Source organism: Camellia sinensis, chromosome 13 (assembly GCF_055761805.1).
Source record: "Camellia sinensis isolate YWXY chromosome 13, ASM5576180v1, whole genome shotgun sequence".
NCBI lineage: Eukaryota > Viridiplantae > Streptophyta > Magnoliopsida > Ericales > Theaceae > Camellia > Camellia sinensis.
In genome coordinates this window covers 108,970,135-109,042,223 of record NC_138973.1, presented here as the reverse complement: position 1 = coordinate 109,042,223, position 72,089 = coordinate 108,970,135, and the positions used below count along the sequence as shown (strand labels likewise).

The 72,089-nt window shown below is 35.3% G+C and overlaps 1 protein-coding gene across 3 annotated transcripts; it reads right to left on the bottom strand.

The window, feature by feature from the left end:
• Positions 1-12,554: 12,554 nt before the first annotated feature.
• LOC114291907 (coatomer subunit beta'-1) lies at positions 12,555-60,326 on the bottom strand. 3 transcript variants are annotated; one of them, XM_028235787.2, is made up of 26 exons: positions 60,159-60,326; positions 59,736-59,756; positions 59,571-59,632; positions 59,421-59,475; positions 46,269-46,305; positions 45,868-46,193; positions 45,628-45,759; positions 45,388-45,536; positions 43,946-44,014; positions 43,640-43,790; positions 43,478-43,543; positions 42,456-42,644; positions 40,657-40,797; positions 40,477-40,551; positions 40,158-40,334; positions 39,981-40,072; positions 39,778-39,894; positions 32,380-32,494; positions 32,167-32,238; positions 30,074-30,270; positions 29,904-29,997; positions 29,701-29,807; positions 18,019-18,151; positions 15,074-15,260; positions 14,145-14,215; positions 12,555-12,938 (listed from the first exon to the last, which is right to left on the bottom strand). In XM_028235787.2, exons 1-24 carry the CDS (start codon positions 60,159-60,161, stop codon positions 15,117-15,119), a joined length of 2,724 nt encoding a protein of 907 aa, XP_028091588.2. In that variant the 5' UTR covers positions 60,162-60,326; the 3' UTR covers positions 12,555-12,938; positions 14,145-14,215; positions 15,074-15,116. The 3 variants fall into 3 exon arrangements, with proteins under 3 accessions (XP_028091588.2, XP_028091589.2, XP_028091591.2); XM_028235788.2 differs by having other exon boundaries at positions 15,109-15,260; XM_028235790.2 differs by having other exon boundaries at positions 15,149-15,260.
• Positions 60,327-72,089: the final 11,763 nt, after the last annotated feature.

Below are 72,089 nucleotides of genomic sequence, written 5' to 3'. Positions count from 1 at the left end.
TTCAAATTCAAATTCAAATTCGTAATCTAAATATAATATTAATGAAATAAATTTGAACTTAAAAGAAAATTACTTTTGGTCATTTCTATAAGATTATTCTCAAAAAAAAAAAAAAAAAGTTTCTATTCATTAACAATGACTATGCTAAAATTTAATCAGGAACATAATTTTTTTAAATAATATATAAATTGAAAATGAATAGTGTATAAATCATAAAATGTAATATAAATACAAGTGTACATAAAATTAATATAAAATAATGTGATAAGTTTAAATTTTATTAAAACAAAAAAATATCAATGTAGCTTATATTTTAAAATGTCATTGCCGCATTATTTGTTATCAAAAAATTTGAATTAATATTTTTCATTAATATCATTTTTCTTCGAAAAGTTAGTTTATTTTTATTTATTTATTTATTGTACAAAATGATATGATATAATATAAACCTTTATTTCTATGAAGATAATTTTTATTTACAAAAAATGATATTGTCATATTATTTTTATGTTATTTTTTGTATACATTTTTTGAAAGAACATATTTCTTCCATAATGGTTGTCCTTTTTAATTGTGAAATAATTGTATAGAATCATCATTTCATCAGAATGCTTATTATCACATCTGATTTACTTAAAAATTGATAAATAAATAAAATACATTATAGATAGAATTATCATTCATTATTATAAGAAAATGGTTCAGTCCTTATCATTCACTATTATAAAAAAAATGGTCATTCCATAGAAAAACTAAAGAATGACCACTTTATCTCACTTTCGTTCTAATGAATTAAACATTTCTTAAGATTATTCTCCTACAATATTCAATGGAATAAAATATTAAATATATAATATGATTGTGGATAGTATTATAGGAAATTAATTATAATAAATGACATAAAGAATTTGATAAAAATAGTGAACATTATGTTATTATGTTTGATTAGATCATCTCAGATGGTCTACCAAATTCTTGGGGTAAAATTAGTTTTAGATATACCTTCATAAAAAAAGAAAAAAAAAAACCTCATCAATGGTGTGAAATATCTGACCAAACTATAAATCTTGTGCCAACAGATTTGACTTCGCCAAATGTATAAAAAAAATAAAAAGTAAAATTTTTGAGAAATTTTTTAAAAAATTCGTTAAATGCAAAAAATATAAAAATTTAATACATTTTCTTATTTTTATATTTTACCTTTTAATTCAATTATTTTTGTATCCATACAAAATTTGTATTAAATTTGGTCATTTATCCTTATTAAAAAAAATTCAACATAATCATGTCAAATTTATAAATTTATTATAATTTTTTCAACCATTTTTCCAAAAACACTCTTCAAAAAATTCTACTTTCTTATTTTTCATATTTTTTTTTTGTTTTTACTCAATTTTTAAAATATTTTAAGCAATTTTTTTACTTTTTAGACATACCTAACATAAATATACCTAAAAAATAAAAAAATTTGTGAAAAAAACCTTTTAAAAATTCACTAAATACCAAAAATATAAAAAAAATATAAGAATTCAGTATATTTTTTTGTATTTTTAGTATTTATTAATTTTTTAAAATATTTTTTCACAAATTTTTTATTTTTTAAATACATCTAAGTAAGGTGCATCTAAAAAAGTAAAAAAAATGTTTAATATTTTAAAAATATCCACTAAAAACAAAAAAAATAAAAACAAAAAAATTCAATTTTCAAAAAACTTAATCCAAAAAATTCAAACCAAACACATTAAATAGTTTTTTTTTGGTGAATAAAAAAAAAATTAATAGTTGTAAGTGTAATCTACCGTCATTTGTTTCATGAGAAAAGCAAGAGCATAGAGGTGAATAGCAATTGGAGAGCACAGTGATTTTTAATTTTGTGCGGACTAGATTTTCTTTGACCAAGTTGGAAATCGAAATTTAATAATTTGTTTTTGTTAATGTATGTTCTTAGAAATAAATATATTAAAAATATTTAAAAGATTGTGTACTTTTTATTTCTAGTTAAAGCACACGTGCAACATACATGGCTATTTTGGTTTATTCCATTTCTTCATCAATTGTAACAGGTAGTGTTGATGAATTTAAGCAAAATTTTGAAAAAAATTGAGATTAACTTGTGCGGGGTACTATTTGCATGTATATCATTTGAAAATAAAATTAAAGTTAAGCGAAGTAAAAAATATAAATGAAGGTGTGAATTAACTTATGTGCAGTTGTCTATAGTATAAGGTTGTGTGCCATAATCATTAAATCAACCAGTGAAATGTAAATGCAGATATTTTTTTTCTTTTCTTTTCTTTTCTTTTAAAAAAAAAAAACTAATTGATAAAAAAAAAATATAAAAGAAAACTGAAGAAGTTGTCAAAATTTAAAGCCGTTACACATAAAAATTTAGGAATTGAAAAAAATGTGACGAAATTCACACCAAATCAAGTTTTACTCTTTATATATAAAGTTTCACATTATGTGGGTCTCGCTTATTGTAAGACATCTTTATCTCATTTTGTATTTGGTACTTTGTGTATTTAGACTTATTATGACAATTCTATTTGTATCCAAAAAATCATTAAGCATGCCCAATTTTTCAATACATTTCCATTAAATTATTTAGAATTATAATTTACTCTCAATACACCCTATGCTTTTTCTCAAATTATCTTTTAATGTACATCTAAATCCCAAATTACACCACTTTGAAAAATCATTTCAAAAACCTTTAAATAGATTTCTCATTACAGTTATTCACTTGGGATTTATTGCTCTCTACCTGTTTTCTCTTTTTATTCCATGATTGACCTAAAGCTTTTTGTAGTGGTTGTTGTTTGTGTTGTTTGGAGCGAGGAAGAAGATGATAAACTAATTGAAACTTGAAAATGAAGATGAAAATAATTTAACATGAAGAATACATATAAGTGGTTTGGAGATACTATGAGAAAAAAAATAATATTTTATTTTAAGATTTAATATATATTGTCCTTATTAGTAAATTTATATTAGGGTATAATATGAATTAAAATTTTAAATTTTAATTGGGCATATTGAGTTATTATTTGAGATCAAATAGAATCCCTCAACTTATTGTTATAAAATAAGAAGAAATTGAAAACACTTCCTAAAGCAAATTCACAAGACTTTTGGAATCATGAACAAAATAATGCATACCGCTTGTTGAACAAAATTTATTTATTTTTGAATAAAAACTTTAAGATAGAGTTCTAACTTAATAGGAAATTTCACGAAACCTAATTTTTATAAAAAAAATTTATAACAATCTTAACCGAAAGAAAACAATCCAATTATAACTACCTTCAACACAAAATAAAATAAAAAAAATACGTTTCTGTCAGAGTTTCAAATGAACAAGAATTTCATGGTTTGACACAACTTCAATCTCTACAATGTGATAATGAATTGATGAAATTAAAGTGAAACACAATTCAATCAAATCGAGTTCTCATAAATTGAAATTGAAACTTAAATAAAGTTTAAGAGAAGTTAAAAGACACACCTAGAACTTTTATTTGTAAATGTCAATGTGTGATTGGGATTTGTTCTAATTCTATATAGAGAAAAGGCTAGTTACTATGAAAATTTGTCAAAAAAATTGCCGTGAATCAAGAAATATTGTTGACATTTAGGGGTTGTTTGGGGTGTTCTAAATAAGTGCACTTTTTATCTTTTTAAACTAAAAAATTGAGAAAAAAAATTATGAATGTTTGGGTTAACTTTTTTACTTTTTATGAAAAAATATGTATTAAAAAATTATATAAATTAGTGTGTAGGGAAAAATTAAGATTGAGATTTGTGCAGCTGTAATTTTTGACTTTTGGTGAATAATGAGACTTTTTAACTTTTTGAGTAACTTTTTGACTTTTAACTTGTTTTCAACTTGCCAAACTTGGCCTTAATTAGCGTTTTATAAGATATACATGTAGAATGAATCCAAAGTAAAAAAATTGCCAAGGATGAAGAAGTGTGGTTGAGATTCAATTGGTGTATGGTGAATCTACATGTAGAATAAATTTAAACTATTTTATGTAAAATTCTAAATACAATTCTGAGTATCTTTTTGATTTATATTAGTAGGTAAAAGTTTACAAGTAATAACTTTCAGATACCGTCAAATCATATCCTTCAATGACCCCGTTAGCACTCCTTTCTTTCCCATCGCTATTGTTATCAATACAATATAATAATATAGTATTATTTTTAATCTAAATACATTTAGAAACTAATTTATTTGTGTAATTATTTTTAATTTTTTAATGTTAAATATTATTATATTTTAAATACAAGAAAATATGAATAAAATATGAAAAATTAGTACATGTTCATATTTATTTGTATTTAGTAATTATTTCACAAATATTTTACTTTTTAATTCTATTTAGATTGGATATACATCTAAAAAGTATTATATATATAATATGAAGAAAATTTACTATCACTAATCATTAAGAATGAAAAAATATGAAATGAAAATTAATCAAAAATATGAAAAATCTAAAATTGAAAATAGTTTTCAAAAATTAAACCATAGAAAGTTGTTATTTATAATTTTGACAGCATACCTGGATTATTAATATACCATGCAAAATATACAATTCTAAAAATCTAAACAAAAAGAAAGTATATAAAAATAGCCTGCGAATTCTTGAGATGCAATACGAAACCGGATGCGTCTCTCTCTATGTAGATTCGAATAGATGTATACAAGTCTAAGATTTAACTCAAAATATTCACAGCATTTTTGTGTAGATTCGAACAAATTAATACAATTCTAAGATTCAATCCAAAATATTCACAGTGGTCTAATTCATGATGGAATATGGAAATAGAAGAAGAAATAAGAAAGATTTTATAGTTCTACCATCAATTCAAAAAATAGAGAGACAGGTTTGTTATATGACTTTTGGAAGGAGAGAAATAGAAAATTGATCATTTTTAATTGTTAAATAAATGTTAATGTTAAGAAAAAAAAAGAAAAGAAGACAGTTGGTTTATACATGACTCTTCATGACTTTTGTGCGTGATGCAGTGAATTTAAATGTAGATCGATCCTTGATTTTGTTAGTAATAATATCAATATCCCAAGTTTTGGTTTCACATGTAATGTGATGTGTTTGACTTGGTATAACTTGTCATTTTCACATGTAGATCCATCCTTGATGTGTTTAACTTGGTAATAATATCAATGCTACTATGTATTAGCCTATACAAAAATATATCTATATTATTTATTATAAAAAATCTATTACTGAATTGGTATAACTTGTCATTTTCTTTATTCAAAATATCCCCATATAAACTGCTAATCAGTTTGTTTTATGTAACTGTCTAAGTTAAATTTAGATCAAAATTTATAAATTTTTACAGTTTTCACATGACAATGGAAGCATTGTTGATATGCCATGATGAGGATTGTCACAGATTAATACGCTCCAACGGTCACAACTACTACTTCCACCACACACAGTAGTACAATTTTTGTCTTTTGAACAACACACACCTACACAATCACAAACACACAAAAAGTCTCTGAGGCCTTGAAATTTTGCAGGAGGGTGTTGCTTTGTGAGGGCTGAAATCCATGTGAATTGCAGAGAATTCCCCCAGAACAGAGTGTGGAGCCACTTTGTTGATTGCCTTTTTTTTGGTTAAAAGGTCATTGGTTAATAACATCAAAATATCATTTTGTCATTTTCATCTATGAATTTGGTTACATTGACCATTTCAATTATAAAAATTATACAAATATATATATATATATATATATTTTTAAGAGTGATTTAAATAAAGTGAAATTGATATATTTTTATAATTGATGGAAGAGAGGTGCCTGATGTACATCAGGGGTGCTGTGCGGCAAAACGGCACTGTTTGATTAGTTCTATATTTTTTTTTTCTTCTTTTTATTGTCTTTTGTTTTGTTTTTTTAATTATTTTTTTTTTTATTTGGGTGTTGGGTTTCTGGGTTTAAACAAAATAAAAAAACCCATGGTGGACTCCACAGACCTGAACAACGCTATCCAGTCCAAAGATTAAACTGGAAACAACCCACTGCCCAAAAAAAAAAAAAAAACTAGTCTCATCTGATTTTTTTTAAATGCCAAACATATTAGTCAATAAACACTCGTTAGGCCTCGTTTGGCAAGTGGCTAAATTAGTCAAAAAGTCAAAAAGTTACTATTTTAGTCAAAAAGCCAACAACTTATACAAAAAAGTCAAACATTCCATTTTTTATCTACTTTTTGCACATATTTTCATAAAAAATCAAAAAATTATCCCAAACATATTAATTTTTTTTATATTATATTTTAGCCAAAAAATTAAAAAGTTTCTAAAAAAATCTGTTCCCAAACAAGGCCTAAATCTCATAAATAAAAATATACCAATAAATATTTTCCTTTAAAGATTTGTATGGTTTTGTCTTTGTTTTGTTTCAAACCACGAAACTAGGCTGGTTAAAGAAACTTTACACACAAAAAAAAAAAAAAAAAAAAAAAAAAAAAAAATCAAAACTATGTTGTTTTGCCCGCACAGCACATCCTGCTGTGGCACAGCAGGTATCCCCTGTCCGGTATAATTAATCCAAAGTCATTTTAACACACTTTAATTGGTCATATTTATGTGGAAACAGCCACTTTTTCCACCCGCCATAGCTATATTTTTAATGATTCAATATTTTCCTTGCAATTTTACTACTTTTCTTTCTACCTTTTCTATATTGAATTTTAATGTCAACTTCACACTAAAGAAGTAATAATGCTATGTGAGAATATATAAATATGTAACCCCTAAATTTATTCTAGTTGTTGTGATAGAGACTACACCGATAATGAGATAGAATTTCACAATTGCTTTTTCAACGGTGTTTTTTTTTTTAGTAACAATTTTATCTAGTTACACTTGTTTTCGAATTACACCCATTTTTAGAATTCAAAATATTCATTTGATCTCCTACCACCATATCCATTTATATGTTCATCTCTAACATCCCAACTTCTCAATACACCTTATTCTTTTAAACCCAAACTCTATTCTCAATCACCATCATTGGCCGCCACTATAGTTACTTTTCAACTACATACCCGCAACCCTCACCCACCTCCACCTCCTTTTCCTCAGCCCTATCAACGATGAAAAAGAAAAGGAAAAATAAATAAATGTAGTAACAGGTAGGGGTGAAGGGACGATGGTGGCAGAGTAGGATGTAATGAGACTAGAGTAAAATAGGTGAAGTGTTGGGAGGTCGCAAGGTAAGGCGTGGAGGACCTAGGGATAAAGTTATAATAAAAAATTAACAGTACAAACAAATAAGGTAATATTTTTATTGTGTAAATAGATAAGTCCCTATTGTGTAAATCAACCTTAACCGACCGATTGAACCATCTCCGTGAAAATGTCACATAAATATAAGTCCCTATTTGTATGGCTGGAAAGTGGAAGGCCAAACCAAAGAACCTAGACTGGCCATGAGGGGACTTTAGCACCATACGGTGGACCCATTAGAGCCATAACAATGCACCTGTGAGCTGGCTCTGGCGTAGACCTTTTTTTTTTTATTTTTTATTTTTTTATTTTAGAAAGAACAAATTTTTGAGTACCAAATGATAATGAGATGACATAAACGCCAAGTGGGTCAAGGACCACCCTCCCATCCATATTGTGCTGCCCTCTCTAAAGGATAAGAATTGGGTTCCCTTAAAAAAAACAAAATGAAAAAGGTAAAGAAAAAAAGATAAAGATGCTTTCCTTCGTCGCGAGGAACCCTATAAACAATTTGATGATCATTTTTGCAATATCAAATTTATTTTTTTATTTTGTAAAATAAAATAGTATCAAAAGAGTTCTTTTGTTTGGTTTAGTTTCCATTTTTTTTTTTTTTTTTGACTTCTTAGCTTTGTTTAGTTGAATTTTCAAAAACTAATTTGGTGAAAAATAAAAAATAAAATACATCCATTTTTTTCATATGACTTTATCCTTTTTTTTTAGTGACAATAATTTTTAAAAGTTTTAAAATATCTTTTTTGGTATGGATACTCGGGCCATAAGTCCATTTCTGAATCTTTTGGGCCATTTGATCCAAATTCTATTCTCTTTGGGACAAGAGGACAAAATTTGTCCAAAAGAACAATTATTTGTTGAAATCAATCTCTATGTCTAATTGCTGAAATTAACAAATCTATCTATATGTTGAATATATGACACATATCACTCATTCAATAACATATTTGTTGAATATCACACATTTCTCTACCTCACATCACCACCTGCTATTGTCGGCCGTTGTCGCTACCGACTTTTCCGACATCAGCGACTTTTTCCGACGATCTTCCCAACGTATCCTTGTCACTAAGAAAGATTTTATTTTGAATCTAATGCCTTATATATACCCATATGGGATAGAATTTTCACCAGTTTTTCGTTTTGGTATTCAAAATTCTAAAAAAAATTCAGAAAATTTTTGGAAAGCTCAATTTAACAGAAGTATCTCTAATAGTTTATCAAATTTAGCAAAGTTGTACTGTATGCCAATTTGACCAACTTAGATAGAGTTTCGAAAAGAGGTAATCTAAAAAAAAAATTATTTTATTTATTTATTTTTACTTTTATTTGTATTGAGCAACTGCCAAAATTTAGGTGGCAAGTTACATCACAGGGCATGCTTTAACAAAGTTTGCGCGTATTGACATGGTTTTGTTTTTGTTTTTGGTCACAGCTTTCATGAAAATGGACAAGATATAGAGAGAGATACGTATTGTTTAGTGAAGAAAAACTATGGCACTTCAAGCCAATCCTTACGTCAAATACAATTTCCATGTTGGCTATTTACAAATAAAACCCCAAAAGATTATACTAATTGCAACAATCCTTTATACTATATAGTCTCCACCCAACTTTGCAGACCTATTTAGTGTGACTTTGATAAATTAAAATTTATAATATAAACAAAGAAACTAGAAGAATAATTTTCAATAATCAACTTTGTTTTTTTTTCCTTCTACTTATTTATATTTTTTTTTGTCTAGTAAGATGAGCAAAAGTCTATCAAATACTTTGGCGCAACTCTAAATTTTTTCAAAGAATCATAAATCCTAATAAACTAACGCCCTGAGGCTATATTTGAATTATAAATTTTAGTTTGGATTTGAAATAGAAAAGAAAAATGATGAATAAAATTTAATTATATTTTATTCACGTTTCACTCGTATTTTTTTTCTTTTTCCTCCCCAATTTTTTGTCTAAATTCATTATTCAAATACAACCAAAACTTGAACTTGAACTCATTAAAAATTTGGAAAGCTTGAGCTTGAATTTAAAAAAAAAAAAAAATAGGAGTGGTTTGGGATGTTCTAAATAAGTGTACTTTTTTGACTTTTTATAAAAAAATGTGTAGAAAAGTAAAAAAAGTAGATAGAAAAGTAGAGAGAATATATTAATAGATGTTGATTAATGTGACCTAAATAAATGTATATGTACAAAAAAAAAAGTATACTTTTTTAGTGAATGCCAGAAACTTACTTAGCGCATGGCGAGAAACAATAGAAGATTGTGTACAAAAATAAAAGAATATTCATATTATTAATAAAATACATCAACTAAACATCTAAATTTATACAAATACCAAATATAAATAGAGAAATAATGTAAATTAAAGAAAATAGACTTGATATATTATTAAAAATAAATAGTAATTTATATATTCTTGTATTCAAGCTCGATCACTAAACATGCCTAACAATTTAACGCGAACTTATTCATTGAACAAATGAATCGAACTAAAATAAGGTATAAACAAGTTAAACTCGAACTCTTTATGAATAGGTTAGTTTTTTTGCAACTCTACAAATGGGCAAAACAAACAAAATGTCAATCAAAATAAAATCAAAATTTATGGCTATAAACAACCTCAAATCCATTCTCAAAAACTTAAATGGAATACCCGTGTAGACAGAGAATTTATATTCATCGTCCACTACAATTTGTAAACTTGCCAACCACAACACATGAAGAAGTACTAATCAAAATTCAGGTGACAATTTTTGACCCCAGCTAATAAGATTTTTTGTTCCAATGTTTGCTTTGTATTTGTCGTGTGGCAAAGGGTCTATAAGCGATTACATGCCCAACCTTGAACAAGTCCAAACCAGTTACAATCTCAAGATGGGCTTGTTTACCCTCATCACATGCTAGTACGGTTACATTGAACTTTTTTTTTTTTTTTTTTAGAACATGTGGTTACATTGAACTGAAAGGCAACCAACCCTCTTAATATATATATATATATATATATAAAATAAAATAAAATAAAAAAACCTAAACTTTGAAAGGAAAATTATTTACAATTTATATATATTAAATAATATAACGGCTACATTTTGGCGTGCGAGCCGCGATGATGAGCTTTTTATTTTAAAATAAAAAGGCCACAAAAGACTAATTCATTTCATATGGATTTTTTTATTATTATAAAGAATTCATTTTTTTTTGGTATAATATTATACAAATAAAAATTTTATACAAAATGATCAGCTTATGTCATCTAATCATTTCAAGGAAAAACACCCAAACTAAAGTCTACAAATAGAGTATCGTTTTAGGCATAGAATTAGGAGTGAGCAAGTGAACTAAAAAACTCACAATCTGAATTGACTTAGTCTAATATGATAGGTTTGGTTTGATTTTTCTAATCTGCGATTCTGAATTGGTTTGAAAAATTAACAATACATTGTTTACGGATCGGTTCCGGATTATGATACACGGTTCCCGATTGGATCGGATCTGGACCGTTTACTATCCCACCCTACTATCATGCAATATACCCTGCTGCATATAATCCCAACCGTTTGTAGATCTCTCATTATATATTTATAATTATATATATTTGTAGATGATGTGAGAACAGTAATATAAAGTGGTGATGTCCTTCCGTTTTCTAGATTTATAGTGACTGAAATGTGTACAAGTTGATTTCCAATATGATCTTTATTCGTTGGTGATGTCTTTTCTGCGGTTGTGTTGTGCTTCTATTTTTGTTGTCTTTTTTTTTTTTTTTTTTTCTCATTTGCTAGATGTTAAACTTATGTTTATTTGTTAGATGATGAATTTATATTTATTTGCTATATGTTGAATGTTTTTAGAACCATATTATATGATTTTTATTGTGTGAAACTGTAAATGATTTAATTTGAATTGGTTTCACGGTTCAAATAGTTTGAATTAATTCTAATTTTTATGAAACCGTAGTTCACAGGTCCTGATTTCATCCCAAACCTATCTGACCCAGACTATGCTCACACCTTAGAATGTATATAAATGAATATCTTTTTAAAAAACAAAAATGGAACCAATAATAAATCCTATAAATTTTTTTTTTAAATACATATGCATTCTACATCCAATTCCTATGTTTGTAGCAAAACTAAAATACTCAAAATTATAGTTCATAATTATAAAAATATTACTGTAACATCATTTCGCATGAGTTATATGTATAAAAATTCTAATTATAAGTCAAATAAATTCTTTTAAAATGTGCAAATCAAATACATCTCAGTGATCCATGTTATACCAAATTCAAATTCTTCAACACTTCATATTTGTCTACGTCCGTAGCAATTTATTTATTTATCTTTGGGTGTGAAATGAAAAATTGTGGGACCGACTAAAGTCATGTGAACCTGTAGCTCCATCCATCTATATAATGATCTATCACTGTCGGCACGTGAGAACAAAGAACACAATAATGGAACCCAATCTATATGACAGAGATTAAACGCGTTAAGGCAGAGGCCCTCACAACCAACCAACCCAACCCTCTATATACTAGAACCACGATTTGCCAGCTAAGCCCCTCCATACCTTTTTATTTGGTTTACCAAAAAATTAAAAAATTAAATAAAAAGAATACCCCTCTTAACAAACTCATATACTATCCAATTATTCTGATTTTGAAGTTTCCAACCACCTTTGTTGTTACCAAAAATCAGTTTCATTATAGGTAATCAAATGATTGGGCATGATTGGCACATTCTTTATGGATTATTATAACATTAAAGATTAGGAGGCTAATTTTTATTTATTTATTTTTTGGAGATTAGTAGTATGCTAATTTGACCAATATGATTCTGTTATTCACCCATTATTATATTTGAATCTTGAATTTGACAAAAGATTTAAAAAATCCAATTTTATTCACCCATCTAAAATTATGTACCTAAAATTATCTTTGAATCTTAAAGTTGAAAAAATGTTCATAGAAAGAAGAGGGAAGAAAAAAAAAATGAATAAAAAAAAAGCTTGTATTTTATTTACTTTCTTTTCATTTCATTTGATAACTTTCAATTTTAGTCAAAAAAATCAATATAAATTATCACATCACTCTCTATTTTTTTACACATTTTTCGTAAAATGTCTAAAAATTATTAAAATAATCTATTCTCAAACAAAATGTAGGTGAAGAACCCTTCTCTTTGATCAATTCTTCTATTAGTGTCCCCTGCTTAATCAATCTGAAATAAGGGTTATCTTCATTGAACGGACAAAATTGATTTTAGTCTCTGTGCCAATGCACAAGGATTTCTCTATAAACAACAAATTTGAAAATGAATTTCTCACAAATTACATCATTCCAAGAAGGAAAATGATAGTCTTCTAGATTTTTAATACAAAATCATACTAAAATGATGTGCCAAACGGAAATTTTGATACTTGAATGGGTTTTTACGGCTGGCCTATAATTTTACATTATTTTGTATATATTTTCTATTTGTATATCATTACCAAATATATTTTCTATTGTTATGTTATACACATTGTGAAGATAGGAGATTTCAAAGATGGTTACCAAGTGTATACGATACCTTAGGCTATAAAATCACTAGCAACAGAAGACAACCAGTCCCATTTGATCGCTCCTATGACCTCCGTGTGATATTCTGATGTACCATAAAGAGAGTGAATAGAAAAATATCATGATCAGTAAAAGATTAATGCAAGATGATAAAGATTACATGTTTACATTTTATTTATTTATTTATTTTGTATTTTCGCTTCTGTAAAGTGTCACGAGAACAACTAGGCATCTAAAAAGAGCAATTGAGGGACGCTTTTGAGGGTGTACATAAAGATATAAGACAGATCGTATTGCTAAAAAAGAAATGAAAGGTCATGGAAGGTCAAGTCTAGAAACAGCAAAGACAACAGATTAGTTGGTTTGATAATGGGTTGGTATCTGGGTCCCATTTCTTAGGGTATAGCTAACAGTTTGAGAATTAAGAGTGACACATGAAAGAATTGTGATTCACCCTAACTTTATGGTGTGTACATGGTTTAGTTAGATTTTGGCAAAATAGTGAACATGCTCATTGGGAAAAAGGTAGAAACTTAAGTGGCTTAGGTCCAAGTGTTGTGTTTAGTGAGATAGGAAAAACCAAGAGCATAGAAGGTTTTTATAGAATGAGGCATAGATGTGAGACAAAAAGTGAGTCCTGCATGTACCTAGTTATGCGAGTTCCACACCTTTATATCATATTTGTGTCTCATTTTGTAAAAATGTTCTTAGTAGAGCTGTGGTGAGATTAATCATTTAGTGGGCTCCCCTCTACAGGAGCCATTCTGTAGAGTTTTAATTATTTTCCAGCTAGGGAGAAGTGAAGATAATTAGTAATGCTTTGTTTGAATCTTGAATTTGTGAAATAAAAAGAGAGTGAAAAAAGAGAACAAATTTAACTTCTTTATTTCTCTTTTCCCTTTCTTTCCTTTTTCCTCAAAAAAATCCTTCTACAAATCCAAGATCCAAATACAATGCAAGCAACCATAAATCATATAACTCAGAGAAATGCTTCTTTTTTTTTTTTTTTAAATCATCCATTAAAAGCATCATTGGATTCTTCTTTGGGAATGACTAGCATCATCAAGTTGTTCAAAGAAGAAGAAATGTGTATTGCATGTCACACGGCTTCTCTCCAGTTAACTAGAGTCCAGATGTGAGATAAGTTGTCGGATCTATAACTAAATTCTAGTTAACTGGAGAAGAGCTGGACCTGCAATAAGCGTGTATGAAAAGAAACAAATATTGCAGCTGAAAAGAGATAAATAGATATGTACCCATAAAACAATATAATTATATAAAGAATACTTACACTAGAAGATTATGATGCATGGCAGCTGGAATCTGCTGTGCTGATGGGGACTTAATGATGTGGCGCTAGCACTGCCATATCAGCCAATGACAAAATAGTCAAGACGTAAACATTGTTCACTTCCATATAATAAGATTTTCAAATTGTACATAATGCATATCCAGTACTAGTGTAAAACTACAGCCATTTTAGATAACACATTTTTCAAATTAGTACATTCATAATTAATTAATTAACAACAAATTATGCCTGCTACTGGTTCTAAACTAGTATCCAGAGTCATCAACAAGTTTTCATGCTTAAGGCAACGACGACTATTCAAGCCAAGCTTCAATACAAATACAGTGTAATTTAACTGAGAATTGTAGCATGAGAGTTCTACTTTTCTATCTAGTTCTAAAGAACAATTTAACAAATAATACACTAGAAAGTGGGCTTATATGAAATACAAAATACAAAGAGATTAGCATATTTAACATGGGCAAGAAGCGCATCGTGTCAGACGCTGACACTCTCCACACTTCAAAGACGCTTTCTTTAACCCTCCAAAATACATCACTTCTTAATTTTAATTTAATGTCAAATTATTTTCTACATTACCTTTGAATAAACTATTCATGTATTTGACATATAATAAATTTATAAGAATATAAAATATTAACGCATCATGTGTGTCGTGTCCTGAATTTTTTGATTGGCGGGTGTCAGTGTCGTATGTCCATGTCTGTGCTATGTAGCTGTCTAGTGTCAATTAGTTCATGCCACAACACCACAAGCCAAAGTCAGAATTGATTACAACTGGCAAATCATGCAAGATGAGACAAGCCTACAATTGCGTGATCCCACTATATCAACTATAAATAATAGTCATTAATATAATCACCAGAATAACTAATCACTATATCAATTAGAACCAATAAACTAATCACCAGAATAAAAATTTTGATTTTTGAACAACCCAAACCATTGCCTCTAGGCTGACTGAGTTCCGTCAGTATTCGTACCATCCTCTTCTTCACCCTCGTGTCCATTAACAAGTACAGTGCCATTGGTAGAGTCAGTATCGACCTCAACAGGCTCTTCTTCGCCACCATCTTCTCCATTTTCTAACAGTTCCTGGAAGAAATGAATTGAACAGAAGGAAACCAGTTAGTGAATCTAACAAAGAAAGACGTATAGATTTTCCACAACTGGAATTAATTCCCACGATTAGATCATCTACTACCAAAGGATAACCGAAATTCTTTTTTCAGAGACAAATGATACTGGAACTAATATTAGGTCACTGATGAAATAGTTCCCAAACTAAATAAGTTTCTAATGTGCCAAGTACAATCAAATCAGGACTTTCTTTCACATATAAATATGTGCTTTCCTGCAGAGGACCATATTCAAACCACACCCAAAATACTCAGCCAAAAAGGACATGGTACAAATATGGCAAGCAGACTTCCATTTATTCTCCCCCGGTCCCCCCACATAAGAAGCACGGACACTTCTACGGAGGAGGCATCAGACACTGACACTCTGCAGATGTTCCTACAAGCATGTTTGACACTTTTTAATGTGTCTTAATTAAAATTTTAAATGTATGGCTGGCATATTGGTTGAAGTCGGTTCTTTATTTTGATCAATTAAAACCCCTCATAATATAGAGCATTTCCACTTCTCAGACATTTCAACAACACTTCAACCCTCTGAACACAACCTATGTGATGAATTTCTTCAATGTAACAATGTTCTGCATTCTTTGGAATGTAACTTGTGCACTCTAATTATGTTTCAAAACATTAAAAGATGAATACATCATGTGTATTTTAATGTTGTACAATTATTTGTGTTTATGTGAATGATATCTTCATATTTAAGTTACGAAATAAATGACTTTTTAATTTTGATTAGTATATGTTGCTCTTCTTTCTTTTTTTTATGATAAAAATATAAACTTTTAATGTTTCCCAGTGTATTGTGTCCTGCAGTTTTTGAAAATCACTATGTCATGTCGTGTGTCCATGTCTATGCTACTTAACCCCCATACCCAAGAAAGTTCAAAAGATCCAAGTTCATGAGATCCATTTTGCTGTTTTTATCCAGCAAAACTATGGGTATTAGTAATATAAACCTACCACAATTTTAACTCCCAAAATCACACTCATCCTAACTGGAGAGAGATGGCAAAGCGTGTAAAAAAAATATTGAACTGATGGTGAAGAAAATGGGTATGGCAATTTAAACCCATATTTCAGGCATCTAACTTTGATGATTTTCCAGAAAAATGGTTCACTTCTATATGTGACCAAGAAACTCTTCCATATAAGTATGTCAAATCATTGAAAGGAGCATTTTGAGTTCGCAGCTATCTGGGGGGTTTACACGTGTTTTACAGACTTTTCTACCTTCCCATTGTATACGTGTCCAACAAATATGACAAGGGTAAGGGTGTGAGATATGTGTCTGACACGTCTAATTTAGACACTTGGATCCTTTAGTTTTATATGATATTTGAAGAAGAGATGCTCACACTTGTTAGTAAATAAGCATTTTTAGCTTCTCACACAAATGAGAGATAATAATTTCATGCTTTTCCTAAATCCCATTTAATTTGAAGTACGTTTCTAAATAGTTAACACCTTATCTATACAACATGCAATATATGTGTTTAAGACATGTCCTTGTACCTATACCCAACTTTTCAATGCATATCACAATATCCTAAGCATTTTAGGAAGATTTGATGCTTGGACATAGACCTGCACCCAAGGTTTCAAAAAACGGTATTATGTAATGGTTGTGGTTGGAAGCGCTACCCATTACACCCGCTTCTGCAGTGTAACGAAAATTCATGTGTAACGGTGGTTTCAGTATTACGTAACGGCCGTAGCGGTACCGTAATGGCCCGTTATACACCGTTACAATATTTTGAATAGCTTCCATTCCTTTAAAAAAAAAAAAAAACGAATTCTTAAATGATCCAAGTTCAAAGGAAAAATCTTGTATAAATTTTTTTTCTTTATAATTTTTTTTAATTTTTATTTCATTACATAAGCATATAAAATAAAAAAAATATATAAATAGTGGTGTATTTATTTTTATAATCATTCATTTAATATTTAATTGTAAATATTTTTTTTATTTTTTTACTATAATGTGTTGTCTAAAAAATGTATTTAAAAAAAAAAATCACTGATTTTTATAATAATTTCATTTAATACTTAATTGTAAATAATTTTATTTAGTTAGACGTAAAGTGTTGTCTAAAAAAATGTCTTTTAAAAAAAATCATTAGCTCAAAAATAATTTTTATTTATGGCATAATTTTTTTTTATAATCATTTCATTTAATAATTGTAAATATTTTTTATTTAGTTAGTTCACGTATTGGTCAAAACTAATTTTATAGACATTTAAAATCAATTATTCTTAAAGTCATTAACTATTGGAATAAAATGTAAAAAATTCTTTTTATAGTGATTTAAAAATATGAAATACATTAGGTCATACTTAAAAATTAACAAAAATTGATCAAAATCTATTTTAAACCCTAATAAATGTGGTTTTGAAAAAGAAAAAGAAAAAGCATATTGGTAAAAAAAATTTCAAATTGTGGGAAAAATTAAAAAATTCACAGTTCCGGTTACTGGAACCGTTACGCTACGGCCTTTACACCCCGCAATTGCAACCATACCACCGCAACCGTTATGGCGACCGCAACCGCTTTTCAAAACCTTGCCCGCACCTAATACTCATACCAGACTCCACGGAACACAGGTTTACAAAAATGCAGATTATAAACGATGTATGAACCCTCTCTTTGATGCAATGTTCAAAGTAAAATTTGTCAAGCTTAATGTGAAAAACCACATGGCAGAATATACCTGGTGATCAGATCCTCCATTTTCAAGTTGTGCTTCCTCATAATCCATATGCATGCTTTTGAAATTTTCCAAAAGGTTGACTTTCGATTTTTCAGCATAGGTTAAGTACTGTTCTGCAGGAGGATAAGTGCCTCTGCAGAAGAACAATACCAAGCAACTCATGCGTCAGAAACCCAAATGGTACTTTTCCACATAAACATTCTGTTTTGCTATAAATCAGTGAAGATCTACAACAACACAACACTTTCTTTTCTTTTTTCTTTTTTATTTTTATCAGCAGAACTACACAGAACACAATGAATGAACACAGCTACATATAAACCATCATAGTGTTTTGAGGGACATTTAAAAATAAACTCGACATTCCATAATTGGAAGACCAACATTTATTTGAGGGTGTTATGCGTGAGGTAACAATTTATGCTTCTTTTTTTGAATGGGAAACATTTTTCCTAGTAATAAGCAAACATTATGACGTATAATCTCATAACACAGAACCTTGGATAATATAGCTTTGGACTTCATGTTAGCTTCAATAAGTGCAAATAATGAGCAAATATGACGCTAAATGACATAATAAAAACAGCAGAAATTACAAGACAATGGGAAGTGGGGAAATTATTTAATAAAAGGTGTGGGGTACAACTTTTCCTGTGGTTTCTTTGCACAAAAAAAGTTGCACCCCACGTGTGGTTGTAATTATTTTTGGTCTTCTACACCAATTTGTAATTTCCCCATAAAAATATCTATTACAAATTGGTACTGTTCAACTAATATTTCATCTTGAATCTTCCATGTCTTGGATTATAGAAAATTTAGTCTCTCCTCTAATATTCTTACTATTTCAAACCAAAATTTTGAAGTTCATCTAGATTTGAGGATCTTCAAGGCAGGTTCATCATTTGGGCAAGGAAATTGCAAAATATCAAAATAAATAAATAAATAAATTTTGCACTATGTTTTAGGTGGGTCCAACTCCAACATGAGATACCGCCTTATCACCACATGAATGGCTTCTCCAACAAGATTCAAGTGCCACATGTCAGCCTCATAAAGGTGATACATATAATCATGTATCTGCAACTCCCTCATTGGGAGTCAAGGCTAGCTAGTCAAGCCTAGTGCACACAGTGCCTTAGCCCTCATCCAACATCAAAGAAAGGTGCTCAGTCAGCACCCTGGCTTGGTGTGAGAAGGTGGCTGGCCCAACGCCCAAGCACCTTGCATTCTGTGAGCACACTTGGCCTGGCGCCCACCCTGGCAGCAACTTTGACACAATGTTTAGGGCATCAAACCTTTGAGTTAAACCTTGAATTTTTTCCTAGGAATTCGTTGAGCTATGTAATTTCCCATCTCAAGTTAGGTGATTTTTCTCAATATGCAGAATTTTCAGAAAATCATTATGACTCATTGAACATGGGGAATGTTTCCTCCTGTTGATCCAAAGATGGCTCAAAATACTATATTAAGGAGGACATGATAAGCCATCTATCAGCCTCTCTTGGCCAAAATGCAGTTGAAGTAAGCAACCCCAGGGTGACATGAGGGCGAGCTTTGGGCATCAAAAAGAGGTATCCAAGGTCTCCATGTGGGGCATGGAACCCCATGGATGAAGTCATTGAGGGGCATAAGTGTTGACACTACGCATACTACCACCATACTCACCTACTATGCCTTGAGTTCTACCAATTTGGGGGTGTCCAAAGACAAATTGGGCTATCAATGTGCCACCATGAGCCTCATGTGCCAACTCATGGGCATGGTTTGGGTTTGGGTTTGGCCATGGATGTGGGGGTCCTGTGGCTTGAGGCATGTGACAAAGAGACAACACTGCACATGTGGGCATTCTGATGAGGCATGAAGCTATCCTATGCAACAAGCACTATGTGCTTGCTGAGTGGGATGGTCCAACGCTACAACAAGCTACAAACTAAGATGTTGCCTTACTCGGGCAGCATGCTAGTGCAACGCCATGGGCTCTCAATGGCCTATGGCGGAAGGTAGCACACGTGCACACATGAGGCTAGGCCGTGGGTATAAGAGCGATCCTTAGTGTCAAGTGGGTGTGTGCATAACCATATGGCTACTCAAGATACATGATGTTAAAATTGTAATATTATTGATTGATGTAGATTGATGTGTTGTATTACAAATCAGAGTAGCTCATTATATAGGAGAGGGTTTGGGTAGTAGGTGAGGAGTAGGTGAGGGTAAATTGGTGGTAAGTGTAGTAGGTGTGGTAGTAGGTGGTGGTAGGTGTAGGTAAATTCTAACAGCCCCCCGCAAACTCAAGGAGGATAGAAACTAACCAACTTGAGTTTGAAGAGAGGAACAAAACAAGAAAATACATAAAAATAAAAAAAGGATAGGAGACACTGTATGGTCGTGTCAGACCATTGGTGAAGACACTGAATGGTGGTGTCATAACGTTGTAGAGGACACTGTATGGTGGTGTCATAACGTTGTAGAGGACACTGTATGGGGGTGTCATAACGGTGTAGAGGACACTGGATGGCGGTGTCAGACCGATGTAGAAGACAGTTTATGGGGTCATGTCGGACCGTTGTAGAAGACAGTTTATGGGGTCATGTCGGACCGTTGTAGAAGACAGTTTATGGGGTCATGTCGGACCGTTGTAGCAGACAATGTTGTGACAGTTGTTGTGACAGTTTACGGAGTCTTGCTGGACCCTTGTAGAAACTAACCGGAATCAATGTCGGGACAGTTTACAGAGTCTTGTCGGACCCATAAAGGAGCTAACCGGAATCAATGTCGGGACAGTTTACAGAGTCTTGTCGGACCCATAAAGGAGCTAACCGGAATCAATGTCGGGACAGTTTACAGAGTCTTGTCGGACCCATAAAGGAGCTAACCGGAATCAATGTCGGGACAGTTTACAGAGTCTTGTCGGACCCATAAAGGAGCTAACCGGAATCAATGTCGGGACAGTTTACAGAGTCTTGTCGGACCCCTGAAAAAGTTGCACCCTCAAAAGGTGTGCCCAAAGTTGTCAAAAAGGCGTGCCATCAAAAGGCGTGCCCAATTCATCAAAAGGTGTGCCATCAAAAGGCGTGTCCATTTTATCAAAAGATGTGCCATGAAAAGGCGTGCCAGTGTGTCGGGCGGCAAGAGGCGCGCGATGCGCGTGGCTGCCTCGGCTATTTAACCATGACAGAGCCTGAGGCCGAGGCAGAAGCAAAAAAACTGCGAAATCCTCTGTAAAACTCTTCGTTGTGCTGAGAGAGAGAGGCTGTAACACTGTTGTGCTGAGAGAGAAACTCTGTAATACGCTGTAACACTCTGTTGCCCAGAAAAATGGCCTCGTCCTCGTCTTCCCGTGGACTGCTCACCCTCTTTCCCGACCTCAACGAGTCAACGAGAGAGAGAACTGGTGCGGTGGCACTGGAACCTCAACCAAACACCGCTGGGTATACTCCGTTGAACTTTCCGATGCGGTCTGTGGAGCAAAGAATGGCAGTGCTGTCGGATGTGGAGGCCAATCAGTATACTTTGAAGGTATGTGTTAGAATTTCCCATCTTTACCTTCACCTACTCCACTACACACTCCACTTCACCTACCTCCACTTCACCACACACTCCACTTCACCTAACCCACTATCACCTCCACTACACCTACTACCACATTTTCTTCTATATATAGATTGTATAGGAATTGTAATTAATCAATCTTGTAACACATCAATATAAATCAATCAATAATACAATTTTCTATTTCTCTTTATACATTAAATTCCTACATGGTATCAGAGCAAGGTTAAGCACTTAGTATTTTTCGTTTCACCGGCGGGCGGCAACCTCGCCTTGGCCGCCCGCCGGACCTCAACCTATTCCGCTTATTTTCTACACATACCTTCCCATCACTGCCTAAATCCTCTCTCTTGAGGCCAATGTGAATTCCTCTTCTTCATAATCTGCACTAACTGTGGCATCTTTTCCTGGGGCAAACTCTGCAACCCAACACTCAATCTATGCTTCTCCTCCATGCTCATTTGCCTCTTGTTAGGATCCTTCGCCTTCAGCTTTGGTTTGGGCTTCGCCACAGCCTTGAGCTTCACTGCAGCTTTCAGATTCACGGCAGCCTTCGGTTTCACAGCAGCTTTTGGCTTCGCAGCTGGCTTGGCCTTTGCCGCTGGCTTGGGCTTCACAGCGGCTTTAGCTTTTGGTGCAGCAGCTTTTGTCTTAGCCGGAGCCTTCTTTTCCTTTTTCGCTTTTACAGCCTTCGGCTTTGCAGCAGCCTTCGGCTTTGCTTCCCTCTGGTGGCTCCCCAGGTTCCACCTGAGCTGCATGATTCATTTATAGCTGCAATTGATAAGGGAAGTATTAGAACAATGCCCAATAGAAGTATGCCAGCTGCTCCTTACCCTACTCCTGGAGCACTATTAATAGGTGATGCTTTCAACATGCGTCATCCTTTAACTGGTGGAGGAATGACTGGAGCCCTGTATAAGGTGTTTTGTGCATCTCCTGATCAAGCAAGGAAGGAAATGCGTGAAGCATGTTTTGATTATTTGAGCCTTGGAGGTGTGTGTTCAACAGGACCAGTGGCTTTACTCTCTGGTCTAAATCCTAGCCCATTGAGCTTGATACTCCATTTCTTTGCTATAGCCATATATGGTGTTGGCCGTCTCTTGCTACCATTTCCTTCCCCTAAGCGCCTGTGGATAGCAGCTAGATTATTTTTGGGTGCATCGGCTATCATTTTTCCCCTCTTTCTCTCACATGGGCTTGTCCCCTCTCTCTCCTCCGTTTTATTTCAAAATCTATTATTTTTATTTATTTTCTCCAAACCACTTTCCTTATTTCCCCCATCTTTCATTTTGATTTCAAATATATATTTATTATTTCTTTCTTTATTTTTCTTTCACATTATTTTTTAATCTTTTTCAAATTCCATTCATACCATATAGCTTTGCACACCAAACCATCTTTTATTCATCTCAGGGATCAACCCCGATCACAATTTTAACAAAAAAAAAAAAAAAAAAGAAAAAAAAAAAAACAACCACAACAACACAAACCACAACACCACAAGATTTGTTTTCTTTTCTGCAGACGGCCACCCACCGATCTCACTTTTTCGCCTATTCCGCCGGTCTTTTCTTCTTGCCTCCGTCCTGGGCGGCCCTTGACGGTGTTGCCTCCGTGTTTCCCATTCCACTGGGCCCAATCACTACTCCCTGCTCCTCCACTGCAGCATATGGCGGCCCTCCAAATCGGAACATCACGGTGGCCTTCCGCTTCAGCTCCTTGTTTTCTGCCCTTAGCACGCTTATCTCTGCTCGCGCATCCTTATACATGCGTTGGAGCAGAGCCAGCTGGGAGTTTAAATGCTGCACCTCATTTGCCCTACTCTGCAGCCGGTTCGACAAATTTGTAACCGCAGTCATGGTTTCCACACATGACTTCAAGGTATACTGATTGGCCTCCACATCCGACTGCACTGCCATTCTTTGCTCCACCGACCGCATCGGAAAGTTCAACGGAGCAAAACCAGAGGTGTTTGGTTGAGGTTCACGGGCCACCGCACCTGTTATCTCTCCTGTTGACTCGTTGAGGTCGGGAAAGAGAGTGAGCAGACCTCGGGAAGATGAGGCCATGTTCTGGGTAGCTGAACGGGAAGAAGAGGCCATGTTTTTTGGGTTGCTGAGTGTTTCCGAGAAGGGTTGGATACAGAGTATTTACAGATTGTTTCAGAATGACCAGTTCAAAGGTTTCAGTCTGGTTTGGTTTCCTCCACAGAGTATTACAGAGTATCTCTCTCAGAAATCTCTCTCAGACAACAGAGTGTTACGGACTATCTCTCTCAGCAAAACGAAGAAGAGTTTTTGTTTTTTCAGAGGTTTTTCGCAGCTTTTCTCTGCCTCAGCCTCAGCCTCTTTCTTATAGCCGAGGCAGCCACGCGCATCGCGCGCCTCTTGCCACCAGCCGACAAACGGGCACGCAAGCCAAGGCGCCCACGTGCCTCGCCATCATGTCCGGCACACCTTTTGATGAATTGGGCACGCCTTTTGATGGCACGCCTTTTTATGGATTGGGCACGCCTTTTGATGGCACGCCTTTTGAAAAATTGAGCGCACCTTTTGAGGATGCGATTTTTTTTATGGGTCCGACAAGACTCTGTAAACTGTCCCGACATTGATTCCGGTTAGCTCCTTTATGGGTCCGACAAGACTCTGTAAACTGTCCCGACATTGATTCCGGTTAGCTCCTTTATGGGTCCGACAAGACTCTGTAAACTGTCCCGACATAGATTCCGGTTAGTTTCTACAAGGGTCCGACAAGACTCTGTAAACTGTCCCGACATTGATTCCGGTTAGTTTCTACAAGGGTCCAGCAAGACTCCGTAAACTGTCACAACATTGTCTTCTACAACGGTCCGACATGACCCCATAAACTGTCTTCTACAACGGTCCGACATGACCCCATAAACTGTCTTCTACATCGGTCTGACACCACCATACAGTGTCCTCTACAATGTTATGACACCCCATACAGTGTCTTCACCAACGGTCTGACACGACCATACAGTGTCTCCTATCCTTTTTTATTTTTATGTATTTTCTTGTTTTGTTACTCTCTCCAAACTCAAGTTGGTTAGTTTCTCTCCTCCTTGAGTTTGCGGGGGGCTGTTAGAATTTCCCATCTTTACCTTCACCTACTCCACTACACACTCCACTTCACCTACCTCCACTTCACCACACACTCCACTTCACCTAACCCACTATCACCTCCACTACACCTACTACCACATTTTCTTCTATATATAGATTGTATAGGAATTGTAATTAATCAATCTTGTAACACATCAATATAAATCAATCAATAATACAATTTTCTATTTCTCTTTATACATTAAATTCCTACAGTATGTGTGGAAAGCATGACGGCGGTCACAAACCTGTCGAACTGGCTGCAGAGTAGGACAAATGAGGTGCAGCAGTTAAACTCCCAGCTGGCTCTGCTCCAACGCATGTATAAGGATGCGCGAGCAGAGATAAGCGTGCTAAGGGCAGAAAACAAGGAGCTGAAGCGGAAAGCCACCGTGATGTTCCGATTTGGAGGTCCTCCATATGCTGCAGTGGAGGAGTATGGGGGAGTGATCATGCCCAGTGGAGTGGGAAACACGGAGGCAACACCGGCAAGGGCCGCCCAGGACGGAGGCAAGAAGAAAAGGCCGGCGGAATAGGCGAAGAAGTGAGGTCGGTTGGTGGCCGGCTGCAGAAAAGAAAACAAATTGTTTTGTTTGTTGTGGTTGTTGTTTGTTTGTTTGTTTGTTTTTTTTTTTGTTTGTTTTTGTTTGTTTTTTTTTTTTGGTGGTGTAAAAGTGTGATCGGGTTGAGCCCCTGACATGAATAAAATGACAAGGTGGTGGAATGTTGTTGGTGTGATTTTGTGAATGCTGTTTTGTGTAATAAGAAAAATAAAATAAAATAAAATAATGGATAAAGAAAATAGAGAAAAATATTTGTGGATGGAGGATAAGAAAAACAAGGGTGTATGTTTTTTTTTTTTTTTTTTTTTTTTTTTATAATAAAATATATATATATATATATATTAAAAGAAAAGAAAATGGTGAAATCGTGGGTGGAAGAAAGTAAGGGAAAGGAGGGAATAAGGAATCATAAAGTGCATGTGGGGCGGTGGGTTGGAAACATAGTTGTCAAATCGGGATTCGTATCGTGTATCGAAATGGCCTTGTACCGAATCGCGAATCGAATCGAATCGTGAATCGTAAAGATTCAGTCACTTTTTCTAAATTACTTAAAAATATATATATGCACATTTAGATGTTAAATATATCTTATAAATATAAAATATTTAGACTTAAATCAATGAAAATGTTATTTTGAATAATAATCACGTAGTTTAATAGGTAAGAAGTTAACAAAGGTTCCTATGTAAGATCACCATATTACATTTTTCCTTTTTTAGATATTTCTTATCAACCATTCTTAATAAAGATGTAATATCACCATCTTGTCTTTTTTCTTTTTTAGATATTTCTTATCAGCCATTCTTAATAAAGATAGTAACCAAATAGACAAATTATCAATTTCCAAAGTAACAATAATTAACAACAATGTTGATATTTGGACAATAAGCATATATACTTTTCTAAGTAACAGTGAGTAAATAATAAGAAGGAATTATTTAGAATCTTTTATTTTAAAGCCTAAAATATTTTAAAAAGTATAACTAGCCTCACACATGTAATATTCAATTTAATAAAATAGTAATAGATAATTTATAGTGTAACTTTAATCTTAAACATCTTTATAAGATAAATTATGTTTTTTTAAAAGAAAAAAAAATGAGAAGAAAGGTTAAAAATATGTTGGGTCTGATTGAATCTGATTGGATCCTATTGAAAACTCCATGATCGCTAAAATAACAATAAATCATGTATACATGTTGGTAATTTTGGTGTTAAACGCTATTAAAAGTTGTATTATGCCATTTTCACTAAAAAGATGGAGAAAAAAAGAGTCGAAAATATGTCGGACACAATAATTTCAAAAGTTGCATGAATCGTTAAAAGTGAATCGAATCATGAATCGAATGTGAATCATGCGATTCACTAGAGATTCACTTCCAAAATAGATTCATCAATAGATTCGTATCGATTTTGTAAAAATTGCGAATCGAATCGTGAATCGAATCGTGAATCGTAAGATTCTGATAACAGAGGTTGGAAAGAGAGGGTTTAAAGTTTAAGAATAATGAAAAAAAAAAAAATAATAAGAAAAAGGCATTAATGGGAAAGCATGCGCTGGTGGGTGTCTTGAAAAGAAGAAAAGTAACTAGAGAGAGAGAGAGAGAGTAGGTAGATTAAAGGATATGATTAAAGGATATGATCGTACAGAGATTCCTATCCTATCTCTCTCAGACAACCTTGCATTTGAGCTTTGCCCTTTATAGGGAATCCAAGTCATAAAGAAAGACGAGCCTTGCTTAATCAACTTCAATCGACCGTTAATCCTCTCCGATGCATACTGAGTTGGATGAATTGTCACATTATCTTTCAAGTAAACGATTTCCGTACCATCGGGCTCACTCGCGGAGCTCCGTTTACTATCACTCCGAGTCAAGCTCGCCGAACCTTGCTGTTGAGAGGCGGCGTAATCGGAGTCGTCGGACAAATCGTGAAGCTCTGCTTCTTGCATCACTGGTGAATTGGGGTGATGTAGAGAGAGAGAGTGTGGAAAGTGAAGGAGGCCACGTCTGCGGCGCTTGAGAGGAGAGGATCTCAGATCTGCTGGAGCGGCGCAACTGAAATTGGGCAACGAGGCGATCGCTACGTTTTCCGGGCCGGCGATAAGTTGCCGGAGTCGGTGGATTGGACGAAGAAAGGGGCTGTTGTTTCTGTTAAAGATCAAGGCCAGTGCGGGAGTTGCTGGGCCTTCTCAACGATTGCTGCTGTGGAAGGGATAAATCAGATTGTAACAGGCAATCTGATCTCTTTGTCGGAGCAGCACCTAATCTCTGTTTGTCGAGTGGGAGAAATGTTGCCGCCGTTGATGGCGAAAAAACGCGAAGCTATGTGCAGAAAATTCCAGCGGGCAACGAAGGCAAAGTTGCTGGCCGGCTGCCCGCCGGTGAGAAAAAATACGGGCCTAAATCTTATAGCTCTGATACCATGTTAAAATTGTAATATTATTGATTGATGTAGATTGATGTGTTGTATTACAAATCAGAGTAGCTCATTATATAGGAGAGGGTTTGGGTAGTAGGTGAGGAGTAGGTGAGGGTAAATTGGTGGTAGGTGTAGTAGGTGTGGTAGTAGGTGGTGGTAGGTGTAGGTAAATTCTAACACATGATATTGGCAAGCATGACCTTGTGGCTACTCAAAATGCTGTCAAAAAACCCCAAGGGTTTGGCCTGATGGATAAGGCTTGCGACTTGGGGGTTTGCTCCCTCCAAGGTCTCAGGTTCGACTCCCTTCGTTAGCAAAACTCTTGGGGCCACGGACCGCAGAGAATAAATCTATTTCGGAAAGCTTGTTCAGGCTGTAGGAACTTATTCTGGTGTGCGCAAGCTGGCCCAGGATACCCTATATATCAAAAAAAAAAAAAAAAGATGCTATAAAAAACCCTATATGTTGTTTAAGCTTGTTGGCTGAGTCCGGGGTCTATGCTATGTGGTTGGACACTCATTTGATCGTGTCATCAGTGTGCTTGTTAGGGGTGCTATGGCTTGCATGAGCCGTTCAATTGTTGGCAACATTTACAGTGGGCATTATTATGCATCGTTATTTTGCTAGGTTCCTTGATGACATGAACCTTAGTTGAGTAAGCACCTTTCTTGAGAGAAGCTTGGTGCTATGAAGCGACTATTGCTGTGTTTTGTGCACTTGAGACATTGAGTCATCGCATTGCATCTGGGAATACAAAATCCTCTTTGTGGTGGTTGTTCTCGATAACAACCAGTGGGCTTACTAAAAATCAAATGGGTGAAATCTTAACACTTGAATAGTCAATGAGTTTGGTGAGCTTGGAATTGGTGGAGTTCAAGCGCCACACAGGCGAAAAATTGTTGTGTTGCATAGCCAAAGATAGTCGGCCCGCGACACTCGGCTAAGCACTCCCCACCCAAGTGGCCCTTACTATCAAGCCCACTTAGTCAACACATAGGGCTCATTTGATTTGCTTGGTTCATCCACAGCCCTACATCCTGAGTGGTGCCTTAATCTCAGTCTAAAGCACCCCACACACATTACATAGGCTGGAAGCAGGGCCTAAGTACCTCACTAGGGATTACCCGAGGACTTGTAGTTCAGAGGACAAAGTTCAAGAGTTTGTCTAGGTGCCTTGCCATTCCCTCCCTGAGGTAAAGCGTGCCTAGACCAATCTTAGAGAGAGCGAGGCTTTGATCAACACATCTGACACCACAAATAACGAATCATACCTGACACTGAATTTCTGTAACACGTCTAAAGGGGGACATATCATACATACCCACTGTCCATCCCATGATACATGATACAGTCTCCAAGGATCGATTATAGGAAGCAAAGTTAGTTGATCCATCATGAATTAAGGGGATTGATTGAGCCACCTGTCCTAGGACGAGCTGGCCTCCCCATGGTTCAATCACTTATATAAGGGGGTCTCCATGCATACAACGAAGACATCTCAACCTTCTCCTACTCCTTCAAAGACATCTCAACCTTCCCCCCCAAGGCTACCTTGGCTCTTTCCTCCCCCACCTCTAGTGGCCTCCAATCAGCTCAATGCCACTAGCTTCCCAAAAAGCTACGCTCAATCACATCACCAATAATATTTTGATCCTTTTTTAAAAGGAATATGCAGATTGTAGGACTCAGAATAAAGAAGAGAATATATAAAAACAAAGATAAGAATGCCATATGTATGAAAGTTAAACCATGTTCAAGATAAGTGGTTTACATCAAAGCGTTATCCGTGAAATTGAGAAAAATACATATATAAATAGAGGAAAAAGAGCACAAACCAAAATAAATCTTTCCACAACTAGCTTAATTTACTTGGTACGCATACAAAAATTTAAAAAAAAAATAGTAATAATATCTTTATAAGAAGAAATATTTCATCATATAAATGAAAACCTTGCTACAAAAATAAAAACAAAAAGGAAGAAAACAAAAAGAAATCCAAAAGACATAGAGAAAAAAATCAGTTGTACCTTGTTTCTGCAAGTTTAGACTCAATAGCAAGAGCAATCTGCCAGTTGTCAAACATATTAGGGTACTCACCAGGATCTGCCAATGACTCAGCAGCATTTTTGTTAACCTGCCAATTGAGCTATATTAGCATATGCAGACAAATATATGATCTATTAACCAACACATCACAATGAACAAAACTGAAAAGACTCGAGAAAATTACCTTACAGAGGTCATTTCTCCATATTGCAGCTATCTGTGAGACCTTGCTTGGAAGGTAAGTTCGTGCCATTAAAGCAGCTTCAGGTATCCGGTTACTGCAAATAAACAATTTCAGCATTAAACAGTAATCTTTTAGTGGTTTTAGCTATCATGATTGAGGATATGACTTGCCTCTCCAACAACAGCTGGAGGCACTCTTCCAATTTTCCAAGCATAAATAAACAAAGGAATGCAACATTGTTCTTCCCTTGCTCTTCCGCAAGGGAAGAAAGTTTTGATATTCCTTCAGTGTCTCCAAGAGAAGAATAGAGTAACAACAACCCACTCAAATCCATTCCATGCAATAGACATTCCTCAGCCATTTCCAACTGCATCACCAAATCAAAAGTTTATAAAGTTGCAGGAGTTGAGTAAAGAAGCTAAAAGTGCAGACATGATTCAAAGTATTATTTTATCAAAGCTTTAAATCATGACATTTGATTGGGAGGAAAAGTAAATCTAAAGAACTAATTAGATGATGCCTATATTCATCAAGAAATAGAAATAGGGCAAAGGCAGCAAGAAACTTAACATTTTGATCACATTGCAGATCTACAGAAATAATATATGAGAATTTGTCTACAAATCAAATCATCAAGTAGAAAATGATGGCACATGCTCCATGAAAATTAAAATTGCTCAACAATCATGTTTACCTAAATTACTCCAAACAAGAAAATAAATTATCTGATCAGCTAATCAAACAGTAAACTCATCATGGTTGGAAGACTAATGCATATTTAATACAGATAATGGCTTGCAGCAGAAATGATAGTCAAATGGTTCCAATTATGTGCTTTCTTGAAATCCTAGAATGAGCCCACAAATGAAAAACAAATAGACTAACTTCAAAGGTTACTTTTTGTGGAAACAAAATCTACATATTTCAGAAAACAAATAATAACGCAGAATCATGTCCTCTTCTGCTTATCTACTATGTTCCATCTCATCCACACGGAATCAATCAATAACTTCATTACTTGATACCAGCATTTTAGTCATCCTAAATATTTTCTTACTTCTACTTATAAATTATTTTGTTCTAAATTTCTTCCCTATCATTAAGAATAAATTTCCACGCTGCCACCCATTTATCAAGCATGAAGCCTTTTTTTTAATTTTTATTTTATTTTATCAAGTATGAAGCTTGAATCATACAAGGAGGCAAGAGATTTATGAAATCATTTCTAGTTTCCAAAGACGTGCCCAGGAGAATAAGTGCAATTCTCAAGAATTTTATTCTTTGTTACAACGCTCTTGTTACTTCTGCCAGAAATGGTAGAATTTAAATTATGATTTTAAATAACCTTCTTCTTAGCTCTGGTAGGAACAGTAGAATTTAAATTATGAATTTACGCTATATGTAATACAGTACTTGTAGGATCACAACCAGATCTCTCAAATGACATTCTCTTAACTGTAATTCAGCTTGGTTTTGGACTCTGAAAATTTAACAATATCTAAAAAGTGCATAAGAAGAGTATTTGGTTTATCTTTATCCACCAATCTAACATTTAGCATGAGATAAACATTTCATTGTGCAAAGGTTCTGTCATATTGCCTCTCCTTGCTCAGAAAAATAATGGCTGTGTTTGGTTTAGTTTTAGAATTGTGATTCTTTTTTTGGAGTTGTGATTTGAGTGTGGAATTGTGAGCTGAGTTTTGAAAAGAAAAAAATTGTTTAGTTATGAGTTTTGAAAAGTGTTTTGAAAGGTGTTTTTGTATTTTAAATTTTGAAAAAAGCGGATTGGATCTACCCAGCCATCCGCTCGGACATCCGGCCAGTTGACCGGAATAGTGATTTTTTATATTTTTTAATTTTCAATTGCAACCTGTTATTTGAAAAACAAATATATATATATATATTTGTTTTAGATATTTTTTAAATATAGAAATTATTTTTTTTAGATTTTTTATAAAAATAATTTAACAATTCCATCACAAACCATCTTCAACACTATATCATCGAAAGCGTTTTGAAAAAAGTTTGGAATTGAGTTTTGTGTTGTGTGTTTGGTTATGAGTTTTTTGAATTGAGTTTTGTGTAATTTTGAGTTTTGTATTTGGTTATGAATTTTGAAAAGTATTTTGAAAATTTTGCCTTTGGAAACCAAACAGAGCCATGTCTTTCTTTATTCTTCACTGCATGAACAATGTCTGTTTGAAAGGGTGACCATAAATTTTCTTGTTCAATCAAATATTCGCATCAACTGTGATTGTAATACCTTGCCAGTCAACATGGCCAATTCTCCCAACTGCTTCCATTTGGATTCACTCTGGGCTTTCATAGCAATTTCCTGTGAGAAAACAGGTCATACCTTCAGAACGAAACCAAATAATCATGACAAGAGTTTCTCAAGTAAATTGAACAGAACTCAATCTGAAAGAGTTTAAATTTGTAAAAAAATATGATAACCCTCAACATAACAATATCTTACCTTTGCGATCTCGAATCTGCCCAGCTGTATGGCCAGATCAAACCTGTAGTCAGGATCTGTAGCAACTTCCAGTGCATTCTCCAACATACCTCGGGATTCCAGAAAACGAGCCACGCTGGAGATGCAAATATTCCATCAACATCTTAGTTAACCATCATAACCAAGGAATATGCAGCAATAACAAGAAAAATAATGTAGTAAAAAAAAAAAATCAAAATACCAAACCAAACCGAGCATTGTGCCCCAATTGATTGAAGGTTGGCTACATGAATCTTTTTTCGCCATACGCTCAGTTAAATTAAATAAATTCATATCTTTTTGTACCACCCACTACCTATATCAGTTTAGGCCTTTTCCTTACCCTAACATTTCCATTTATGGTGATTATATCACTTGCATCAGTAGGTTTTCGTTACACATGATCAAACCATCTTTAGCCTCTTCTCCCTCAACTTACCTTTGGTGCTACTCTTATTATTTCACGAATATATTCATTTCCAATTTTATCTTTCCTCGTCTTACCATACATTCATCTAAGTATCCTCATATCAGCTACATTTATTTTATGAACATGTTGTATCTTAGTTGTCCAACATTTTGTTCCGTAAAGCATCGATGGCCTGACAGCTATTCAATAAAATTTTCCTTTCAATTTTGTTGGTGTTCATTAGTCATATAATATGTCAAGTGCACTCCTTCACTTAAGCTAACTACTTTGATTCTATGAATGACATCATCTCCAACCTCACCATCCCAGTTAAGAATCGAACCTGGGTAACAAAAATGTTCACTATTTTTATCTCATAGTTTTCAATCTTCACTTCTCCATTATTTCTGCAAGTTTATGAATATTTCTGTATATCCAACTTGTACGTAATACAAAGATTACAACCAATATTTATAGCAATCCTAAACATAATTTATAATAGGAAAATAACTCTATACAAGCAATCGACTATTCACAATCAACCTAATTGATATATTTCCATAATTACATAATATTCTTACACCCCCGCTCAAGCTCAAGGTGTTTCAGCAGAAAACACTGAGAGTTTGCCAAGAAAAAACTGAAATTGAGCAGTTGTGTGAGTCTTCGTACAGAAATCAGCAAGTTGCAATGTTGAAGAGACGAAAGGAAACGAGATGGAGCCAGGCTGTGGATGCTGACATGCAAAATGACAATCAATCTCAATGCGATTTGTTCGCCCATGAAAGACAGTGTTATGAGCAATCTGAATAGTATTGCGGTTGTCACAGTAAAAGGAGGTCGGAGAAGACTGAGGGACACCTAAATTAGTCAAGAGACAACGAAGTCAAACAATCTCAGCAGTCGCATGAGGCATAGCATGGTAGTCAGCCTCGGCAGTGGAATGCGCAACAACAATCTGTTTCTTGCTCTTCCAAGAAATCAAAAAATCATCAAAAAATATGCAGAAGCTAGAAGTGGACTTGCGATCAGTGACATCACTAGCCCAATTAGAATAAGCATAAGCTACAAAGTCTAAAGAGGAAGTAGAAGATAACAGTAAACCCTGAAATATAGTACCCCAGAGATAGCGAAGAATCCAAACCAAAGTAGCCCAATATGTAGAACGAGGAGAAGAAACAAACTGACTAGCCACATGAACAGTATAGGCAAGATTAGGGCGAGTAACCGTCAGATAGACTAAGCAACCCACGAGCTCTCGATATAAAGTAGAATCATCTAGAAGAACACCATCAGTAGGGAGGAGCTTCACATTAAGCTCAATGGAGGTATCAAAAAGCTCAGTGTTAGTAAGACCGGCACGATGAATAATCTCATTGGCATACTTGGAATGAGAGAGAAAGTAACCCTTGGGAGAAGAAGCTACCTTAATACCAAGAAAATACCGTAATGGGCCCAGATCCTTCATTTCAAAAGTGTGGAAAAGATGTTGCTTGACCTCAGAGATAGCAGAAGAGTCAGAGCCAGTGATAATCATATCATCCACATACAGTAATTAGGCAACAAATCCAGCAGAGGTAGGAGAAAAAATAAAGCAGAGTCTTGAGCACAATAATGAAATCCAAGCGCAGCAACAGCAGTTTGAAAACGATCATACCAAGCATGAGGAGAATGCTTCAGACCATACAGAGCACGCCGAAGGCGACAAACCAATCCAGAGGAATGGTGAAGGCCAGGGGGAAGACGCATGTAAACCTCCTCGGTGAGATGGCCATTAAGAAAAACATCCTTAACATCCATCTGATAAAGAGGCCAAGAACGAACAGCAACGATAAAGATCAAAGTACGGACAGTAGTCATCTTGGTAATAGGAGCAAAGGACTCCTCATAATCAATACCATACTCTTGTGAGAAACCTTTGGCAACCAAACGAGCTTTGTAGCGCTTAAGATAACCATCAGAATGAGTCTTGACTTTGTAGACCCATTCGCAACCAACCAGATTCTTACCAACAGGCAAAGGAACCGACTCCCAAGTACTAGTTTTCTGTAAAGTAGACAACTCATCCTCCATAGCTTGAATCCAATAGGGATCTTGACAGACCTCCTTGTAAGACTGAGGTTCTGAAAAAGAATGAATAGCAGATAACAAAGTACGATAGGAAACAGAAAAACATGTATCAAACCAACCCAACCTGTTTGGAGGATGACACGCTCGAGTAGGATATTGGTGTGCAGCAGGATCAAAATCGTCAAAAACAAGAGGATCAGCAGTAGACGCAAAGACAACTGGTGGAAGGAGAGCCTGGCGACGCGAATAAACTAACAACGGAGGAGGAGAAGGAAGAGAAGAAGTAGACTGGGGAGACGGAGGAGAAAAGGGAGTAAAGTTATGGGGAACAGTAGAGATGTACTCATCATCAGGGACCTCAGAAGGAAATGGATCAATGTGAACCAAATCCTCTTTAGAAACTAGAGCAGTGGTAGGAGGAAGCTGAAAGTAAGGCAGATGTTCGAGAAAAGAAACATGACGGGAGACGTAAAGACGACAGGAAATAGGGTTGTAACACCGATAGCCTTTCTGAGTAAGGCTATAATCCAAAAAGACATATAGGACAGACCGGACACTAAGTTTGGTCCGATCTTTATGGGGAAGAAGGATAAAACAAGCAGACCCAAACACATGAAGGAGGGAGTAATTGGGAGGTTGAGAGAACAGAGCTTCATAAGGAGACCGGCCAGAAAGAAGGAGAATAGGCATGCGGTTAAGAAGAAAAGCAGCAGTAAGAACTGCATCGCCCCAAAACGAAGTTGGAACTGAGGCAGAGAGAAGAACAGACCTAACTGTTTTAAGGAGATGACGGTGTTTACACTCGGCTCGACCATTTTGGGCAGGTGTATCAGTATAAGAAGTTTGGTGAATGGTACCCAAATTGGCCAAATACTCACAGAACTCAGTTTTAAAATATTCTCCACCTAGGTCAGATCGTAACAATTTAATGGTAGCCCCAAACTGTGTAGTGATCATAGACTAAAATGTACGATATATTGGTAGAAGTCAGATTTATGAGTCATAAGATAAACCTAAGTATAACGGGTGCAATCATCAACAAAAGACACATAGTATACAGAACCCCTTTTAGTGAGAACAGGAGAGGGTCCCCAGACATTAGTATGCACAAGAGAAAATGGAGAAACAAAAACTAAAGTACTTTTATTAAAAGGTAAAGCTAACATTTTGGCAAATTTACACTCCCGACAGTCATCAATTTGACTAGGAGAAATTTTATCCAATAATCCTGACTGAGCTAAAGGCCGTAAGTGGTCAACACAGACAAATGACCTAGGCAAGAATGCCATAAGTAAAACTGACTCAATTGAGAATCCAACTGAAATGAGGAAAAAGCAACTGGAGAGGTGGATAAAGGGAGATGCAAGCTTTCCACCACATAGAGATCTCCAACTCTACGGTCAGTCCCAATCTGCTTCTTGGATACCCGATCTTGCACACAACAGACAAAAAAGGAAAAAATAAAATCAAAACCAAAAGTATCAAGTTGATTGGTAGATAATAGACTGACTGATAGCTGAGGAACATAAAGAACAAAGAGAATAGTAACAACAGACATGGCAGAGGGTGAGACAGACCCAACAACTAGAATAGGCATACCAAACCCATTAGCAGTATTAACAGTAATAGGAGAGGGAAGGGGGATACAGTTTTGAAGTAAAGAAATGTGAGGAGTCATATGATAAGAGGCACCAGAGTCAAAAAGCCAGACAGAAGATGAGATATCTATAGAGGACCCAAACAAACTTGAATGAAGAGAGATGAGAGCAAAGGCAAATGAGGATGGCTGGGAGGTGGATAGGAGATGCTGAAGCTGAGCCATCTGGGCACGCAAGGAAGCCGAAGCAGATGCAGTATAAGCAGCAAGAGGTCGAAACTGTGTCTAAGGCGGACTCATCAGATGCCAGTGGCCCCTTCTTGGGCTTCGCATTGCCCTGAAGCGGATGGGGGGGTTGACAACAGAGGAGGTTGAGTAGGAGCCAAGAAGACAGATGGAGATATAGTCTGATTAACCGTCTTAAGAAGGGTTTCCTTGGAGAGAAGCTCACGAACGCATCCTCAGATAAAAGAGGCGACCAAGGATGCCACCACAAATAGCCTCATACTAAAGGGAGAGAGCCGTTAAAAATTGCACCAAACGACCCACTTCCTGAAACTGCAGATAGGTATCTAGTACCTTAAGACTAGATGGTTCCATGAGAGGAAGCTGATCCCAAAGTCCCGTCATCTCAATATAGAAATCTTGAATAGACCGATCTCGCTAACGAGCATTCTGAATAGCTGTTTCCAACTCATATCATTTGGCAAAGTTGGACTGCTAATAAACCCCCTGTAAAAGTCCCAAACCTCCTTGGTAGTAGTATATTTGGAAAACATCATTCTAATGCAATCATCCACAACATTATGAAACCAAGTCAGAACTTAGGCATTATCACAATTCCAAGTGTCACAGGCAACCTGATATCCATCCGTTTTGGGATCTGATGGACGAGAGACAGAACCAGAACCAGAAACATATCCTCATTTTTTTCAACCAAGCAAAAAAAATTTCATAAGAGTGGACCAATAAGCATAATTTGCTCCTGTAAGTTTGCAATTTATAGATTGACTTTTGTCGTCTAACATGGTGATAATATTATGAAAAATTATAAAGGACCTAAATGAAGTATAATAAAACCAGTTAGGTCAAATTTAGAATACCCAAAACCTAGGTACCAATAACCAGAGTTTCCAGAGACGGAGGTTTGATCCAAACACAAATATCAATCAGAGAGATCCTGAGAGAACCTGAAACCGAGACGAGACGAGAGAGATTGCGAACCAGGGGCGAACTAAAGAGAGAACTCGCGAAGCCGAGATGAGACGAACTCATGAAGCTGAGAACTTGCGAAGCCGACAACAGAGTAGCGAACAGGCTTGCGCAAAGTAGAACCAAAGTGTCGCGACTTGACTAGAGATGTCGCAACTTCATACCAGTGATCAGAAGTATGTCGCGACTTTGAAGAACCACAGAGAAGACCTTCGCGACACAGGGAGGGCTTCGACCAACAAGTTCGAATAAAACCCTAGCTCTGATACCATGTAAGTTTCTGAATATTTCTGTATATTCAACTTGTACGTAATACAAAGATTACAACCAATATTTATAGCAATCCTAAACCTAATCTATAATAGGAAAATAACCCTATACAAGCAATCAAATATTCACAATCAACCTAATTGATATATTTCCATAATTACATAATATTCTCACAATTTCTACATCTACTGTCACTAAATAACATTCCATATATTGAGTTGTATTTCTACTAATATTAAATCCTTTTGACTTGAGTGTTTATCTCCAAATTTCTAATTTATTGTTAATTCCTTCCATAGTTTCATCTACTAGAACAATATCATGCGCGAACAACATATACAATGGGACATCATCCTAAATGTGTTTAAATAATTCATTCATGACCAAGGCAAATAGGAAACAAAAAGAATGAACCACAAATCAGTTCATAAACATTGTTAATTAGGCAAAGGTATTTGCAGTATGGTTATAGAACATACAAAAAGGCATAACATATAAATAAGGTTATGGAACATACAAAAAGGCATAACCTATAAATAAGAATATTTAGACAAATTATGTGTAAAGAAACTAAATTGTTGGTATTAACTCCAATATCTATCCACATACATTAAAAAATAAATAGATGCATATAATATCACATGAAATTTGTGACAAGGAATGACTGTACATTTTTCTGAAACAATAACATGAAGAGTTCGGCTGGGCTTGCACTATATCACAAGAAATGTTATGATTCTGCCAAGCTCAGCCCAAAGTGTACTAAGGCAAAAGCACAGTTTTTCCAGACCGCAAAAGATTATTTTTTTAATCAATATACAAATCTATTATACATAAAATATATTAATATATACTCTAGGTGGGCTGGGCCAAACCGAGCTTCAAATGCTCTTTCCAAGCAAGAACCGCACAATTGATGGGACCACAATTTTTTAGCCTAACCTGGCCCTAAAGGCCTAAACACTACTCCCAAGACCATAAACATTAGGGACGAGTTAGGTGGCCAACCAGGTTGTTGGGCCAAAGGCCACTCCTAGTCTAGACAGCAAAAGGGTATGACTACGTTAAATTACAAACTCAAAGTCTAAACATTAAACCATAATAAAACAATTTCAGATTGACAATATAAAAACATAACTTATAGGTGAGCAACTACCGATATTGTTCAAAATGAAAGAATCAACCCATGACACAAGAAAGGTCTTTAGAGTTAACGATTAAGGCCCCCCTATGGTGGCATCCAATGAAGTGTTTTTTAACTAAGACTATGTAGAGAATAGGTTTCCGTAAAGTGGTTTGGTACTTTTTGGTTGCTACACCATGAGGTGCTTTCACCTCCTCTTTTATGCCAATGCATCTATATTGCTGCTTATTGAAAAGTTCTTTTTGGCACAAACCTCTAAAAGTGAGAAAACACTTTCATATGCAGCCAAAAACACCATATAGCAATTAAAGAACCAAAAGCTTTCCAAGCTAAAGGCACCACAGCAGTAAACAGGGCCTAAATCTATCCCTGACTGACATCAGGCAGATTTAGGATTTGAGAAGCCTCTAGTTTTTGAGAGCAAAACCAAATTGAAGCTCATCCCAAAAAAGCAATGCAATGAACCCAAAGAAGTTATCATACCTTCAGTTTATTACGGGTGTTTCGCATGTGGTACAACCCAAAAGGAAATATAAAGCATCTAATCAATAATTATTGGTGGGAAAAAAAAAAAAAAAAAAAAAAAGAAGAAGAAGAAGAAGAAAAGAAAGAGGTAAAGAGGAAATCAATGTGGCATATCACATGTACCATTAGATGATACACGTTAGAATGTGATACCTATTATAGTGCTCTTGAGGAATTGAAGGCAAAATTTCATTTGCACGCTCAAGGTCTCCACGCATTACAAGGGTTTTGTACTCAATCAAGCCAAGAAGTAAGGTGTATCCAACAACACTGCACCAAACAACCATAAATAATTAAGTATCAATCTAGAGAATGGCAGGAATCGACTCTTTACAAGCACATATCTCAAAACTCACTTGAACTCTTTGTCTATGAGATAGACCCGACTCTGATTAGCAAGATAACCCACCAAGTACATAGGTCGATCCAAGTGAGACATTGTTGTTACCTGAGTTATCACTTCAAAAGTTAAAACCCAATTTGATTAGTTAAAATAAGAAATATACAACCCTGAAGTAACTCTCTGATTATACCTCACCACCAACACAATATTTTAGTCGCCATGAAGAGTTATTGTAAATGAAGCAGTCCCCAACCCATATTCCTGTCCTGATGCGCTCATTTATTTCATGGAGAAGCTCAAAAGCATCCTCAACGCCCTGTTCATCAACAGGCCTACCACTGTCGAAGTATGACGACACGATGTCACACTGCAGAAGTAACCATGTCAAACTCATTATCTGATATACCGTATGTAAAATGCATGCAAAAGATTTACTTTTAGAACAAAAAAATGACAGTTAAAACTTTAACTATATCATATCAGTGCAGGCAAAACAATAACAATCTTACGCTGTACTTCAACATGTAGAAAGAGGAATCGCTAGCAATTGCAACTACATCACCACTATCAGCCCAGTAAAGATTCTGATATTGTCAAAACAACCAATATAAAATGATAAATTAGTTCCACAGTGGTTAAATCTTAGAACCAGTTAATCAAAAAGCTCCTGATGTCATGTTTATACATACTTTGACATTAACATCAATTCGCCGAATCAATCTGCAGTCAGCCCAATCATAGAAACAAATGAAGTCATTTGAGCACATTGCTAGTAAGGCTCCTCCATAAATATGCTCCACGGAAAATGTTGGCCGTATGTTCTTCTTTTCCTGAATGCAACCACAGTAATAAACTCTACCAGATACTAATAGTAATAGTTCTTATGCAAAGACTTGGGGGCAGTTTGGTTTGAATTCTGTGTCATGTATTTGTGTTTTTTGTATTAAAAAATTTTGAAAATACAGAACAAAACATATTTTGTTTTACTGTTCTACTATTTTTCTCTTTTTCTTTTTTTCTTTTTTCTCCTGAAATTTGTTTTCAGAACAAGACACCGAAGTGAAAACTAGGGTTGTTCATACAAACCGATACGCGATGAAACTGCCCGGCCTGACTCGGTCCACCTCACCATGGACGGTTTAGAGACACTTCTTGGATGGCAGCAGTTCTGGTTTAGACAAATTAGTGAGTTCACGGTCAGCAGCAGATTTATTATGTTATTACCTGTTGGAACCGACCCGACCGAAAATAGCTCACATATTGGCCTTCAGCCATCCACGTGTCGAACCATGCATTTAATTTCAAACCTTTTGAGATTGCAATCTTGAATGATGACTCTCTTCCTATATCACGTGATGACTTGACTTCTTAGAAGACACTCTTACAATACTGTCTCTCTCTCTCTCTCATATTTTCAAAAAACCAAACGGCAGAGCAGCACAGAAGACTCTCTGCCTGCCTCTCTCTACTCTCTTATACCTCCCCCCTCTCTCTCGCCTTTTTCCTCATCTCTCTATCGCCATTTGATTCGATCTCGTTCGTTCTCCCTTTATTTCTTTCTTTGATCTGCTGGCTAGTTTGAAGCATAAATGCGACAAGGTCAATCTTCAACCCTAGAAGAGGGTTTTAATCTTCCAAATATTGAGGTATCTCTCTTAGGGTTTATACTTTTGATCTTGATTTTGTACCTTTTTGTTTGTTAATAGTTTCATATTTTGATTCATTGGTTTTAAAAGCATTTGAATTGATCATGGTTGATTTAGGGTTTGCACTTATTTCATGTTTTCATATTTTTATTAGGGTTTCAAATATATTTTATTTGTTCATGCTTTGATTAAGGGTTTCCAAATGTTTATTCATATTAAAACAGGCCCATCATTCTATCTGTCAAACCCGCTTAACTCGATCGCAACCGATCCAACAAACCAAATAGGTGCTCAGTCGATTTTGAAAGCCAATTGGTTGGAAAGCAGTTTCACTAATTGGAAACTCAACTATGTTTGGTCGACTGACGGGATGAGGCTAAAATTGACATGGACCAACCCCTGAACACCCCTAGTGAATACACAAAAAAAGGTGTTAACATCTGTTACCATAACAAGTGAAAGCACACAGATGAACACTAAGTGGAAGCTCAGTCCCAATTCGAATATTCTTGGAAAAAAGACAAAAGCATGTTTCCTCTTATCTAGAAACAAAAAACATGAAACATGTAACACAACCAAATGACCCCTTAGTTTGCCAGTCTCTTGGAATGACAATTATTTAACTATGTCACATAATGTCATCAAAAACAGGCAGAGAAGATAATATGATCAGGATGATTCTCAAAAGCCAAGATGCGACCATGCATACCAGCTGTTTCCTTAATTATAATATGGTTCATTGATTTTGTCAGAAAAATAGCAGAAATCTGACTACTTTCTTTTAACATGACATTGCTAGTTGCAAAAATTTCATGACCATAAGGATTCTCAGAGAGTCAAACCTGAAATGTTTTACTGAATATCTTAATCTTTGATGTACTTTCCCTAACAGCATATTCTCCCTCCGATGACCAAACAAATTCCAACGCTGAGCCGAAGGATCTATTTCTCCATGCCAAAGCTGTATATATTATATACTCTCCATCTCCACAAACGACCACAAACCTTCCATTGGGGTTATGCTTTAAACTCTGAAATCAGAATGGAAAAGTAACATCAGAGCACATTGTACGATCATGTAACAATTAATTGAGCAAGAAGGCAGAATATGATAGGGTCTAAGAAGCATTCTAGACCAGTAATAGCTGCAAAGAATAGAAAGATGACTGAAATCCTGTAATAACATGATGAACTATATTTAGATATAGCAGCTGTACGAGAAGCAACACTCTTTTTTCTCCTAGCACACATATCACTACTAATGGCAAATTAATTAATATGAAGTCAAATGAGGTCATTGTAAATTGATTGTACTGTTTCACAACAGCTTGACTCTTAAAATTCAAAGGTCGACCACAGCGATAAGAGCAATTGATCTGGGCATTTTTGTACCTGCAACTACTCTGCAGAACCATCTGTGACAACATATGGAAACTAAAATGTTCAGATCACTGGCTGTGGTACACTAACCACAGAGAGTATTCATGCAAAGGAGGAACCTGGAGAACAATACAATGCCAAAAGGAGGATTACCTCATCAATAAGCATTTGTCACACTCTTTAACTATATCAGATTACAAAATAAGATTCATAGAGGTTAAAAAATTTACAAACATGCAGATATAAACTTCAAATTCTTAATTTAACTATTTGTCCAAATTTGAACTGTAATGTATAAATCCAATTATCCAATAATCGATTTGAACATATATTTTCATTACAAATAATGATCTGCCCAGCCACTTTTAGAAACCAGATTGTCATTTATGCAAGTCAGCATAAAGGCCTATGGCAATCCAACATATACCACTTCTACAAAGTTATGAAAAGAAAATGTACTAACATTAAAGAAATATCAACTTACTTGAGGATAAAGATCACAGGTTCCCAACTCTTTCAAGGCCAAAGGCAATCTTTCTCCATCTGAGGCCTGAGAAACACAAGTATTTGTATTACCGTGTCAGAAAAAGCTAAATAGTTTTCTTGTGCAATAAGAAAGAAATCTGTAGAAGAAGGTTGATCAAACCTCAAAATCTGCTCCAACGCTTTTAATATTCACAGTCTGAATCTCATTGTGCTTAGCCCATATAATCTTACCACTACTATCCATGCTAACTATTGGTTCTTCTCGACCAATTTTTACCATAAGGACTCCTTCATCATATCCAATTACAACCCTGTACATTGTGAAAAGAAGAAAATTAAACACATCAACAAAGCAAACTCCCCTTTCAACCGAAAAAATAAATAAATACAACACACATACAAAATATCATTCAAAGATCACATGATACCCATCATTTAAACATGTGAATATTTATTTTTTCCTTACCGACGTGAACCTTTCATGCATCCAACAACCCAGACTCGCTCAAGACCATAATTCAATGTGTTTTCAAGCCTGTATATAGTAAGCATGGTTATTAAATTCGTTGAAAAGACAGCTGAAAAAGAGAAAAAAAATAATACTAAGGTCAAGTTTGGGAAGACTAAATAAGTGCACTTTTTGACTTTTTATGAAATATGGGTTGGATTTGGATTGGGTTTGAAGTGATGTGTTAGAGAGGTGATGTGACTTAAATAAAATGATGTGACTTAAATAGGATAGTGACTTTTTGAATATTTTGAAGGATGCCAAACTTGGCCTAAAATTACAATAGCCTTTTTGTACACCTGGATGGAGTACAAACCTAACCTAAGAAGCACAAACAGTTCCAAGGTGTCGTGTTCGTATCAAACACCAACACGTGATGCACATATGTCTAAACATGACTTATTAATTTTTACACTGAAAAAAAAAAAAAAAAAAAAAGAAGAAAAGAAAGTAGACACGCTTTATAAAAAGGGACACAAGTGTTTCATCACTTCGATGCATATGAAGCGCATTGCAAGTTTTTTTAATTTTTTTTTAAATAACTTAGGATCAAATGATAAAATAAAAATGATGTGAGTTTATAACTATTAATCTCTTTTTCCTTTAGACTTCTTAATTTTAGAATTCTAAAGCCCAAAACTTTCAATCTGTTTATGAACAGAATTTTTTAAAATAGATACTAGGATTTTGTATTCACCCTTTTTTCCAATATTTGGAATGTGAAAATGAGTTCTTACTGTTTTAAAATAATAAAATATAAATGTATTTGCAACAAAACTGAATAAATAGTTAATGTTTTCATTTATACACATAAAATTATACATTTATTTCCTGTCCTTGCCATGTAGTGTCATTTTTTTCTTTAATGTCATGCCAGTGTGTCTATATTGTCATGTTTGAGCTGAATCACCACCAGTTCACTCGAGTGCTCAAGAACCGGCTTGCATACATGCTCGCCAAGTAAATATGCAATTACAAATAATAGAAAATATCAAAATAATGAAATTCTAAAATAGACTAAAAGTCAACTCTCCCATGTAAGAACAAAATTTGAAAATCTTAGGAAAAGCTAAAAATGGAGAGTTCTCGAAATAAGATAATTTACCCTAACCTAAGATGTTCTGGGTCCATCTTTTTTAACTCCATATTATTACAAATCAGTCCCAAAAGATTTAGGAGTTTTGACATTTTATCATTTCATATCACCGCGCAAAAACTAAATGCCAAAAGTTTGACTTTTTTGACTCTCACTTGAGTCTCATATGAAACGCTAAATACGTGGTGGCAAAAATACTCATCAAGAAAGGTCAAATCAAAATATCAAATCGCAGATTCAGAATAAAAAACTTCGGTATCAAATAACTTTCACATGCATAAGTTTGAATCTGAATATGACTTACCTATATGTTGTTGCATGCCATATCCGAACTGTCCCATCCTCGGAACCAGTAATTATTATGGGAAGTTCGGGATGGAAACATACTGCAGAAACATTGTGTGTGTGACCTTCCAGTGTCTGGACGCAACTTTTGGTTTGGTAATCCCACACCTGTTCCAAGAAATATATTTTCCGAATAAAACTAAAACACAAATAGTATATTCAAAAAACCCATCTTGTCAAGAAGGATCAGATCTAAGACCTTAGCAGTCTGATCATCAGAACCAGTGATTAGATATGGCTTATCACCACCAGTGAAGTAATCAACACAATTCACCCCTTTCACATGGGCATCTAATGTAAAATTTGGGTCTGCGGAGCCAAGATTCCAAATCTGCAAAAGAGAAAGATATCAGATCACAATAGATACCAGGTAATAATAATAAATAAAACAAAACTTCCAATTTCACAACAGGTTACCACGCAACATCTCTAGTCACACCTTTATTGTGCGATCAAGTGAAGCACTAGCAAACGTATTGGTATCTTTGGGATTAAATGTAACTTGCATCACATAGTGAGAGTGCCCTTCAAAAATCTGAGTACACATCCAATCCTTGTCCCAATCCCAGAGTCTTATTAGCATGTCATCAGATGATGACAACACATATGGAAGTGTTGGATGGACAGCCACACACCTAATGTAATCTGCATGTGCCTCAAAAACTTTAATCTTATCCATTGTGTTGTAATTATAAACACGGATAATCATGTCATCAGCTCCAGCAACCACCCACTGCTTGCGTGCAACAAACTTTGCTGACCGAACTGCACAGAGAGGATAAAGATGTCAGGCAAATAACCATGTCAAAAACAAAGCAAGTAGGTGTAACATAGAAGTACCTGGCAATTCAGTCACCTCAAAAGACTTCACCATAGTCTGAAATAGATTGGGAAAGTTCAAGTCAAAATTATCCATAGTCAATGTAAAACAAGGAATCTTACAATGATATGAAACAAATTGAATGAATCAAGTTTTTAAGCACAAATCAAACTACTTAGCGAGACATGCAAAAACAAAATTAAGTTGCCAACGTGTTTTCTCAATCAACTTTAGGTATGGGATAATATATCAGAAGGTTTGCCAAATAACCTTAACTTCTGCAATGGACTTCAAATGCTGTCAGAAATAACTGCTTTTCCAATAAATGTCAAGAATGTCTTTTCGTAAAGGATCTAGAAGACAAGTATATATGATGACACCACCAGTAAGGACTAGGGTATCAGCATCAATGAAAGTGTACACTAACATAGGCTCTTTATTATCCAAACACGTCTCTTAGAGCTAAACTTGATAAATTAGCATTCGTCTCAAAAAAGCGCTAGTCTCAAAAGTATGTATAGTGAGGCCACCTAGGGAACTCAAGCAAGACAGTGGATCAACCAGAACAAGATCTTTAATGCTTAAAAATGTTTTGAAAAAATCATGAAAATATCAATCACAGTGTGACCCATGGCAAGACAAGGAATCTGATTAATCAATGTTTGATATTTATAGACACATATATATGTAGAAAGTGATTACAAGTCCTTCTATTGTGCTATTCATCAGCAAATTAAAGAGCCAACCAAAATTTGCATCACTCACAAAAATTTACATCATGATTTCTTCAAATTCTCCTCCTTTGCGTAACCTCTCATATTTCTCCCATAATTTTGCTAACCACTTCTGCCTTCTTTTATGTAATAATCTGAATTATTTAAGGTTAGCCCAATAAAAGCTTGTTTATGGTGTTTTTTAGGTAAACATTCTTTTTGCAATTTTTATATTGTAGTTCTTTTTTCTTTTTTTGAGTGAATTGCAAAAAAAAAGAGTCACTTGTCTTAATAGATTTCCAAGATCGTAAAGAGAACCAAGGTCCTTGCTTATCCAAACAGCCTAACTAACTTGTTTGATATAAGTCAATGAGATGAACAAGCCAAGATCAATTCTATCTTGGATGCCTCACTAATCCTAGGAATGAGTTCTTATTGACAACTAACGGTGTTAAACAGAAAAAAATGAATTTCAAAAAGTAAATTTATAAGGAGCTACGAAGCATGGTCAATTCTAATAAGGTGCCCTGTACGTGTTGGACACATGTTGGTGGGGGTGGCCCAGTCCTCTGCAACACAAGGCCTAAGGTGAAATATCAATGAGAGGCCTATTTGACATTTATATATGTATTTTTAAATTTTTGTATATTACAACTTACAACTTTGAATGTAAACCTCATTGTTCTATTTTTATTACAATTTATTTTTGTAATAAAAATTTGGAGTTGTGAATAAACTTTACTATTATTAGGGACTTTGGATAGATTTGACGTCCCGAGTCTTGAACTCTAATTGAGCCCGTTATGACGGATGTATTTATATTGTATTTGGATATCCAGAAGTGAGTGGTGGAATGAGTTTGTCCCCAACACTTGTGATTTTGAAACTTTTGATTTACATATTGTGTATCCCTTATTGTTTCTTTTGTTTTGTTTTGCATCTTGTGGTGAGGGCAATTCCATTGGAGCGTTTACCTCCGGGGTTTTAGTCTGGGCACAAGAACGACCCAGAACGGAGTCCAAACGAGAGAGTTTTGTGCTGGGAACATTGTAGCCTGAGCTTGCCTGGGGAGATCACAGTCGCGGTCATGGGAACGACAGATGCAATGTTCACTCAGTTGAGATACTGCAAGGGTGTTTTCGTTGCGCGCGAGACCACGAGATCATCATGGGGCGCGATGTCCATAATCGCGGCTGTGACCTTTGGACATAGTGGCATGATGTCTTGTCAAGTGAGTTACTGCAAGGGGCCTAAGGGATCGCGGGCGCAACCATGGGTACAGTAGGCGTGGTCTGTCTGGGTAGAAAGTCAAGACAGACATGCCCCATTACTTTTCAAGTCACTTTTCACACTTCTTTCTCTCTCTACTCTCTTTTTCTGAACTCTATCTCTTCTCTCTCTAAAACCTTTATCCAAATCCTACAAAACCTTCAATCCACCTCACCTAAAGTTAGAATCTCACCTTGCTCCTTTGAGTTAGAGTGTAGAGTGCATCAAGAGCTTCATCTTGACCGGAGCCAATCGCAATTTCGGCACATCCAACTTGTGGGGTTTTTCTCTTCTCCCTCTCAAACTTGAGATAGGGATTTTCTTACTCTTGTGTATTTGTTTTACCATGCTTATGTGGTATTCTGTTAGATATGATTTTATGAAAATTTGGGGGTTTCAATATATATATATGGTATAAAAACTAGGCTTTCTCTTTTTGGCTTAAAATCTAGAGATTTGTCTCTCAAATTGAGAAATGGTGTTTTGATTTCAAAGTTTTGACATTAAAATTGAGAAAGCCCTAAATTTTGTTCAAACCTTAAAATGTGGAAATTGGGGATTTTGTTGTGTACTGAAATTAGATGTGAGAAATGGATAATTTGCTTTGGAAATTGTAAATTTCCTTGGGAAATAGGATATTGTCGATATTCTTGAAATTATTGGAAATACTTGAAAAATATTGGAACTATCGAAAATTTGAAGATATTGGAATTATTAATTTAGTTATGCTCTAGTATTGCCTTAGTGGAATACTTTGATAGAGATAACTGTTTTGGCAATCGGTGGAGGATTGCATGATTGTTGTAGAATGAATTGAAATCTTAGGAAAATCAAAACCATTTTCAATTCATGCATTTGCATAGTCATAGTCATGCTTTCATTCATGGATATCATGGAACATTTTGAGAAATTGTTGTTGAGCCATTTTGGATATCTATTGGAAATTGGTTGAATTATCAAAGTAAATAATGTGGTCAAATTCGGGATGTGTAAAAAATGTTTGTAAATTGATTAAGTTGGCTTGAGGTCCTGGTGAAAGTTTGAAAACCTGCGTGGAGTCAGGTGTCCAATTACCCTTCTAGTTAATAACCAAAGAACATGAATTTTTAGTAGTTCTGTACAGACTACTTGCAGACACATGCCTAGGAATTTTCAATGTTATTTACGATTTAATAATTGTTTTATTGGAATTGGTGGAATTTGGAACATTTTTGGAAAGCTTGCATCGTTGCATTATTGAACAATGAAAACCTTTTGAGCATGAAATGGCATCACTTGCATTCATGATCATACACATGCTAATCTTATATACTTTAGTAATATTATCTCTACTGGGCAATTGTGCTTGTCCCCTTAGTGGAAAACATTTTCAAGTGCAGATGATATGCCTCCACCTCGTTGAAGGGCTTGGAGTTTGTGGAACACAAAGGCTCGTTTTGTTGATTAATTGTAAAGCTTTGGCTTATTTATTTGGGATAGAGCCCGCCTTTTGTAACAAGGTTCCAACCTTGAGATGTGTAAGCCATTAGGGCCTTCTATTTGGTTAATTGTATAGTTTTGTAACTATATCACATGCTATACATTCAGGCTTTAGGAGTTGTGAATTTGTAATGCATGTGATGTGATTACATTTGTAAAATCTCAAGTTTATGAAATGGAAGATATGAATTAAAGGTTATTTTCATTTATAATCATGTCTACACTGGGTATTGTATCACTTTCCGCATATGTAACTCTAAATGGACCAAAATTACAAAAAGGATGGAGTTATAGAATGAGGGTGTTACAATTGATCGTGTTATAGAATTTGAGGGCATTACAATAGATAAGTAGAGTATTTTATTTAAAAAAATGGATCTTTGGATAAAGGAAATTTTATTTTTTATTGGGCGTTCACACAAGAAATGCGTCTTCAAACCTTTACAAGCATTTTCTACTCACAAAAATGCGTAGGTTATATAAAATATTTGTGTATTATATAAATAAATAAAATACATATTTTGTAATTTGGCAATAAATAAAAATTTAAAATCCAAGCACAGTTATTAACCATCTATGAAGCACAAACACGCTGGAATAGCTGCCATAGCGGTGTCAGACATGGGGACGCACCAAGGACACAAGGACACAAGTACACGCCAGGGACACATGGGACATGCCATTTGGCGTGTCCTTTTACTTTTATTGTTTTTTTTGCGAGGACCCGTCATCATGCAGAAATATTTCAGAAATCAAAGCCCTCAATCAACAAATCAGAACAGAAGAAGAAGAAGAAGAAGTTGGTTACCTAAAGTAGCTTCGAGACCTCAGTCAAGTAAGTTTTTCTCTTGCCTCTCAATCGATCGTCTCTCTCTCTCTTGCCTCTCTTGACCGTCTCAGTCTCCCGCCTCTCAATTGTCTCTCTTGCATCTCGCCTCTCTCTCTTGTCTCTCCCTCTGACCTTTCATAGCTTTATCTCCTCTTCTTTTTTTTACATTTTTTATCCTTTGTGACCTATTGTCTTCTTTCTCTTCCTTTTTTATTTTTTATCCTTTCTAACCTTATCTCTTCTCTCTCTCTCTAACCTTTTGTCTATCTCTTTTTTTATATTATATACATAATATATTTTATACAACTTTGATTTAAATCCTATTTCCTATACTTATATATTTTATATTTTTCTATTTAATTTTTTTCTTTATAAGTTTATATCTTTTTCTATGTTTATAACTATTCTAATATATTTTTTAATTTCTTTATTTATCTCTTTTTACCTTTATAAATATAAATGTAGTGGTTCATTTATATATATATATATATATATTACATTAATGTTATTTACGTAGCAAATATATATAAATAAAAAAAAAATAAAAAAATTGCCACGTCCCTCGCCATGTCCGTGTTCCCATTTTTTCGAAATCACCGTGTCCCGTGTCCGTGCTTCATAGTTAACAATTATTATATTGTGGATTAACATCCAAGTGATTATAAGATCATAGGTGGATTTTTAGAAAATGATGAAGGGTATTCTTGGCATATAGGATAGCAAAGGCTTCAAGACACCAACTTGAGGGGAGCTTCTATTTCCACATCCCATTTTCTCTTTATTTACACACTCAATGATATTTTATTTTAGGGAAATTCTATTTACACACCACTCATTTGCTCAGTACACATCATCTCTCAATTGTTTTTATTACAATTATGTCCCTCAGTTAAATTACACTTTTAGACAAAATCCCAAACTGATGACGGATGTCCCTCTCTCACGGCAGCAGATCTGTGTCTCCCTCTGTCTCTCTCGCTATGGCAGATCTCTCTCTCTCTCTCTCTCTCTCTCTCTCAGAGTTGGCGGTCATGATGGATAAGAGTTGTGGTGATGGTGCGTCGTGGCGGTGAGGGGCGGTGAGGGCTGCGATTTAGGCTGGGAAACTAGGAGAAAAGGGCTAGGGGTTTGTCAAAAGGAAGGAGTTGAGATGGGAATGGTGGCGACAACAGTGGGAGGAGCGACAATAGGGCTGGGTTGAAAGGACGTCAGCCGTTGATCACCACGGCGATGACAGTGATGGCTAGGTTAGGGTTAGGCTTTGGACTTGAGGTTGGAGAAGAAGAGGTTATTTTGGTATTATTGAAAAATAGATGGTGTGTGTTGAGAGAAAATGAAAGAATCTAAATTGAGTGCGGCGTAAACTAAGAGAACGGTGTGTATTAAGAGGATTGATAGTATGCAAATAGAATTTTCCGTTATTTTATTATAATTTTTTCCTAAAATAAAATTACCGAAATGTCCTTATCTTCTCTACAAAAATCCTAACTTCCTAAACCTAACCTTAGCCACCACCCACCGCCATCCACCCCCACAAACCACCATTGTTGCAAAGGCAGAAATGGCATACTTCTACAAACATATAGTTCACAATTCAGTCAGAAGCCTAAATCAAATATCTAAAAATCACAAAGTCATTAATTTATAGCCAGGCAAAGGCATACTTCTACAATTCAATCTAAGTCCCTGTTCTTGATATTCATAACATTATCTTATAATTGTGATCCCAAGCTCCACAAATTATCAAACTTCGCAACACTCACAAAATTATTGCACACTAAGAGTGTTACTGAATTGTAAACAAAGACTGTTACATGTGAGTGTTGTGATGGTTGAGACGGGAGGCTCGCGATGGTGGCCGGAGTTCGCAGTGGTTCATGGTGGTGGTGATGGTGGCTGAAGGTTTGAAGGGTTTACAGGTAGTTTTTACAAGGAATGGTGTATACTAAGTAAAACTTGATATTTGAAAATCATTAAGTGTGTGCCTTGAGAAGAGATGTGCATTGAGAGGATTTGGTGTGTGGAAATAGAATTATCCGAACTTGAGCCTTTGCTTTATATAATGGTTTAGATTATGAAGGACATTTGGACAAGGACGAATTTTATTTGGATTTACTATTGGATCTTAGGACATTAAAATTTTTTGGGTAAATTATAGTTTCACCCTCTAAAGTATGACCCATTTCGCACTTTTGCCCCTAAATAAAAGATTCTCCCACTTGGGTCCCTAAACTATTCATTGTTTCCCACTTTGGTCCAATTTTTAATTACAGTTATACTTTTGTGACAAAAAATGCCATGTGCCACGGGGCAAACCATACCCGACGGAAACCCAATCATATACAAGGCGTGGAAATAAGGGAAAAAAAATTGTTTAACCTCTATAAAATAGTTGTCTTCAACACATTATGTCATGTCACCCATTAAAATGTGGTGCAAAACACCTGGTCATTTCTTCCACCTCTCCTCTACCTTCCCTATAACTGTGCTAACCCACTCCCCATCGCCAGCCCTTTCCTCCACCTCTACCACATACCCCATCACAGCCAACCCCTCCCCTCCCCCACCTCTCACCGTCAACCCTTCCCCTTCATGTTCCCTTCCCTTCCCTTCACCTCCACCTCCACCTCCACCTCCACCACCCACCCCGTCAAAGCCAACCATCCAGCTCATCACTTCCTCCACCCCTTATCACTGAACTAGAAAACCTTAGATCGATAATCACATGAGCCACTAAACCACCATCAATCACTGTTGTTAAAACCTTACAAAACCAATGCGGAAGAGTTATAGGTGTCAGACATGGCAGCAACAGAGACCTGGTTTGGGGAAGGCAGTTGGCGATACAGGTGGGCATGGTGTCAAAGTAAGGGAACATGGTGGTGGAGGCAAAAGTTGGAGGGATAGGCAAGGTGAGGGTTGTGGCAGGCTGGGGGAAGGGGTAAAACTATTATGGGGAGTTTTGGTTAGGCTTAGCTTCGGGTTTAGATTTAGGTATGGGTATGTATTTGGGCTTGAGTATGAAGTCTATGGACACCTTTTAAAAAAATACAAAAATTACCCCCTAACCCTAATGGACGTTAACAACCAAACCAAAGTGAAAAAAGTCAAATAGCTTAAGAGCTAAAGTGGGAGAATCTTCTCTTTACTGACCAAAGTGAGAAATGAGACGTATTTTATTTTAGAGGGTGAAAGTGTAATTACACTAACCTTCCTTAAGATCTGGAGAAAATACATCTAGCCCCACAAGTTTAACATAACTATATTGGGCTCCTTTCAAATTTTAATTCACATAGCAGGTTGCCCCCTTTTCATCAATAATTCATTAGTCATATGAATGGAAAAATAATGCGTTCTCTCTTTTACTTTGAAACATATATTTTTCCTTGTTTATCCACATGTCTACACACGAATGCATTAGTTCCAATAACTTTAGACCAACTAAAAGGAAAATCGGTATAATTATGTCAAACTTGTGAGGCCAATTGCATTTTTTCTGAACTTCAATGGTGATCTGTGTAATTTACTGCTTTTTTTATTAGGTTTTGGACAATGAGTTTTCTTTTTCTTTTTCTTTTTTTTAGAGTATTTAGACAAATATTTTAAATTTTTGGGAAATTTCGAAAAACAAGGCTTTAGGCAACAACTTGATGGCAAAATGGTTGGGCCAACTCTATGATTCAGACACATTCCAACGTATGTCAGAAACACATCTAAAAATGTCCAATTATATATATATATATATATATATTTTAAATTAGATTCGAACACACTTTGGATACTTGGCAAACACACATCCATTACTTAGACATACATAAAACACATTATGAGGGTTGGTTTGGGAATAGGCCATTTTAATAACTTTTTAGTTAAAATATGAGATGAAAAAAACTATTATGTTTGGGATATTTTTTGGCTTTTTACGAAAAAAAGTGCAAAAAGTATAGAGGAAAGCGAAGTTTTTAAGCTTTTTTAGTGACTTTTTTACTTTTTGGCTATTATGAGTAGTTCCCAAACTTACCCTAAGAATGAATAAAATAACTTAGGCTCCAATGATCTAAGAAAACTAATGCTGATTTATACCTATTTGTTAGGACCTTTGTTTTGCAATCCCAAGTGACAAAAATCTTTTGTGTTGTATTCTTTCTTTTCTATTGTATTGTTGTGAGGTTTGTTGAGTGCTTACAATGAGAATCTATGAAGCACAGGTAGGGGTGTGCGCGGTGCGGGTCGGTGCGGTTTGAGAGAAAAATAGAAACCGTATGGCGGGTGGCGGATTGATAAAAGTGTCACTAGAATTTGCCATTTTCCTTATCAAAAACCGGCGGTTCGGTTGGCAAATAATGACGGATTTGCCTTAGCGGTTCGGGCGGATTGGCGGTTTATAAAAAATATAATTCAAATTACAAAACTTAAATCAAAGAGTAAAAAAAAGACGACAGACACCGTGATGTTAAGCATCTTGCGAAGCTTTCTTCTGATGCAGCAAGTGTAGCAACAACATGATAATATCAACGACTATGCCATCAGTTCATTACAAACATCTGTGGAAGCTACAATGATCAAATACAATACATAAAATTAATATCATTCAGGGTTTACAATATATTGAAAATGTTTACTGTTGAAAAGTATTTAGATTGAAAAGTGAGCTGATACAAGTTTGCAACATGGCCAGAAAAAAAAAAGATTGAAAAGTGAATTGGAATCTAACTGTATTTTGGATTACTGACATCTTGAATTCCCCTCGAGCAGTAATTTAATACTATATTCTAAGGTATAGAACAACAAGCAAACTTAAGTAAAAAAAAAAAATTTAGAATCTTATAAAACATGATTTAATAGCGGTGCGGGTTGGTGCGGTTTGGAAGAAAAATAGAAACCGGCGGATTGATAAAAGTGTCACTATAATTTGCCATTTTTCTTACCAAAAACCGGCGGTTCGATTGGCAAATAATAACGAATTTGCCTTGACGGTGCGGTTCGGTGCGGTTTTGGCGGTTTCGGCGGTATTATGCACACCCCTAAGCACAGGTACGGGTACAAGTACTGGTACTAGAACGATACGGCTACGTCGATATGGTAAAATTCAAAAAAAAAATAGGGTACGGGTACAGTTTGATATACTTGTAAAAAAAATATTTATTTTTAATTTAGAGTAATGCAAAAATTAATTAAATGGTTAATTTGTTAAGGTCCAACCTATAATTAACATTTAATGCCAAAAGTAAAGGCATAAATCAAAATTAAATGTCAATATATTAAATAACTTACAAACCATAGTTTAATTTTAAAATCATGTTAAACATAAAACAAAAAATAATAAAGTCTAGTGGAAGGAGTTTTATCTCTGTAATAGAAGAAAATATTGTTTCAACTGAGGTACGGTACGACTTGGGTATATACTAGCTACGTCTAGGTACACCAAAAATTAAGAAGAAAAAACTTGGGTACGTGTTTCATATACCCGATACGTATGCAAAAGTACCATACGAGGTACCATACGCCGGTAAGTATCCGGTACGGGATACTGCATGTTTTTCGAAGTACCCATGCTTCATAGATGAGAATCCTATCTTGGTTGATTTGTCACTGTCTTCAGCTCTCAGTGAGTGTTCAATTGTGTTTCAGAAAGGCTGCAAGTTTTCCTTGATCGCTCGAACAAAAGAAGTGTCACCCGAGCAAACTTTTCTATCTCTCAGGATTTCAACCTTAGCCATAGAGATATTGCAAGGATGTATTCACCGCTTGAGTGACAAAAGGGGCGCTTGAGCAAAGTTTGAGACTTCTCAAGATCTCAATTTTAATCTCAGAGATATTGCAAGGGTAAGTTCATCGCTCGAGCAATCTAAGGTGCGCTCAAGCGAACTTTGAGTCCTCACAGGATTTGTTGTCTGAGATCTCATTTTACTGCAAGCCTTGATTCATGCAAATAGATTTTTTTTATAACTGTTTTATTCCCTGAGATCTGGCTTTTAATTCTTCTGGTTCTCTCTTTGAACTTTACAGAAAACAAGGGGTGAGAACTATGAGTGAATTTTTTGTTTTCCCTAGTTAATTCATAAAAGTTTCCACACGTCTCTTGTAATTCATTGAGCTCAACACGGGGCTTATAATGATACTTCTTCTCAAGCATTCTACCGGAGGATTCAGGACCTAGTTGTTGGTTGTGGATTCAATATCAACAAGGGGCAAATTCAAGAAGAGAATGGGCTATGAAGATTCATAAGTGTCTCAAGGTCAATCAAGTGTGGATTGGCTAGGTGATAGATTTGGTGAGATGACTTATAGTACTCGTCTTTGTTTCTCATAGTGGATTTGCTTTAGCCTATTGGCTCATGGTGTTTTGACAATCACAATTGGAGGATTCCAATTGAGATTGTTTTTTCCACGTTAAAATCATTTGTCTCCAGATTTTTTACTGTTAAGATTAGATCTGAATCAATTCTATTGTTTTTGTGAATTGATTTAGATTACTCTTAGCTATTGAACATTGTTGTTGTCATCTACTTGTTTGTGATCGGAATTGGATATAATCACGAATCACAATCTCAGAACTTAGGTTTTTCACTATTAATATCTCATCCTTTAAACTTTAGAAATTAGTACATTCATATATATATGATATACATTAAATACATAAAACTATATACTATGTGTGTGTCCCCAGCATGTTGTGTTATGCATTTTTTGAAAATTGTCATGTCATGTGTCCTTGTTTCTTAGGTAAGGTGCATAAGTGCACCTAAATATAAAGCATGCACTTTGACAAGTGATCATGGGATTTTAGTTTCTATATAAGATATTTGGGATAAATTGGGATAAATGAAAGACAACAATATTGACAAGTATTATCTAGCCCATTTCTATAACACTTGCTATTCTACTCAAAGAAATGAGCGTGGATACTTCAACAAACATGTTGTACCTTACCAGGTACTAATACTTTACATGGTACTTCTGCATATGTGCCGAGTACACAAAACACGTACCCAATTTTTTCCCTTAAATTTTTGGCGTGCCCCAGAGGTACTTAGTATATATCCAAGACATACCAAACCAAACCAAGCCTTAGGCCTCGTTTGGGAACCCTCTATTTTAGCCAAAAAGTCAAAAAGTTACTAAATTAGCCAAAAAGCCAACAACCCATACCAAAAAGTCAAAGATTCTCTTTTCTCTCTACTTTTTGCACATATTTTCATAAAAAGCCAAAAAGTCATCCCAAACATACTAGTTTTTTTTAGCTCATATTTTAGCCAAATAGCCAAAAAGTTACTAAATTAGCCTATTCCCAAACGGGGCCTTAAGTTCCATTAAACAGGGTCAACTACATGAATCCTTCTTCTCCACCTCAATCAGATTTTTTTTTTTTTTTTTTTTTTTTCTCTATACACAAAGGTAAAGTTAGTTGCAGTGGACCTTTTTCATACTTTTTATGCTAACCATGATTTTAAAATCAAATTTAATATTTTTATGTTTGGTTTATACCTTACTTGTGGCATTAAATGCAAATTGGATCTTAACTAACTAAACCATTTAACCAATTTTTGTATTACTCTAAAGTAAAAATAAATATTTTTTTACAACCATACCAAGTTGTACCCGTACCCTCCTTTTTTTAGATTTTACCATATTGACATACGCATACCAAACCCATACCCCATATGCATTCAAAAAAAAAAAAAAACCCTACCCCATACGAATACCCGCCGTACACGTGCTTCATAGCATGATACCTAGTGGTGCTTCAACTACAAAAAGTAAATTCAAATTAGATAGAAAAGAAAAGAAAATACATAGTAGGAGTGTTCGCGAATCAGGTTAAGTCGAGTGGCCTCCCATCCACCATCCTTCCAAACTTAGGCGGATTGGAAAAGCCAATCCGCATCCATCCGCTTAGTTAGCGAATGCAAATTAAGCGGGTTGGCGGGTCAATGCGAATCGATTTGGTAGTTTAGACTTTACTTTTTATGTTTTTCTTTTTTCTTTTTTTTTTTGAACTATTTTAGAATAATTTTTTACTATTTTGGACCTCATTTGAGTCCATAATTTTTTATCTTTCGTTTTTTATAATTAAAATAAAGGCCAAAATTTCATATTTCATAAATACCTCATATCATTACGAAATAAAATGTCATTTTTTTAACATACAAAGCATATAACATCATTTTCTTAAAGGAGGTTGGCGGATCGGGTTGGGTCGGGTGGCCTCTCATCCAGCATCCATCGGAACATAGGCAGATTTGAAAAATCTCCATCCACATCCGTCTGCCCATACTATCGAAACTGCTTAAAGTGGGTGGATTGGGTCAGGTCGAGTGGGTTCTGACGGTCTGATCGGACCCATGAACACCCCTAAGTAGAGCATAAATGGTAATACCAATAAATAAAGACCAGGTTATAGTATTAATAGCGGAAGCAAAAATATTCCTAATTAGATTCATGAAGAAGATTTTAGAAATTTGAGAGAGAAAAAAAAAGTTCTTCAAATTTAGTACCTAATCTGGAAAGAAGTGCCCATGACACACCTATAATGCTCTCATTTTTTTTAAGAAAAAGGGCACACAAACAATGCAGTAAAAACAGGTTGATAGATGCAATCAAGATGTGTAAGCTTAAATAACCTAGCTTGACTTCCACAATCATTGTGGTTGTGTGTGTATTTATCATGCTCAAGTTGTAATGACAATGGCATCAGATATATTAAACATATGAACACAGGACGTAGTCACTTAGTAATGTTCTACTACTCTTTTAACCACACAGCTTAGAACTTCTTCAGTAATGTAAAATGAAGCCATTACCCACATTGTCCAAAAGTAATATTTTGAAATTGAACAAATGTAAGCACTCATATGGGATGAGGGTGACAATTTACTGACCTGTGACTGGTAGTCCCATATGTACACAGTTCCCGAATAAAGACTTGCAAGTATCCTGCCAGAAAATCATCAAGTGCCATACTAATCGTAAGAATTCTACTTGTCACTTTAATCGATAATCACTTTAATCAATAAGCACTCAATAATTACCATGTTTCTGTTGGATGTATATCCACACATTTTACTCTTTCAGTTCTTTGTATGAACTTTTTCTGATCATTAGGCAATCATTAGCAAAACTAAACACAGAGCAAAGCACAAACAATATATTTATTGGAAAATATGATAAATTTTAATCCATTGCAACATTAATACCTTGAATTCAAGTCTGAGAGGCTGTAAAATTCACCAAATTGTATGTGCAAACAGCAAAAAATAAAAATAAAAATACTCAATGTCAGTACAGAGAAGTCTTCAAAGCTCAAATCGATTAAAATTCAAAATATTCATTCGAAACTGGTTCAATTACATAAATAAATAAATAAAACCAAAAAAATTAAAAATTAAAATGCAATGAAATACTGTGAACTACATAAATCACTAGAGAGTAGTCGAATTTAGCGGAAAAAACGATTAATTCAAATGCAGAGGCAAGCTCTGAGAAATTCAAACAAATGAATATGTAAATATGTAAATATGCAAATACGTTTCAACATGTATGTGATAATTGGGACAGATCTGAGTTAGATTTGATTCAAAAGCATACAGAGGATGAGACAATGTGAAGAGTTTAGTTACCATTTCAGTGGATAAGAGAGGAGAGAGAAATGGTTTGATCGAAGTAGTAGTTGTAGGTGAGAAGAGCAGAAATCGAACTGATTGGAGAGTGAAGTCTTCGATGGAGGATTTCGTTTCGCTCCAAACGAAGAGCAGTGACGAAATAGAGAGAGAGAGAGAGAGAGAGAGAGAGATGGAGGGAGAGGTTTAGACAAAGAGAATATTATACCCATCGAGGGATGTATAAAAAAAGGAGCAATAATCTCCTTGGTTGTTTCTACTTTTCAAAAATATACTTTTTAAAAAATTCTATTTTTTTATTTTTTTTATTTTTTATATTTTTATTAAATTTTTTTAATATTTTAAACATTTTTTTTACTTTTTAGACATACTTAACATAAATACACCTAAAAAATAAAAAAAAATATAATTTTTTTTTAAAAATTCACTAAATATCAAAAATACAAAAAAATATAAGAATTCAGTATATTTTTTTATATTTTTATGTATTTATTAATTTTTTAAAATATTTTTTCACAAATTTTTTACTTTTTAGATACATCTAAGTAAGGTGCATCTAAAAAAGTAAAAAAAAAATTAAGATTTAAAAAATATTCACTAAAAACAAAAAAAAAAACACGAAAACCAAAAAAGTCAATTTTTTTTAAAAAAATTAATTTAAAAAACTCAAACCAAACACACTGATTATTAAAAGTTTTACCAAATATCTATCGGCGTGGGTCTCACACAATGTGACACTACAAGAAATGTCACTTTTGGCTACCAAAATATTGGTCGCCAAAAGTCATATATTTAGTCGCCGAAACGATTTAGCGACCATAATATTTTGTCGCTAAGCTTGTCACCTTTACCCTGTCGGCGATAGTATTGGCGACTAAAATTTTTTTGGTCACCGAAAGTGACTACATTTGGCTACTAACTTGTGTTTAGTCGGCAAAAGGTATGTTTTCCGCCACTAATGTATTAGTCGCCGAATGACTACATTTGGCTACTAACTTGTTTTTAGTCGGCAAAAGGTATGTTCCGCTACTAATATATTAGTCGCCGAATGACTACATTTGGCTACTAACTTGTGTCTAGTCGGCAAAAGGTATTACTTTTAGCTACTAAATAATTAGTCGCCGAAAGTACACATTTGGCTACTAGCTTGTGTTTAGTCGGCAAAAGGTATGTTTCCGCCACTAATGTATTAGTCACTAAAAGTGCTACCATAATTTGAGAATAACTATTATAGACCAAAATATTTGGTGGCCAAATAATTTGAGAATAACTATTACGTATTTGGCTACCAAAATATTTGGTAGCCAAATACTTTAACGTGTTTTTTTTTTAAAAAAATAAAATTTTCTATAAACAACTTGTACAAATTAATCCATCGCTAAATCTATTATTAATACAACCTGTACCCTGTATAAACAATACAATCCATCAACGGTAAATATGTTATCAAGCATTTAACAACGTGCACACATTTCAGTTCCAACCATCCAAAAAATTAATATTGAACGTCCACTTATATATATATTACAAATTTCATAAGAACCATGTCTAATCCCACGTCAAGAATTTAATTCCATACATAATACTTGAATAACCAAATTAATTGTACACCTATAACTTTTGTACCACAACAAAAATTATATTCTATACTGCCACAAAACTATTTTGTACCACGTGCTATGTTAATTTCTACCAAATTAGCTGATATTTACTCTACCAAAAAAATATTTTGTACAAACCACCATATATACGGATAGAGATATAAAAACAATGTCCTCACGTACTTGTCAACAAAAACATATCCACATTTGTATGTCCAAAAACATCTGCAAAAAAGGGGAAAAAAATCATTAGTTCGGTGCATGTAGAGGCACTTCTGGACGACATATATATATCGTAATAATTTCAAACATTAAAAGACAAGGAGAGTAATATCTATTAACTAATGCAAGACATCCAAACATGGACCCATCATGAGTTCTTGTTTTAGCTTTTTAATCTCTAAATCTATCTAAGTAAATTTTAGTACTTAAATGTGAAAGTAAATTGTGTAGGTATTACGAAATTACAGAAATTTTGGGTGTACTTACCATTTCATCCAAAAATTATTTGTTATAAAAATGTAAGAGAACCCATCATTAGAGTTTGTCTGGTATCCATAAAACTCACTATGCTTATGCTTTTGTGACCTCCATGAAGCTTCCAGTTAGTGGGTTTATAGATGTAGATATGCTTCTGTTTGTGAATGAGTAATGCCTTGGGTTCTTTATAGGCTTATGGGGACAAGAGCTATATAAGATTATGCTTACCTATTCTTCCATCTTACTATCTAATTTTGATACGCATCTTCAATACTTGGCTTCTTTAGTCCTAAGTTCCCTGTTCTGTTGCTGAGTAATTATCCTCCCATCAGCCAAATCTTGAGGCCATGTTATATATATGAACTGTCTATTGTTCAACTGTTGTTGCACATTTTGTAGTGGTGATAGTTAAACTTATCAAATACACAATTGCGCCTAAACCTTAGGTGAACTTTACAAATCCATTGTTCGAATTTCCAAACGATTAGGTCAACAGGATATATCCTTCGTCACATTTAGTTCTTGCAAAATGGTGCCCCCCGAACCCCTTTTTTTGACTAAGTTTATGACATTTTCAACTCTAACTCCCAACTCTAAGGATATATCCTTCGTCACATAATTTTCAAAACGCCAAGAAATGCAATGTAATTGGACCACAACAACAACAAAAATAACAACAAAAAAAAAAAAAAAAACCATACCAGGAGTTCTCAAAGATGAACACTCCCTGAGCAACTAGAAGGAAGCACACAAGACTATTCATCAATAAGTTCACTTATCAGATTTTCCAATTCAAACGAGTCACTCACAGAACAAAAATTTGATTCATTGCATTAAGATCAATTTTAAGTACCTTCAGCAAAAAATTAAGTATTTTGGCATCCCAACATCATCAAACATGTCAGCAGTTTGGAACAACTCTAGTAAAAAAAGCATCGGAAAATGCTATATTTAGTCATTTATTTGGTAGAAAATTTAGTATTCCTAACATTATCTAAAAGCATCGCCACACAAAAGCTCCTCAAAATAATAAGGCGGCAACAACGACATGCGTGCACACACACAAGTGATACCTGAGAATTCTCAGAGATCCACACACCTACACACCTTAATCAACTAGAACGAAGCGTACAAGACTCTTCATCAATAAGTTCAATTATGTCAGCATTTCTGATTCAAATGAGTCGCACAGAACAATTTTAATTCATTGCATTAAGAACAATTTTAGAAAAAAAGTACATTGAAAACTTTCCAAGAAACAGTAGTGGGAGGGGAAAAAATAAGTAAAATAAAACAATTTTCACATTTTCAAAAGTAGTGGATCCATCAAAAGGGACAATGAAAAAAAAAACCGAGAATGTATGAAAAAAGAAAAGAAAAGAAAAGAGAACCAATAACAGCAGCATTCTTGATCATCTGACCTTTTCATTTTACCAGATATCAAAATGGAAACCAAGAGTAAAATGAGTTTTTGAAACTTCTGAATATTTCAATTTCCCAGATTCCCAGCTGGAAAGAGGGAAATAAAATTGAGGTTTGGAATATCCATATAAAATATTTAGTAAAATTTTTAATAGAATTTTTGGAATTTTTAATATTTTTGTATAAAAAATAGAGGTTTTTGTTTAAAAATTTTGTCATAAAAATATCACTAATTATAAGTTTTAGTGATAAATTTTATTAATTTTTAACTTTTACCGATAGTTTGAAAATTTGTCAGAGAAAAATGTCACTAATTTTAAGTTTTAGTAACAATTTATAAAAATTGTAATAAAAAAGTCAATAATTATTAATTTTTAATGACATATGTAAAAATTTATCATAAAAAATTATTTTTAACGATAATTATATTAAAATTTATTTTTAAAACGACTTGATAAAAAATAAATTGAATTATAAAGATCTATTGGTCATTTATCTCGAGAGAAAGATACGGCACACTACACAAGGTCCGAGACTATAATTATACGGTTTGGATCTATTTGGTTTAGAGTTATAAACATAGTTTTTTTTTTTTTATTGAATTCTTTTAATATTTTATTTAAATTTTGGGCGTTCGGCTCATAAATTTCAATTTGAATTTTATTTGGCCACAAAGACAAACTTAGGCAAAATGATCATACTGCCCATATATACTTATCATACACATTTTCTTTTCTTAATTCTCATTTCTCAAAACCTACTCTCTCTCTTTCTCTCTCCCTCTATCTCATCTCTCATCAGCGAACACCACTGATCGAAAGAGTGGTGTTGTGGTTATGGACGACCATGGAGGCGGAGTCTCTCTCATTCTCTACCGTCCTCTACTCCTCATCTATCTCTGCCACTGTCATCGGCGTCTTCAGCGGTGGCAGTGCTGATATTCTCACATCATCACTTCTTCTTCCGCTGTCACAACTACTACTGCTCCTACCACCACCTCCGTCGCCTCTTGTTCTCTTCGCCATCCTCTCCTTAGATTTGTTCAACATATTCGTTGTTCGGATCTAAGAAAAAACCAAAGGACTTAGCCATCTACGGTGACCTCCTCGTAGTTAGCGATGAATTTGCCATTGTTGTCATGATACAGTGGTGGATCAACGGCATAGTCGTCGGCTTCTCTCTTCGTTTCTCTCTTTGAACCATAAGTATATATTATAGATCTGTATATATATATATATATGTCTCTCTTTAAATTTGTAAATTCTCTCTCTCAATCTCTTTCAGATATGTTACACAAAATCTACAGATCTCTCTCCAGATCTATTCAAAAGTACCCTTTTTTTTGTAGTTCTTATTGTTGTTGGTTGTATCTATAGATCTCTCTTTAGATCTGTTCAAAATTGCTATTATTATTATTATTATTATTATTGGCCATTGTAATTGTTATTGTTGTTACTGTTGATGATGATGATCATAAAACAGATTGCAATAGATAAAAAGATAAAAAGAAAGATTTAAACATATAAAAAAATTGAAAAAACTGCAACAGATATGGGTTCATTTTGGGTATCTATTGCAACAAATAGGATTTGATTTGATTGGTATTTCAACAGATAGAAAAAAAAATTGAACAGATAATAAAATTTGGACAAATATTTGAATAGAAAGGGGAAAAAATTGAATAGATTGTTAAAAAAATCAGAACTGATAGTCCAAAAATTTAAACAGATAGAAAATAATTTGAACAAATAGATACATATTTGAACAGATATTCAAAAAAATTAAACAAATAAAAAAAAGTCAACAGATAAATTAAGGGGTAAAATTGAAAACAAAATGTCCTTCAAAACAAACAAAATGATTTCTCACCAAATCATTTCACACATAGTGGACTTCTTACCAACAAAAAATATCCACCAGACCTAATTTTTGTTGACTTTTTTTTTTACTATCTATTTAATTTTTTTATTATCTATTGATATATTTAATTTTTTTTGACTATCTGTTCAAATTTTTTTATACGTTTAATTTTGTTCCCTTATATGTTCAAATATATGTCCAAATTTTATTATTTGTTCTATCTATATGTCTAAATTATTTTATTTTCTGTTCAATATATTTGTCATAATTTTATTATATGTTCAATTTTTTTCATCAATTTTATTTGTTAATTTTTTATCTATTCAAATTCGTCTAAATTTTATTGTCTGTTCAAATTTTAAACAAATTTGTGCAATTTTTTTTAATCTATTGCAAATTTGTTTCGTTACCATCAACAATAATTAACAATCATCAGCAACTACAACTACAACTACAACTATAACTATAGCCACAGCTACAACTACACCCAAAAAACAAAACAAAACAAATTCATTTGAGATCTATAGAGAGAAGAAAAATTTGAATAGATAGAAAAAATGTTATCACCCTTATCTCTTTCTCTCTCTCTCTCTATATATATATATATATATATCATGCACACACCTTCTCTACCGTGCGACAAATCTGGCCACTAAGGTCGTCAAAGAAATGACTACAAAAAATAAATCTAGTATTCATTTTCTTTTTATTTACTTCAATTTTCTCGGCAAACAAACATAGAAATGAATGGATAGGCATTCTTTCGAGATTAACCTCTAACTCTCTCTCTCTCTCTCTCTCTCTCATCTTAGTATTGAATCTCTTTACTATTCGAACCAAAGATCACCACCAACCCCAATCGGCGGCCCAAATCTCTTTAATGTTCAAATCTATTCAAATCTTTATATTTCCCCCCAATCGACTCATTGTTGACGAGGTCTGGTTTTGGGAATTGCACTCGATCAATGAGACCTCCGAGTGAAGAACCTTCACAAATGAATCTGTTAACAACGACCTAGTCTGAGCCGTTAGCTGCCACATCAATCTCCTTCTCACTGATGACGGCCTCTCCACTGTCTTATCCAAGCCCAACGGCGTCACCTCCGGCTTCTTGTCATCCTCATCGTCGTTGGCCTCATCGTTGTCATTGTAAATGGTAAATATGATTGGAGATAGAAAAACTTGTAGAGAAATGGAGATTGAGAGAGAGATAAAGGGTTTAAGTGGTCGCTGAGAGAAATAGCGGAAGAGAGAGAGAGAGAAAGAGAGAGAGAGAGAATGAAAGTAAATAGAAGAAAGGGGGCTAACATTTGCAATTAGGGTTTGAAATCAAAGGGTATACGATAGATATATTATATATGGGTAGTTTGGTCATTTCGTCTAAGGTTGTACTTCTGGACAAAGTATTTTAAAGTATAGACGTTTTGGCAATAAATTGTCTGAGAGTCACGATCAATATGAGACTTGGTCGAAGAGAATGAAACACACGTAGTGGTCATTAAAAAATAATATAGTAATTAAGGGTCCCGGCCCACAAATAAATAGGAAGTGAGGCGAGGGTTTCTTTTGCAGCGGCGTGGGGCATATAGTGTAATTTGGACCAAGAGGGCATACGATGTCCAGTACATAAGTGGTTCCACACCCATATGCAGAGAAGTCAAAGGCAAAGATGGGAAGAACAAATGGCTCCCATTCTACTCTGCTAATGATGGTATCGACTACTTGATCCTCAACTTCGAAATATTAGGAACAAAGATCAGAATTCATTTCGTTGGGCGGATTAGGCTTTAGGGAAGCAGAAGTGGGGACGGTAGGGAAGTATATCGAAGATCCTTGGGAGTGGGGCAGTTTAGTAGAAGCTAGGCGGTTTGGTTTTGCCTCTCAAAACTCATTCGATTGAATTAAGGCGACCATCCATAGCAAGGGAAGAGAGGCTCGCTCCATGTTAGCAACTCGTCTTTTTTCTATGTTCAGGTCTTTGTGTACATGACACCTAGCTACGAACTCTATATGATTCAACAGGTGCCACACTGTCTTATGCATCAGTGACAACTTCGCTCTAAACGAGTCAAGATGTATCCTTGTGAAACCTTTTAGAAAATTTTAGAGCATGACATCAGCAATCTAGGGGGCAATTTATAATGAGGATACAAATCCCAATGAGAGGAATGTAATTTTTCAATGTGAAGGGAATATTTGTATTAAATAGAAATCTCAGGGGATGTCAATATAATTTACCCTATATTGAAATATCTCTGTGTAATTGGTGATGTTACATAAACACTTGTTTTGTAAAATAAATAATTTAGAGTACTCCATATGATATGTGAGTTATATATATATATAATAAAAAAATAAAAAATCTTGAATTTATCAGACATTTTAAACGATTGTATTAAGTAAGAACAATAAATTGTTTTTATTAGTATCTATATCTATCTGAAGTGGGTAAAAATTAATCAAGTCTTGATGCTAGGCCCAATGCGATGCTCACTCCGAGGTTGAGCTAGGTTGGACCTCGACCCTATGGCCAACACTTTCTCCGAAACAAGACAATCATAGGAGCTCGGCCTATTGTACGAATGCCACTCCAAAGTGGGCCGAGCAACATGGTGGACATTCTGGACAGGCAGCCAACCACTCCGAAGTAGGTTGAGTAACATTTTGAACCTCCTGGATGGACAGCCAACCACTCCGAAGTGGGCTAAGCAACATGTTGGACCTCTTGGTTGGACAACCATTCTAGAGTAGGCTAACTTAAAGAAGGCCAATTCACTGAAGATCTTTCTTGGACCCACAAGAGACAAACAACTCTATTCCTCTCCCTCTGTATGAACAGAACGTGGAGACATGGAGGTGCAGAGGGACAAGGTACATATATGACAGACCTGCATCTGAATGGCAGGCGGAGTGGTCGTCTTCCCCCAATGAGAGATGTCCGTTAATGAGACAATCAAAACAGACCTGCACCTGAGTGTCAGGCAGAGTGGTCGTCATCCTCCAATAGGAGACGACCACGAATAAGACACATTGGACAGATGGCGGAGAGAGAAGAACTTGAATGACAAACAACCTTCTCCTATAAAAGGTGAACACTATTCACTCTCAAAGGATGAGAAAATCCACACACTTAACATATACACACTCTGTATTCTCTCATCTTCCTTTCCCTTAGTCCCTGACTTTATCATTGGAGGGGTTTCCGACCGAACCCCAGTCTGGCAGCCTCACCGTTTGTTATTCTGTGCAGATCTTCAATTCCCAAAGCACGCTGTTTATCCACAAAGTTCAACCCTTCTTCATAGTGCGGAAATCACCCCCGCACAATTGGCGCCGTCTGTGGGAACACCACTGATTGCTTCGTGATGAACTACGGTGATGGGAATCGAAGACGTGCCTCATTTTAATCTAGGAGAGAGAACTCTGATGGTGGAGAAGACTAAAAACAACGGTCCAGCATTCCCTAGAATGCATGAAGACCTTGCAGACCTTGACGAATAGACCACAAATGTAGTGAAGCAACGTCATGTCATTGTCGGGGAGTCACCCCAACATCTCTCCCTTAATAGAGACAACCGCGACCAAAGTGAGAGAGTTCCATACTGTTCCGTGACAAGCTCCGGTGAAGGGAACGGAAAAGATACCTTTGTTGCAACTTTGGAGAAGGACTCTGTTGACGGAGAAGACCAAAGATAACAAATTGACACTTTGAAGAGTGCCGAAAAACTAGATCTGCATTGATGGGTATCAAGAGACCAGATCTACACCGACAGATGAAGTCCAAACACGGCGTGCACCACTGCACTATTGTTGTTTAGTCGTTCTAATGCCTCATTCTAAAGGACCCCGATGAAAGAAATGATGATCGATAAAGGACTATATTTTATGAAAGTGTTGGAGGACCGGATCTGCATCGGAGAACAAAGTCCAAATACGATGGAACACCACCGCATCATTGCTATTGACTCGTCTCATCGTCTAGATGGAAGGACTCCAGTATTGGAGAAGACGAATGATAAAGGACCAATAATCCTAACAGTGTCAGAATACCAGATTTGTATTGATGAATGAAGTCTAGATGTATCAAAGCATCACCGAATCCCTACTACTCAGTTGTCCCACCCACTGTATGGAAGAACTCCGATGATAGAGAAGACGAATGACAAAGGATAGATCCTCTTGAGTCTTCCGAAATATGAGATCTGTATTGACGAATAAAGTTTAGATGTGGCGAAGCTCTACCATATTCTCGCGATCGAGTTGTTCCACCTATTGGAAGGAAAGACTCCATTGATGGAGAAGACGACAGACAAGGGTATGGTACAACCAAAACATAAGTCTAGGTTAATCCTAACCGACTACATTGGTGTGGGCCTAACAAAGGTCTGGACCGATCCCAGCCGACTACCTTAGTGTAGGCTTAACAAAGGTCTGGGCTGATCCTAGTCGACCACCTTGACGTGGGCCTAACAAAGGTCTGGATCGATCCCAGCCGTCCACCTTAGTGTGGGCCTAACAAAGGTTTGGACCGATTCCAGCCGACCACCTTAATGTGGGCCTAACAAAGGTCTGGGTTGATCCCAGTGGAGTATCTTGACGTAGGCCTAACAAAGGTCTGGGCTGATCCTAGTCGACCACCTTGACGTGGGCCTAACAAAGGTCTGGGCTGATCCAAGTCGACCACCTTGACGTGGGCCTAACAAAGGTTTGGACCGATCCCAGCCGACCACCTTAGTGTGGGCCTAACAAAGGTCTAGGTTGATCCTAGTTGACCACTTCGATGTGGGCCGAACAAAGGCCACTCTGATATAGGTTGAATAGAAGCTAGGTTGAACCTAACTGTCCACCCCGAAGTGCGACAAACAAAGGCCACTCTGAAGTGTGCCAAACAGAAGTTAGATTAAAGCTAGTCCTTCACTATGAGGTGGGTTGAATAGAGGCCACCCAACGTAGGCCAAAAAGAAGATAGGTTCAACCTAGCCGTCTACTCCAAAGTGTGCCGAGCAAATGCCACTCCGAAGTGGACCGAACAAGAGTTTGGTTAAACCGAGCCCTCTACAATGAAGTCTGAACAGAAGCTAGGTCAAAGCATGCTCTCCACTCCAAAGTGGGATAAACAAAAATGTAACCGAGTCAAGTAACGGCCGAACAATGATGATCGATTGGGGGCAAGACAACTAATTCAATTAAGGCCAAACGGGAAATCTCGCAAGGTTTCCCTATTATTGCTCGACTGGAAGAGCAACTCAATTTTTCAAAGACATAAGGCGAAGTCTAGCCGAACACGAACAATGTAGGGCTACATCCTTGTTACTCGGCTGGGGGCAAACAACATAAACATAAAGAAATTGAAAGTTCGAGTTACAAGTCCAACACTTGGCAAATTTCGAAGATACTTTATTAACTTAAAGTTTCATTACAAAAGGACCTCAGCCTAACGAAGGTGATACGAAGTGGAAGAGCTACAAAGAGGGATGAACAACATAAGTTAATTGGACGCCCAACACCCATTCTGAAGTGGGCCGAGCAACAAAAGTTGGTCGAATGCCCAATGCGTGGGCTGAGCAATAGAAGTTGGTCAGATGCCCAACGCTTCGACCGAGCAACAACGGTTGGTTGGATGCCCAACGCCTACTCTTAAGCGCGCTGAGCAATGGATGTTAATTGGACGCCCAACACCCATTCCGAAGTAGGCCGAGTAACGAAAGTTGGCCGGACACATAATGCTCACTTTGAAGTAGACCGAGCAACAAAAGTTGGTTGGACGCCCAATATGCCTGGGCCGAGCAATAGAAATTGGTTGGACGCCCGACGCTTGGGCCAAGCGACAAAAGTTGATCGGACGCCCAACGCTTGGGCTAAGCAGCAGAAGTTGGTCAGACGCCCAATGCTTGAGCCGAGCAACAAAAGTTAGTCGGACACCCAACGGCTGGGCCGAGCAGCAGTAGTGGGTCAGACACCCAATGCCTAAGCCGAGCAATAAAGACTAAGCAATGAAAGTTGGTCGGACGCTCAATGCTCACTCCGAAGTGGACCAAGCAACAGTGGCTGATTGGACACCTAACATCCACTCCAAAATGGACCGAGCAAAGGAAGCGGGTCATAACTAGCTAAGTAAAACCAAGTTTCATAGCTCGAGTAAACAACCAAAAGATTGACAACAAACAAAGTTGGAAGTGCAACATTCTACCAAATAAATACACTACAAACAATAAGCAAAGGTCGAAGGAGTGCAGTGCCCGACGAGAGTCAATATTATCGAAGTCAATACCAAGACTATAACGACTATGTGCTCAACAATTCTCAAGATAAGAGGTGCTAAGGTTGACAGTAGCTTGGTGGTAGAGAAACCGAATTAAAAAATGCAAACTCGCAACGCCAAAGCTGCTAGGGCCGACCAAGCAACTCGGTGTTGAAAAACAAAAACTATGCAAACAAGCTGCTACGACCGACTAACTAAGTGACGAACAATTCTTAAGCTGAAGGTAAAATGACCGACCAATATATGAAGAAAACGGGCTGAACAAATAGATGTGCTAATCATGTCCAAACAAGAAAATGATACATG

Bases quoted from the DNA above. Each gene is read 5' to 3' on its own strand.
- LOC114291907 (XM_028235787.2), bottom strand. The intron at 40,798-42,455 runs GTTTGACTCTCT...GGTTGCATTCAG, and splicing joins TATTCAGTAAAACATTTCAG to GAAAAGAAGAACATACGGCC. The intron at 30,271-32,166 runs GTATTACAATCA...TTGGTGATGCAG, and splicing joins TGGCCATGTTGACTGGCAAG to TTGGAAATGGCTGAGGAATG.